Below are 72,089 nucleotides of genomic sequence, written 5' to 3'. Positions count from 1 at the left end.
TACTGAGTCACACTTGGCTTACAATCCACTAAATACAACAGACATTTTATTTTATTGTTTTATTTTTATTTAAACATTTTTCCATGGTTATATGATTCATAGATTTTCTCTTTCCCTTTCCCTCCCCCCCCCCCCCCAGAGCCTACAAGCAATTCCACTGGGTTATACAGGTATTATCACTCACTACCTATTCCCATATTAATTATTTTTGTAATAATCTTTTAAAAATCAAAACCCCATATCCAATACCAATATAAACAAGTGAAAAATCAAATGTTTTCCTTCTGCATTTTTATTCCCACAGTTCTTTCTCTCAATGTGGATAACATTCCTGCTAATAAGGCCCTAGGAATTGTCCTGGATCATTATATTGCTATCAGTAGCAAAGTCGATTTCATATGATCATCCCACAATGTTTCATACTCATGTATGATGTTCTCCTGGTTCAGCTCATTTCACTCAGCATCAGTTTGTGGAGGTCTTTCCAGCTCCTTTGAAAATCAAACAATGTATCATATTGCACAGAACTATTCTATCATCATAATATACCACAATTTGTTCAGTCATTCAGTCTAGAAACACCCCCATATTTTCCAATTTTTTTGCCACCACATAGATCATGGATATGAATATTTTTGTACAAGTATTTTTCCTTATTATCTCCTTAGGGTACAAACCCAGTAGTGGCATAGTTGGATCAAAGGGTACATTCTTTTAAAGCCCTTTGTGTATAATTCCAAATTGTTTTCCAGGATAGTTGGATCAATTCACAATAATACCAGCAGTGTATTAGTGTCCTTAATTTTGCCACATCCTCTCCAAGATTCATTATTTGGATTTAATTTCAAATTAGACAATATACTAGGTGTGATTTTCTATCTCAGAGTGGTTATGATTTACATTTCTCTAATTAGAAGGAATTTAAAACACTTTTTCATGTAATTATTGATAGTTTTGATTTCTTCATCTGAAAACTACCTATTCAAATCCTTTGACAATTTGTCAATTAGGGCATGACTTGATTTTTTATACATTTTAATTAGTTCCTTATATATTTGGAAATTAGAACTTTGTCAGAGAATTTTATTATAATTTTCCCCAGTTTGTTACTTCCCTTCTAAGTTTAGTTGCATTGTTTTTAATTTATTTTTCTAAAACCTTTTTTAATCTAATATAATCAAAATCATTCATGTTATATTTTGTAATATTTTCTATCTCTTGCTTGGTCTTAAATTCCTTCCTTTCCCATAGATCTAACAGCTATCCTATTCTTTGTTCATCTAATTTAATTTAGGATTTTGTACTTTATATTCAGGTCCTTAACCCATTTTGAATTTATCTTGGTATAGGATATAAGATGCTGATCTAACCCTAAATTTTTCTATATTGTTTTCCAATTTTCCCAGCAGTTTTTTTTTTCAACCTTTACCTTCCATCTTGGAATCAATACCGTATATTATTTCCAAGGCAGAAGAGTGGTAAGGGCTAGGCAATGGGGGTTAAGTGACTTGCCCAGGGTCACACAGGTGGGAAGTGTCTGAGGCCAAATTTCAAACCTAGGACCTCCTGTCTTTAGGTTTCTTTCTCAATCCACTGAGATACCCAGCTGAACCCCCCAGGTAGTTGTTTTTTGTTTGTTTTTTAATAGTAAGTTCTTGTTCCAAAAACTGGAATCTGTGTGTGCTTTGGCACCACATATACCAAAGCTGGGATCTTTGGGTTTAATAAACACTGGCTTCCTGAGGTCATTTACCCCTAGTCAATTCCATTGATCTACCCTTCTATTTCTTAGCCAGTACCACATTGTTTTGATGGTCACTGCTTTGTAGTACAGTTTAAGATCTGATAGTGCTAACCCCCCATCCTTCACATTTGTTTTTCATTATTTCCCTAGATATTCTTGATCTCTTGTTCTTCCAGAAGAATTTTGTTATAATTTTTTTTAATTCTATAAAAATAAAGTTTTTCGGTAGTTTGATAGGTATGGCAATTAAGGGTTTTTTTTTTTAATTGTTTAGATCTAGATTTAATTGTGTGAAAAGTATTTTATAGCTGTGTTAATATAATTACTGTGTTTCTTTTGGCAGATAGATTCTTATAATAGTTTGTACTCTGTAGAGGGATTTTAAATGGTATTTTTCTTCCTAACTCTTGCTCCTGAATTTTGTTGGATATATACAGAAATGCTGATGGTTTATGCGGATTTATCTTGTATCCTGCCACTTTGCTAAAAATTGTTAATTATTCCCACTAGCCTTTTAGTTGATTTTCTAGGATTCCTTAAGGATATCATCATATTATCTACAAAAAGTGATAGTTTAGTTTCTCTATTGCTTACTTTAATCCCTTTGATTTCTTTCTCTCCTCTAATTGCTATTGCTAGCATTTCTAGTACAATATTAAATAGAAGTGATATTGGGTATCCTTGCTTCACTCATGATCTTATTGGGAAGACTTCTAACTTGTTCCCATTGCAGATGATACCTGCTAATTGTTTTAAATATATACTGTTTATTATTTTGAGAATTGGTCCTTCCATTCCAATACTTTCTAGTGTTTTCAATAGGAATGAGTGTTGTATTTTGTCAAAGGCTTTTTCTGTATCTATTGAAATAATCATGTGATTTCTGTTGGTTTGGTGATTGATATGGTCAATTATGTGGATGGTTTTCCTAATATTAAACCATCCTTGCATTTCTGGTAAGAATCCCACTTGGTCATAGTGAATTATGCTTATGATAACTTGCTGTAGTCTTTTTGCTAGTGTTTTATTTAAGATTTTTAAATCTTTGTTCATAAAGGAGATTTATCTGTGGTCTTCTTTCTCTATTTTTGGTCTGGCTCACTTTGAAATCAGTAACATAATTGTGTCATAAAAAGAATTGCATAAGATTCTTTGCTTATTTTGTCAAATAGTGTTGTTCTTTGAATGTTTGATAGAATCACCTGAGAATCAGTCTGACCCTGGCTATTTTTTCTTTATGGAGTTCCTAGATGGCTTGTTTAATTTCTTTTTCTGAGATGAGGTTATTTAAGTATTGTATTTCCTTGTTTTGATATAGACATTTTATAGTTTTATAAAAATTTTTGTTCATTTCACCTAGATTATAATATTTATTGCCATATAACTGGGAAAAGTAATTCTTAATTATTGTCTTAATTTCCTCTTCTTTAGAGATGGGATAATCCTTTTCTTTATTTAATACTGTTAATTTGATTCTTTTCTTTCCTTTTTTTTAATTAGTTTTTCTAGTACTTTATCTATTTTATTTGTTTGTTCAAAGCCTAATCTTAGTTATTAGTTCTAAAGTTCATTACTTTCATTATTATTCTTATCATCATTTCTTTTATTAATTTCTCCTTTAATTTTTTAGAATTTTGAATAAAATTATCTGGAGATTTTTAATTTGTTCTTCTAATTTTTTTTTAAGTTGAAAGCCCAAGATATTGATCTTCTTCCTTTCTGTTTTGTTGATATATGCATTCAGAGATATAAATATCCCCCTGAGTACTGTTTGGCTTCATGCCATAGCTTTTGATATATTGCCTCCTCATTATCACTATTTTTAATGAAATCCTTAATTATTTCTTTGATTTGTTTTTTGATCCATCAATTTTGAATTATTTAGATAATTTATATTCCAATTAATTTTAAAGTTGCCTCTCCATGATCCTTTACTAATTATAATTTTTATCACATTCTGAGAAATTTGGATTTATTATTTCTGTTTTTCTGTATTTGTTTGCAATGTTTTTATGTGTAAGGGGGAAAGTGGGTTATTTTTTAAAGGGTTGGACTGGATTATTTAAGAGTGTAGTCACCAAGAGTTTAACTTATTCTAAAGTGATTGATTTGCAATTTATTTACAAAATGTAGAAAGACTGAAGTAAGAAAATCAGAGAGAGATGATAGGGTAAGATATCTAGCTTAAGCTAGTCAAATGGTTTTTCTGCATCCATTGTAATTTACTCCTGGCCCCTGGTTCAACCTGGGCAGGGGGAGTTAGTCCTTAGGCCTTGGCAAAGCCAAGGACCTGGGGAAGTCTCTCTCAAGAGGTAAGTCTCTCCTGAGGCTAGTTTTTTTCAGAAAATTCATGAGTTAAGAATCAGCTTTTCACTCACCATGGTCAGTTCAAAGGAAGAGAGTATAGAACAGCCTCACCAGGAACAGGGTCTCAGGTCTAGCCTCCACCCCAAAGAATGAAGAACTGTCGGTGGAACTCACTCAGGAAGTTGTCACTCCCTTTTAAAGACACTTTCTCTTGCTTCACTTCCTGTGCCTTCCCGTAATTCTACATCTACCAATCACAGTTGAAGTTCTGCTTTAGGACTTCCCAGGAAGCAGTCAGTTCTGATTTATTACCCACTATTGCTCACATGGGTCACAGACCTCCCCCACTCAAGTGTGAATGGGATGTTTACACCTTTGGTGATTAAATCTAAAAATAGGCAGGGGTTGCAGTTTAATCTTCATAATCAAGGGAGAGTTACTTAATTTCATTTTCACAATCAGGCGAGAATTAAATTTAATCTTACATATGCCTTAGGATGTCAGTCTTTGTATAAGTACGATGTACTGCTGAATAGAAGGTATGTTCCTTTTTATCCCTGTATAGTTTTCTCCAGATATCTATTAACATGAATTTTTCTAACATTTCATTCACTTTTCTTACTTCTTTCTTATTTTTTTTCTTTCAATTTTTCTACTTCTGAAAAGGGAAGATTGAGGTCCCACACTAATATGATATTATTATCTTCCTTTAGCTCTTTCAGTTTCTCATTTAGAAATCTGGATGGTATACCATTTGCTTCATAAATGTTTAGTATTGATATTATTTCATTGTTTATAGTACTTTTTAACAAGATGTAGTTTACTTACTTATCTGTTTTAATTTGATCAATTTTTACTTTATTTTTGTCTAATACCATGATTGCTACTCTTGCTTCTTTTACTTTAGAGTTTGCATAATAAATTCTGCTCTAGCCTTTTACCTTTAATATGTGTATTTCACCCTGCCTCAAATGTGTTGTAAACAACATATAGTAAGATTCTGTTTTTTAATCCACTCTTCTATCCACTTCCTGAGTGCATCCCATTCACATTCAGAGACATGATTATTAAATAGTTATTGCCCTCCATCTTACCTTTCCCTTTAGATCCTAATCTATTCCCTTTTATTTATTTCTTTTTCTTTTTCTTTTTTTTTTAAACCTTTACCTTCCATCTTGGAATCAATATTCTATATTGGTTCCAAGGCAGAAGAGTGGTAAGGGTTAGGTAATGGGGATCAAGTGACTTGCCCAGGGTCACACAGATAGGAAGTGTCTGAGGCCAGCTTTGAATCTAGGACCTCTAATCTCTAGATCTGGATCTCAATCTACTGAGCCACCACCTGCCCCATCTATTCTCTTTTACTCTGTTCTTCTTCACAAGTATTTTTCTTTTTATCACCCAATTACTTCCCCTTCCCTTCAATTACTTCCCCCTTCCCTTGTCTCATTCCCCTTCTACTTCTCTATAGGTTAAGATATAATTCTATACTCCAATTAGTATATTTGTTATTCCCTCTCTGAGCCAGTTACATTGAGAGTAAAGTTTAAGCATTGCCCATCATCATCCTTATCCTTCTCTATATATAATATTTCACACCTCTTTATGTTATATAATTTACTCCATTCTATGTTTCTCTTCCCTTTTCTTTCAGTGCAATCCTCTCTTTCACCCCTTGCTTTTTTACATAGCATATCATATGCATATATATCATGCATACAGATCATTCCATATCATCACATTTGCATAACCATCAAATCATCATGTATCATCATATACATCATATCATAATGAGCTTGCTTCTCCACCCTCTTTCTGAGTAAATTCTTTCTATCTTCTCTACTACTAAGAGTAATTTTTGAGAATTACAGATATCCTCTTTCCATGAAGAAATATAGACATTTTGACTTTAATGAGTCCCTTAAATTTTCTAGTTTTTATTTACTTTTTATGTCTTCTCTTGAGTCTTGTGTTTGGACTCCATATTTTTTGTTTAGGTCTGACTTATTCCTTAGGAATGTATGGAAATGTATCTCATTGAATATTCATTTTTTCTCCTGTAAGAATATAATCAGTTTTGCTAGGTAGGTAATTCTGAGTTGTAAACCCAAATCTTTTGCCTTCCTGAATATCATATTACATGCCTCTTGATCCTTTAATGTGGAAGTCCATAGGTCCTTTGTGATCCTGATTGTAACTCCGTGGTATTTGAATTATTTATTTCTGGCTGATTGCAGTATTTTCTCATTGCCTTGGGGACTTTTGAATTTAGCCATTACATTCCTGGAAATTTTCATTTGAGAATTTCTTTCTGGAGGTGATCTATGAATTCCTTTAATTTCAATTTATTTTCTTGTTTGAGGATATATTAGAAGTTTCCTTTGATAATTTATTATATTATGATATCCATGATTTTTTTTTCTTCATCACAGCTTTCAGGTAGTCCAATAATTCTTAAATTCTCTTTTCTAGATCTATTTTGCCAGGTTAGTTGTTTTTTCAGTAAGGTATTTCATATTTTCTTATTTTTTCATTCCTTTGATTCTGCTTTATTTCTTCTTGATTTCTCATTAAATCATTAGTTTCTAGTTGGTCAATTCTGATTTTTAAGACCTTATTTTCCTCTGCCAGTTTTTGATTCTCCTTTTTCAGTTGGCCCATTTCTTCTTGAATCACTTTCATTTCTTTTCTCAAATTTTCCTCTCCTAACTAGTTTTTGAAGTCTTTTTTTTTTTTTTTGAGATCTTTCAGAATCTGCATCTAATCCATATTTTTCTTTTGGAACTTGCATATGTTTGCTTTGCTTTCATTGTCCCCTTCGGTCTTGCTCTTCGTCTCCATAAGAAGTATTTTAGAGTTAGGTGCTTTTTTGTTGTTTTCTTATGTTTCCTACCTTTTTGTAGGTAGACTCTGTTTTCTGGGAGATTAGGTTACCCTCTTAAACTTAAGCCCTTCCTTGAAGCTGCCCTTAGTTTATTTTTGGATTTTCTGCCAGTTTTAGTTCTTCCAAGATGGTATGGTGGCCTGATGACTGGGAACTCTGAGGGCCTCCTCACACTGCTGATTCAGTTAACCCTTGAGATGCTGATAGTTTAAAGACTTGCTTCAGACTTAAGCTCAAATTTTTGGTTTCACTGTATACTTGATCTAATCAGGTAAATAGCTGATTGCTCTATCCTGGAGCTCTGCCTAATGTCCCTGTCAAAAAGATTCAGACCCCCCAATTGGGTTAACCAACTACCACAAGCTACATATGTCCTCACCACATGCTCAGACTGGGACTTCTGGCTTTCTCTGAGCCCATACAGATGAACCCACTTCAGCACAGCCTCCCCTGGACTGGGATTCCAGACTTCACCACAGGTTTGAAACCTCTAGGAGTATATTTTAACTTAGATCTATATTTCCCTAGGAAGGGCCTCAAGTTCTTAATGTTGGCTTGAGTTTAGATTTTGAATCTGGGATAGCATATGTGGGGTGGGGGATGTGGCTTGCTCTTAACTCCTTGCTATAGTCTTGCTGATTGTGGTCCACTCTGACCCTAGTTGTTCTTTGCCTACCTTTTAGGTCTTTCTATTTCTTGAAAGTTATTTCTGCATGTTTTTGTTGGTTCTTTTACTCCTGTATTTGTTTCGTGGCATTTTTTTAATTATTGATTGGAAGGGATTCTGATGATTACCTTGAGCTATTCTGCTTTACTCTGCCATCTTGGCTCCACCCCCCAAAAGGAAAAACAACAGACATTATTTTAGATAAAATTGCTATATATCCATGATTTTCCTATTATCTACTTTAATTTGATTTTTTGCAACTCAGATATAAACAATCTTTGTTGCTATTGAATGTGATTTTATTACCAGCTTAGTGTTATAGATTCTCAAGAATATTTTTTGGATCCTAACTAGTTTATTCTTTCCCTCTTTTCTTTTTTCCTTCTCTTTTGCATTTATTTTTCTCTTTGTTGTTCCTTTAGATTTCTCTAAGTTATTCTCAGTTTTCTGCTCTTTGAAAAAATTTTGAGCATGCCATCTGTTCATTTATTTAAGTCATTAATAAAAAACATTAGGTAATAAAAATTAGATAATAAATTGATGAATTGACATGGGACCCTTGACTACTCTTTGAATAGATCTATAAAACCAGTTCCAAATTCATTTAATTACATTTTATCACCTACCCACTTTATCTTTTCTGCAAAAGTATTAACTGACACAATCATATCTGTTACTAAAATTTTGGCACACTATTATCTGCAATATTCCCAGTCTAATAGTTTAGAGGCCCTTTCATAGGAATAAATAAGTTTAATTTGCTATAGAAGCAACCATGTTAATTCTTTAAGTGAGAACAGGGGTTTAGGCCTATTAAATTCTAAGCTTCTGACTTCCTGTGCTTCTAGAAGCTTAAAGATATTTAAAAGTACTCTACAAAAAGAGTTTAGCCATTTTATCCCCAAGAGATTGAAAAGGTAATTTATTTATCTCTGGCAATGAGGAAACTTGTTCTTACTTAACTGTTCAATAATCCATCATCAGTTCATATTTTACTTTCATAAAAAAAGTTTTATTGACCTTGTTACAACTCAGTGGTCCAATATGAATATATCAATATATTCTATGAAAAGCTTTATACATATATTAATGTAACCAATTTCAATCCTATCATTCCCCTTTCCTTACCACACTCTAACACTTTCATTTTTTTGATTTTCTTTTCCTTAAAGATATGATAACTAGTTTTTTCATTGACTCATGGAAGAGATTTTTGATATTTGAAATGGCTATGAGGTTTTTCAAGTTTCTTTCATATATATATATATATATATATGAACTTCATTCACTCATATATATATGAGTGATTGAAGTTGTCATGGTCATTATTTGGTCAAAGGAAGGAGGAAACAGAATGTGTCTTCCCACTCTTCCTGCCAAAAAGATGCCTTTTCAGAGACCTGATTAGAACTCCTTCCATCACTATGATTGCTTGACATTGGAATCCCTGATTCTCAAATATTCTCAAATATCTTTTCATATACAAGTTCCACAATTCATGTCTACTGATTCTTCACCCAAATCCAATACATTTCTAGTGTAGCTTTGTTTGATTTCATTTAATGACTGAAAGTGCTTTCCTTGTTTCATATTGATTGAAAACTTTTTGCACTTAATCACTTTGGTTGGTTGATTAATTCAATAGAATATTCTAACTTGATAAAAGTATTGGGGTCAGAGCATGTCCTTAGCTCCTTTACACTGGGTATGATGATTAAGTCAATTCCAAACCACTATAACACACACACACACACACACACACACACACACACACACACACATGCTTTTTGTTATTGTCTCCCTTTTGTATCACAGTGTTACTGACTCAACCTTCATGCTTACTTTTGACTATTTTCTTTTTTTACCTATGTATCAGTTATCCCTATGTCTCTGATAACTGATCAGAGATCTTAGGAATAATACAAGATAGCAAAATTGTTTCCTTTATGATACTACTGTGGGATAACAGGTTTTAAAATTGTATTATATTAAAGTCTAGTATTCACTGGTCTAGAATTAAATTCTAGATTTTACTATATATAGCACTTTGAGCTGAAATAAAAATCCTTCCTAGATGGATGGGAGAGGATAACCACCCACTTAGGGACCTCTTTGGGGTCAGTAAAGCACAAAAAAACCCTTGGACTCTAGAAACAAAGTTTATTTTTTATAATAGGAGTAAAGGGGAAATGATAGGTAGATTCATAAAACTATATATCTAATCTCCACCCAACCTCTTTCACCTCATGGTGAATTATTTCTTCTTCTTGAGAGTTCACTCATGGTACTCTAAACACCTTATCTCTAACTAAGACCCATAAAACCCAGATATCTGGCTATAAGTCAATCTAATTAGTATAGATTATTAAAAAAGGATAAAGAGGAAGGACTCACAGATATATTTGAGCCCTTACCTAAAGCCTGGGGTTGTCCTTATGTATACTCAGAGTCCCAGATGACCAAACCCTGGGGTTTACCATCACCAAGTGGATTTCTGACAGATGGATCTTAGGCAGATGTTTTCTGTACTCCAGGGAAAAAGCAGTCCACTTCAAGGCAAGTTCTCAAACCCAGGAATCATTAACCTCTCCACAAGATGAGGATTTCCAAGGGAAAATTGCCAGAGCAAAGATCTTCCTTACAGCTCAGTCAAAGCCAGATCCAGAGAGTGACAGTTAAAAACAGCCAAACTCCAAGATCCTCTTCTTCCTTCCAGAATCTTTCCCCTCAGGGCTTGTGCCTAAATTCTCTTCTTTTCCTCTTAAAGCTAATCCATGACATTTACTCTATCCCTTCCTTCCTTCCTACAGAGCTAAGCATCTCTCTAAAATATTGTTTCCTCATCCCTATGTAAGGTGGAAGACAACACTTTCCATTAATAATCTAGTTTATGTTTCACTTAGTCACCAATTATATGGGAAACATCCCTAGTCATTCATCAATCATAAAACTTCCTAGTGTCCTTTAAGCAGATAGAGCCACAGTTCTGTACTTTCAACCAATTACTAGACTTTTGAGGTAAAAGTTATTTCATAGTTAGTGGATCCATAGATTACCCTCATCTGAAAACATAGTTATACAAATTTAATAAGCAAACTATGTTTTATAAAGTTGTCATTGGTTACCACTTATCTTTGGCTTGTAAGGGCTAGTTGTCATGTGAGACAATTAAGAAAGAAAAATTACATTCAGCAAATAACTAACAAGATTAAAACAATTTAAAGAATGGGAAATGGACCTGTGAATTTACTGGTAAAGAAATTTCCCTATGGGTAGAATGAATGAAGTCTACTCAAATTATTTTGGGAAGAGGTCAAACTTTGTCTCTTCTACCCTCCCACAAGATGTTCTCAGAAACACATGTATAAAGAAACAAAAACTCAGTCCATTAAACTACCTTCTAATGCTCCCTTTACAGAAGACATGTTTTTGAGGGCAGCTGATCAATTAATCTCTTTCCCATGAAACTTCTGTATAATGCAAAGAAATAGTTGGATTGGCAAGGTTTTTTTTCTCTTCTCCCACAATGCATTGCGTTTAATCCTCCAGCTGTAAGGTAATCTTTCCTCTCCAAGAAATATGACATGACATTCAGAATCTCCCTCTTGAGGTTAATGCTAAATATTACAACACAGAAACTTTCTGATTTGGAATATGCCCTTAAGGCTATTCCTAAATTAGGAGAATGTATAGACTCTCAAAATCACTACCCTTAGGCTACATGCAAGGACATGTCTAACTTTGTTGTGTGCTTCTGAAAGGATCTGAAACTATTATTTCATTTATATAGAGATTTCCTAGTAAGATAAATTCCTCATCACATGATTATTTGCTGCCATTCTATAACTCTAAAGAGCTGGTATGGCCTCTGCTAAATGATAGGTAAGATGAGGAAAATTCATCCAGGAACTAATATCTGACTTATGCCCTGAAAAGCAAAGTCAAAAGCAAAAGACACCAATAATTTGTGTTCAAATTCAGCTCTGGGCTAAATTTCCTAAAAGTAAACCATTCCTTGGAGTTGCTGGAGAATCCACTATGCTCTGATCTAAAGTCCAAAGTTGAAGCTCTCTCAGAGGGGAGAGAAGCTTTAAGGTAGGAAGATAGAGACAGGATAGAAGTTTTAGATACCACGAGGGGGATGATGGAGTCGAAGTAGAGATATGAGGTGGCCAGAATGAGTCTTTATTAATTTTCCATGAGCCACAGCTAAACTCTGATCAAAGGACCCTTCTGAAGGCTTTTACCAGTCCAGAGATCCATATTTAATACCACACAGGTCAGAGAGGTGATAGAGAAAGATTAAAGATGGAGCTTGGCCAGAGGCCAAGCTCCTGTAAGGACAGCCATCAGCTAGCCTGAAAGAGAGAGAGAGGCTGAGCTTGCTGGGTTACAAATACCCTTTGCTATGCAGTACATAGGGATGACCCTCATTGGTTAATGACAAGGCATAGGTGTGGTTTCTCTTAACCAGGCGAGAACAAAGAAACTTGTTTTCCCACCTAACCTGGGGGAAGCTGAGGTCAAGGGTCAGAGGCCTTCCCAGCCATGAGCAATACTGAGCATGCTCAAGACTGAGCATGCTCTCTTTTAAGGCAATCTGCACTTACCAACTGTTCCCCTTGCCCATAGCTAGGGGTGGACTGCTACAAAAGTGATATTTGAAAGAAGGAGAAGATAAGAAAGGACAGAGGCTGAGAGAGATACACACAGAGAGACAGAAAGAAACAGTGAGAGAAAGGTGAAGAGCAATCAAAATAGAGATACAGAACATGAAGAGAGAAACAGAGAGATAAGATAAGGTAAGATCAGGTCTTGGATTCCAATATGTATCACCCATTACACATAGAGCTGAGGGCTAAATAGTGAAAATCACTTGAGATGTCTCATCCATTATATTTTTAATAAATGCAGAGATGGGAAAATACAATAGTGCCATTGCACTCCACTTCAGCTACAAATGGACACTTACCTCTTGTTACAAACAACTCAGAGGCAGGCAAGTGATCAGTCAGAGGAATTGATGCCATTAGATATCTGCAAATCATGTCTAAAGACCCCTTAAAATAAATTTAGATATTTAGCTCATTAAATTCTCCAAAGCTTGTATATAGGTTGTAACCAGTTTGATGGAATCCATCCATCATCCATGTGACAATTAACAAAGGCAAAAAGGAACAAAAGGCCATATAGACAACATGTGACCTCAATGAATCAGGTGACACACCCAGCATCTATAGGATTTATAGTTTTGTCATGGAAAAATGGTTTGTGCAAGTTGTTTATGGACAGTTATAATGGTATTATCTTCAGTACAGTTATAGGGGAAGGTACAAATAAAGACAGTGCAACAGAATATAACTAATAGCCAAAATACAGTAGCAGAAAATGATTCAGTATAACAGAATAGTATTAATTAGATTAATATGTGAATTTAACAAACAAAATTAAATCTTAAAATAATCAGCAAAATACAATATATGTGACAGGATACAGGCACTGAATTCAAAATCCTTTTCTCCAATTCCAATAGAGTTCTTCATTATTATGAAGGGAAACAAAACTCAAAATGTTATCAATAAACTTCCAGATCTCTTTAATGTTCCTTCCCCTTGCAAGAATCATCATCATCCATCTAGATACTTTTGTTCACACTTCTTGGGTTCTCCATACCCACACTAAGCATAGTATGGGCAAACCTCATATTAGATGTGGTTCAGAAATGAGGTAGACAAAAATGACAAGGGTGTGTAGGGAGATGCATCTCTCCCTTGAATCTTAAGATTAGTCAATCTATCAACTGCAAGCTATCCAATCAGTAGAAAAACCCAATGAACAGAAGTAAGAAAAGACATCCTAAAGCTGTAAGCTGCATGAACTCAATAAGGCTCTCTGGAAATTAGGCTCTTGCTAGGTTAAAAAACCCTTTTAGCCCTAAGCTACCACAGGTCTGAGACCCACGTGGGGGGAGGAGCAGAGCAGAGCAGAGCAGGCTTCTACCCTCCCCACAGGGGAAAAAAAAAACCTTTAGGAGACTTTTTGTTGAATAAAAGAAATAATTAGGCTTTTAAATCACTCAGCTGTTTGCAATGGGTTTTTTACTTTACCAGCTCCACAGAAAGTGGCTCTTAAGAACCCCTAGCTTAATGAACAGCAGGCTCATAGCAGCAACAGCAGCAATAGCTGGAGCAGGAGCAGGAACAAGAGCAGCAGCAGAAGCAGGAACAGAAGCAAAAGCAGCAACAGCAACAGCAACCTGAGAGTGACAGAGTCTTCAGGATCAGCAATGTAATGAATAAAATTTAGGGGAGAGGGGGAGACTGAGGCAGGTAGAAATTAGTTTCTCTCTGCAAGGAATATATATTTTTTAGAGGTTTATTAAAGGTTAAAGATTAAGAATATACAAGTATGAAACATGTGCCTAGGCCAGAGGCCTAGACAAAATAACCTCACATCATGGAAGAGACCTCTCTGCTCCAAAAACGGAAGTCCAAAAAAAGGCCCGAGCCCTTCAAAAGCCTTTGCTTAAATATCTTCTCGATCTCGGCCCAGGTGAGATTACAAGGCATTCTGGGGAAGTGGAGCAAAGGCTCATGGGGATTGTAGTCCTGTATTCGAGTCTATTTTTTACATCCCCCCGTGTGATCATTTGTGGAAAAATTAATTTTTCCCCAAAAGGATCATAAAAACATAATAAACTTAAAAGATTACAATAGTGTGAGGATAAGAGAAAAAAGAATAAAACCAATAATTTCTGAACACATTGACAAAAAGCCGTTAGGGGGCAGTCCCCTTTGGCATAAAAGTATACATACAAATAAATGTTCAATCAACCACACCCAAAGTTCAATTTTGTGCAACTTGTGGTCTGGAGGCTTCTTCATGGTGGCTTCTCCATCAGTTCAGTTCTGGATTCAGAGAGGTAGCATCTTCTTTACCTAAAATTCTTCTCAAAAGGAATTTAAACTTTGCAATTTAAATAATGATATTTTTTACATTCCCCCGTGTTGTGGGTGATTGATCAAAATCCCCAAAATTCTCAATAGCCCAATTAATTACAATAGCAAACACACTTTCATATTTCACATAAGTTGCTGTGTGACATTTTTAAAACCTATGAATTGATGGACATTTGTCACAATTTTTACAAACGTAGCAATCTTTCAACCTTGGTAATAAACATATTTTTTTTTTTAAAACAAAGTAAAACTCATCTTGGGTTAAGAACATAATCAAGAAATCTATATATCATCCTGGTAGAAGTAAAATAGTGAGCTGAAGAGCATAAATAAAGGGGTGCTCCTTGTTCTTGGAGGCTTTTCCCAAGGGTACAAATGCCCTGAAATTAACTGCCCAACTTCCATTCGCATGTGGGAAGGTTGGGGGTTATAAAATACATTTCACTTCAGCTACTAGAATGGGCCTTACCTCGTGGTAGGGGCAGGCAAAAATAACCAGACTGTTAAAAAAAAATTCCAAAATCATATTTAAAAAACCCTTAAAATCAAATCATTTGAGGTATTTAGCACATTAAAATCCCAAAGGTTGTTAATACAATTATAACCAGTTCTGAAGTCCATCTATCCTCAGCAAAATAGAGAAAAGCTGTTTTTTCATATATGGGCTTATTCACAACAATATTTGTTCAACAGTTATAGGGGAAAAACAACAGAATTTCAAAACTCAGTACATTCAAAATACATTCAATCAACCTTCAGTTCAAGCAGAATAATATTGAATCCAGTAATATATGAACTTAAAATCACAAAGTTAAACCTTAAACAAAACAATGCAATAGAATACAGATAATTTTATAAACCATTAGAGTCTGAAATGCCTTAGAATATAGCCTTTAGCCTCTTCAAAGTTCCTTGGGGTTTTTTTTTTGTTTGTTTGTTTTTATTTATCCATTTAAATGTCTATTGTCCGAAGGTAGAGTAGTAAAGGCTAGGCTATGGGGTTCAAGGGCTCCGTCCAGGGCCCCATGGCTGGGAAGCATCGGAGGCCAGATTTTAGCTAGAGACCTCCGGTCTCTGGGCCTGGCTTCCAGTTCGCTGGGCCACCCATTTTCCTCCCCAAAGTTAAAGTTGAATCTTTGGGCTGAGTCTGCTCCCAGACGGGCAGGTAAAATCAATGAAACTGTCAGAAGAGTCAAAAATCCTTTTAAACAGCCCATTGCTATTAAGTTTCTGTTTGAAAAGATCTGTTTCTTCTCTTTAGTCTTTTCTGTCTTTCCCCTCTCTGATACCCCTGCAGCCAATACCCCCAGCCACGTGGAGGCTTAGCCTAAGGGAAAATCTCCTTTCCCTCTGGTCTCTCCCCTCCGCCCATGTGGCCAATACTGTTACCAGCTGGTCGCAATGAGTCCTGAGCGATCTGCTCCAAGGATCTGGGTGATGAGCCGGCTGGGTCGGGCTCCTGGGTCTGGGGCACAGAAATAGGTGAGAGGCCAGGAGCAGGAGCGGCTGCGGGGGTGGGCAAGGCCGGGACCAGGTACCAGGTGAGGATGATCAGGGCTGCAGGCTGCAGGCAGCAAGCGGCGGGGCCGCTTTCTAGGTACTAGCTATTAAAATTGAATTTAAGATCAGAAAAGAAATCAGAAGACTGAAAGTTCTTTTTCCCATTAGGTCGCCATAACTGTAATGAATAAAATTTAGGGGAGAGGGGGAGACTGAGGCAGGTAGAAATTAGTTTCTCTCTGCAAGGAATATATATTTTTTAGAGGTTTATTAAAGGTTAAAGATTAAGAATATACAAGTATGAAACATGTGCCTAGGCCAGAGGCCTAGACAAAATAACCTCACATCATGGAAGAGACCTCTCTGCTCCAAAAACGGAAGTCCAAAAAAGGCCCGAGCCCTTCAAAAGCCTTTGCTTAAATATCTTCTCGATCTCGGCCCAGGTGAGATTACAAGGCATTCTGGGGAAGTGGAGCAAAGGCTCATGGGGATTGTAGTCCTGTATTCGAGTCTATTTTTTACAGCAAGGACCACCCAGATAGTTAGGGAGGAAGACAGAAGCAATAGCAGTTGGAGTTCCCCAGAGGGGGAGAGCAAGAAGGACTTAACAGGAGAAATGTGGGTTTTTAATTAAGGGTTCTAAACTCTACTTCTGGACACCATAAAATATAAGCTTTAAATTAAGTTCCAACACTCCAAGAATTATATTTATAAAGTTTATTAATAATCACTTAAAGTAGGAAAAATACAAGGGAAATAGAAGTAAAACAAAAAACCTAATTATTTTACAAAATTAAGACCAAGTGACTAAGTTTTCCTTGCTGGTTTATAGAGCCCACTCTATCAAAGCCCCAACAGGAAGTCAAGAGAGCAAGAGGAGGGGCTACAACAAATTTATATCCTCCCTATGTCAGCATGTAACGTGAGGAGAATGGGGTGCTGGGAATTGTAGTTTTTAGGGTAACAGATTCTAATTACAAATACATTTACCTAATTTATTCATGATTTCATTCCTTATATTTGTCATTTATCCGTTTTGAATTTATCTTGGTATATAGGGTGTGAGACATTGATCTAGATCTGATTTTTCCTATATCATTTTCTAATTTTCCCAGCAGTTTTTGTCAAATTGTGAGTTCTTTTCCCAAAAGTTGGGATCTTTGGATTTATTGAACACTGAATTGATGAGGTCATTTACCTCTAGTCTATTCCACTGATCCTTCCTTTTGTCTCTTAGGCAGTACCATATTGTTTTGATGACCACTGCTTTATAGTACAGTTTAAGATCTGGTACTGTGAGGCCACCATCCTTCACTTTTTTTTTTCATTATTTCCCTTGATATTCTTGGTTTTTTGTTTTTCCATATGAACTTTGTTATAATTTTTTCTAATTCTATTAAAAAAGTTTTTGGTAGTTTCTTAGGTATGGTACTGAATAAGTAAATTAATTTGGGTAAGAATGCCATTTTTATTATATTAGCTCATCCTATCCATGAGCAATTAATGTCTTTCCAATTATTTAGTTCCAGGTTTAATTGTTTGAAAAGTGTTTTGCAGTCATGATCTTATAATTCTTGTGTTTGTCTTGCTAGATTCCTAAATATTCTTTATTGTAAAGAGTGATTTTAAATGAAATTTCTTTTTCTAACTCCTCCTGCTGTTTTTGGAAATATATAGAAATGCTGATGATTTATGTGAGTTTATTTTGTACCCTGCAATTTTGCTAAAGTTGTTCATTATTTCATAAGGCAGAATAGTGTTCCATTACAATCATACCATAATTTGTTTAGCCATTCCTCATTTGACAGACATCCCTTTAGTTTTCAGTTCTTTGCTACCTCAAAATGAGGTGTTATGAATGCTTTTGCCTTCATTAGTTTCCAAAAGAGGTTTGGAACCTCAATGGGAATGAATGGGAAACTCAATAAAACTGAACTTCCTTTGATACAATACTCTCTCATATGAAAAGTGAGGGGGTTAGATGAGCTTATCTTCCAAGTTCCATTCCAGTCATAATCCTATGAATCAGATGACTTCCAATGGATTTTAATCAGAGTTCAGTCATCCTTTCTAATTAATTCCTGACTAGATGGACATGCTTTGACAAGTTTTAGTGGACAAATTCTAAAGATTATATGGAGAAAAGCATTGTGATGTCACATGGAGGTAATCATAGGAAACAGAGGAAAAGGATGTGTGTCTCCATATGCCAGAATTCTTAAATTTGGTTAATTGAATATATTTATAGTTTTCTAAGGTCATGGTGAATAGAATAAGTGGAATTGGAGTCAGGAAATCTAAGTTCATATACTACTCTGTCATTTTTCTGTGGGTTATCCTTTATATGTCCTTTTCCCCATTGTTTCAAGTAAAAATTGATCTGGGGGCTTACTAAATAGAGAGATTGATAGAAAAAAAGGTATCAGCCTTTCTACGCTAAGGTAAGATTTAGTCTTGGATTCCAGTCTCACATGATCCCCTCCATGCTGCAGCTTGCCAGAAATCAAGCAATAAGGAAACACTCAGAGAACCCCCACCCCCATATCAAAGACAAGTATGGAAGCCAAGAGAATGGAAGTAAAAAATGTCTTTTCCTTCCCATGCTCTGGACACTTTGTGTCTCTGCTATGCTTACCATCCAGGACACCTACCAGGTGACACAACTTCAAAGGTCGATGTTTAGATACAAAATGTAAGTTTTAGATATCAATGTAAGATGTAAAATGCTTTGTTTGCATCTCAAACACCTTGATATATTATCTCATTGTTATTCTCATTAAAGAAATTATTGGTTATTTCTATCATTTCTTCTTTAACCCATTCCTTTTTATAATTAGATTATTTAGTTTCTAATTAATTTTTAATTTTTCCCTCCATCGCCTCTTATTTCTTGTAATTTTATTGCTTTATTGCATGAAAAGGATACATTCATCATATCTGCTTTTCTGCATTTGGTTGTGAAGCTTTCATGTCCTAATACATGGTCAATTTTTCTGTAGGTGCCCTGTACCTCAGAGAAGAAGGTGTATTCCTTTATATTCCCATTCAATTTTCTCCAGAGATCTACTTAATCTAATTCTTCTAAAATCTAATTATTCTCTTTAACTTCTTTCTTGTTTATTTTTTTTTTGCTAGATTTATCTAGTTTGAAGAGGAGAAAAAAGTTCTTTAATAATAGAGTTTTACCATTTATTTCATCTTATATCTCATTTAATTTCTCCTTTTAAATTTGGAAGTTATAACATTTGATGAATATATGTTTAACTTTGATACTACATTATTTGTGATACTTTTTATGAAGACATAATTTCCTTTCTTATCTTTTTGGAGCTTAAGTTTTTTTGAACTCATGATGGCTTTGTCTTCTTTTTAAAAACATTCTCTGCATTCTTTTCCAATTCCTTACCTTTACTCTGTGTGTATCTCCCTTGCTTCAAATCTGTTTATTGTAAATAGCATATAATTCTTGTTTTTAATCTATTGTGCCATTTTCTGCCATTTTATGGCTGAGATCATTCCATTCATATTCACAATTATGATTATTATGTATTTCCCTCCTTATTTTCCCCTTTTTATACTTCCCTTTCTATATAATTTCACTCTGTCATTCTTCTCAAGTGTTTGGCTTTTAACTACCACCTACACTCTCCTTTTTTATTTCCCTTCTACTTTTTTATAGAGTTAGATAGGTTCTTATGCACTGAACTGATTCTGATGAAAGCAAGATTTAAGTATTAGCCATCACCACTCTCCTTCTCTCCTATGCTATAATAGTTTAATTGTGCCCTTTTTGGTGAGATAATTTACCCCCATTATACCTTTCCATTTTTTCTTCTTTCAGTGAAACCTTTTTTTTTCACCCTTTGATTTTTTTTATATCATATCATCCTATTAAACTTACTCCTGTACCCTCTATCTATATGAAAAAAAAAATTAAACATTGCAAATACATCTTCCCATATGGAAATGTAAACAGTTTTACTTTTTGGAACCTTTAAATTTTCTTTCTTGTTTACCTTTTTAAGTTTCTCTTGAATCTTGTATTTGAAAATTGTTTTCTCTTGAGATCTGGTCCTTTCATCAGGAATAAACAAAAATCTTCCATTTTACAAATTACCATTTTTCTCTTGAAAATATATTCTCACTTTTTCTCTATGTATGATTCTTGGTTATAAACTTCCCTTCTTTACATTCTGGAATATGTTATTCTAAGTCCTTGTCATTCTTTTACATAGAGGCTGCTACAGTGGCTTCTTGATTTTTGAATTATTTCTTTTTGGATGTTTCATTATTTTCTGCTTAACCTGGGAGCTTTGGAATTTGGATATAATATTCCTAGGAGTTGATGATAGGATACTTATTCCAGGAGGTGATTGGTGGATTGCTTCAAATTCTATTTTATTCTTCTTTTTACAGATTTCAGGGCATTTTTCTCTGATAATATCTTATAATATGATGTGTAGGTCCTTTTTTAAAATCATGGCTTTCAAATGGAACAGTAATTCTGAAATTATCTCTCTTGGACCTATTAAACAGCTCAGATGTTTTTTCCAATCAGATATTTCATATTTTCTTCTACTTTTTCATTCTTTTGATTTTCTTTTATTGTTTTCCCCTTCTTCTGCATATGTGTCTTGCTCTTCCTTGTTTCAAAAAAAATTCCATTCATTAGGTGTTTGTGTGTGTATGTGTTTGTGTATGGGTGTTTGCTCATTTTCCCATCCTTTTTCTTGATTTTTATTTTTATCTTAAAGTTGTAAGCAGGTAATCTCTTAAATTTTAGTCTTTCCTTGTTGCTCCCCTCAGCTTTGGATCTAGAGTTCCAGTTCTTCTAAGGTGATACGATGGCCTTTGATTTGAGAGCTCTGGAAGTTGATTCTGATTGCTGATTCAGTCTCCACCAATGCTTGCTGAAGGCTTATAGGACCCAGGACACTATGAAGTACCTTCTTTCTGGGACCTGAAGTCCCATCTTTACCTTGTTCAGGGGCACTAGGTTACCATTTGTCTAGCTGGACACACTGTGTACTGCCTAGTTCTGGGACTTGCAGTCTCACTGTGGGCTTGTAGTAGCACTTGGAATTTCAAGGGGTGGGTATAGGAATGCTCTGTTATTGACTTAGGCAGGGTCTTTGGGTCTCAATGTTAGTTTGGATCCAGGATCAGAAACTGAAACAATGAGATTTTAGTGTGGGGTGGGGGACTTGCTGTTGGCTTGTTCCAATGCTCCTTGGTGTGCCTTGTTACAGGCTACACTCCTATCCTACTTTAGTAAAACAGAACGTCTCTGCCTACCTTTGAAGTTATCTACTCAGCTCTGTTCTCCTCATAAGGAATTCTTGAATATAGTAAATTTCATTAACTTTCCATTTTTCTTTTCAAGGACTGTGCTCAATTTTTACTGGATTGGTTGTTCTTGGTAGTAATCCCAGATCTTTTTGCCTTCCAGAATCTGCATGTTCTATGAAGTTCCATGGAATCTGAATGGTTTCCCTCTGGTTGCTTGAAATATTTTATCTTTGATCTGAGGGTTCTGGAATTTGGTTAAAACATTTTTGGGAATTTTCATTTGGCCATCTTGCAAAGAAAGAGTTCCATAATTTATTTTAATTTCTATTTTATCTTTGTTTATAGGATATTGGAACAGTTTCCCTCAATAATTTCTTGATATATGATGTCTTGACTTTTTCTTTGATCAGAACTTTCAGGGAATCCAATAAATCTTAAATTATACCTTCTCAATCAATTTTCCAAGTCAGCTGTTTTTCTGAGATTTTTCACAGATACTTCTTTTTTCCATTATTTTTACTTTCTTTTATTGTTTCTTGGTATCTCATTGACTTCCACTAGTCCAATTTTAATTCTTAAGATTATTTTGCTCTTCAGAGCTAATCCTGGTATTTGGGATTTTTTAATGCTTTTAAGGTAGTGTGATCTAAGAAGGGATGTGGTCACTGCTTTCTTAATGTAGTATGCAGTCTGGCCGCTGATCCCTGGAGAATGTATTCAATACTGCTTCTTATAGGCTTTCCTCCCTTGAGCCCTGAGACAATATTGTTCCTCAATGTCCCTCATTCCTTGGTGCCAGAGGTTATATTTCCCCTCAGAGTTTCCACTCTCTCTACCAAAATGCTCCTCTCTATTCTTATAATATGGCCTAGAATAGGCTATAGGCATTGAAGTTGCCAAATTGTGTTTGTTCCTCAGTTCCCTTACCATCTCTCTCTTGAAAGCTCCAGAAGTTGCTATTGCTTCTGTTATCATTGCCTAGTCCCACCCTAGCGTTCCACTCATGTGGGTTCTTGGCCAGCCTCCTTCTTATATCATAGAGCTCCCTTTCCAACATCCTGTGGTATCTTGGGATGGAAATATGGCTCGCTCTGAATTTTTGTTGCTTCTGCCACGCCAGAATCTGACTCAAGGTTTTATTTCAAACTTGTTTGAGGAAAAGGAAGTTTGGGAGTGCTTAGCTGGGTATTTTCTCTTCTCTGCTACTTTACCTGTGCCCTTAGAAGTCAGGACCTAATTTTGTTCATTTTTTATTATTTTTCTCCTTCAAAATATTTTTTTTTTATCAAGCTCTGCAGATAAGCTTAATCCAGGCTATCAATAGGGCAGTTAAGAAGCCTTCAGAAAGCAGGAAAACCATCCACATAATTGACCATAACTATAATAAACCAACAGAAATCACATGATTATCTCAATAGAGGCAGAAAAAGCCTTTGACAAAATACAACACTCATTGTTATTGAAAACACTAGAAAGTATAGCAATAGAAGGGTCTTTCCTAAAAAAAAATAAAAATATAAATTTAAAACCATCATCAATCATCATCTGCAATACAGATAAATTATACGCCTTCCCAATAAGATTAGTAGTGAAACAAGAATGCCCATTGTAGGACTTCCGGTTAAGATGGCGGCTTAGAGAAAGCTAAAGTTCAGATCTCCGGAAAACCCTTCCCGACCGATCTCAAACTAAAAGCTCCTAAGGCGCCGAAATTCAAAACGATCAACAGCACAGACCCTGGGAACCCTCCTCCTGGACCTGGACCCGGTTCAAAAGGTACGGCTCCCCTCAAAAGCCAGAACCCGAGATCACTCCGACCTCAGGGGTAGGAGCGCAGAGTCCAAGGCTCCGGGAAGCCGTAGCCCGGCCAGGCTCAGAGAGCAGGGTCCTCGGAACAACAACCCTCAGGGCCTTCTACCCAAGTCCCGGTGAAAGTTACTGCCTGGCGCTTCCGCTGCAGAGAGCTGGTCGAAACAACAGCAACCCTCAGGGCGGGCAAGACAGCCTCACGGGCTGGATCCTGCTATCCAAGTCTCAGTGAAAGTCCTTGCCCTCGGAGCTTGGGTTAGCTGCAGCCCATCCCCCCACAGGCCAACGAAACAGCCTCACGGCCAGCGATTCTGAAGGCAACTTCCGGAAAGAGCGCCGGGGGGAGAGTGTGGCCTCGTGGTCCAATCCTTCCATTCCAGTTCCAGTGAGGCATATTCAGTTTAACCCAGGGAAAGCTCATAGAACCAACATCTGCCCAGGACTAAAGCCTCAACACCAGACAGAGATAAGAAAAGCTAATCCTCCACATTCAGAGATGACAAACTCCACAGAAGCACAGAAGCCCCAAAATACCAAGAAAAATAAGAAGAAAGGGGCGACTTTGGACACATTCTATGGAGCCAAAATACAAAATACAGAGCAGATAGAAGAAGATATACAAGAAAATTCTCCAAAATCTTCCAAAGGAAATAGAAACTCTCCACAAACCCATGAAGAATTTGAATCAGAAATGACCAAAAAGATGGAAGCCCTCTGGGAGGAAAAGTGGGAAATAATGCAAAAGAAATTCATGCATCTACAAAACCAGTTTGACCAAACTGTAAAAGAAAACCAGGCTTTAAAGCAAGAACTAATAAAGCAAAGCCAAAACACCAAGAAATTAGAAGAGAACATAAAATATCTCACCGACAAGGTGATAGATCTGGAAAATAGAGGGAGAAGAGAAAATTTAAGAATAATTGGACTCCCAGAAAAGCCAGAAATAAACACCAAACTGGACATGGTGATACAAGATATAATCAAAGAAAATTGCCCAGAGATTCTAGAACAAGGGGGCAATACAGCCACTGACAGAGCTCACAGAACACCTTCTACACTAAACCCCCAAAAGACAACTCCCAGGAATGTAATTGCCAAATTCCAAAGCTATCAAACAAAAGAAAAAATCCTACAGGAAGCCAGAAAAAGACAATTTAGATATAAAGGAATACCAATCAGGGTCACACAAGACCTTGCAAGTTCTACTCTGAATGATCGTAAGGCATGGAACATGATCTTCAGAAAGGCAAGAGAGCTGGGTCTCCAACCAAGAATCAGCTACCCAGCAAAACTGACTATATACTTCCAAGGGAAAGTATGGGCATTCAACAAAATAGAAGACTTCCAACTTTTTGCAAAGAAAAGACCAGAGCTCTGTGGAAAGTTTGATACCGAAAATCAAAGAGCAAGGAATACCTGAAAAGGTAAATATTAAGGAAAGGGGAAAAATGTTATCTTCTTCTTTTACTCAAACTCTCTTCTATAAGGACTACATTTATATCAATCTATGTATACTAACATGTGGGGAAAATGTAATGTATAAATAGGGGGTAAAGAAAGACCAAATAGAATAATGGTTCTCACACAAAGATTCACATGGGAAGGGGAGGGGAAGAAAACTCCTATAAGAAGGAGAGGAAGAGAGGGGGGGGGGGTTTACTTAAACCTCAATCTCAGGGAAATCATCTCTGAGAGGGAAAAACATCCAGATCCATTGGGATCTTGAATTCTATCTTACCCAACAAGGGTAAGGAGAAGGGAAAACCAAGGGGGGGAGGGGGAGAGGGAGAACAAAAAGGGAGGGAAAGAGAGGGGGGAGGGGGAGGGAAGAAAAAGGGAGAGACTAAAAAGGGAAACATCAAGGGAGGGGACAAGGGGCACTGATTCAAAGTAAATCACTGGACTAAAAGGTAGAGCCGAAGAAGAAAAGGTTAGAATTAGGGAAGGCAATCAAAATGCCAGGGAGTCCACAAATGACAATCATAACTTTGAACGTGAATGGGATGAACTCACCCATAAAACATAGACGAATAGCAGAATGGATTAGAATCCAAAACCCTACCATATGTTGTCTTCAAGAAACACACATGAGGCGGGTTGACACCCACAAGGTCAGAATTAAAGGATGGAGTAAGACCTTCTGGGCCTCAACTGATAGAAAGAAGGCAGGAGTGGTAATCATGATATCTGATAAAGCCAATGCAAAAATAGACCTGATCAAAAGGGATAGGGAAGGTAATTATATTTTGTTAAAAGGGACTCTAGACAACGAGGAAATATCATTAATCAACATGTATGCACCAAATAATATAGCACCCAAATTTCTAATGGAGAAACTAGGAGAATTGAAGGAAGAAATAGACAATAAAACCATACTAGTGGGAGACTTAAACCAACCATTATCAAATTTAGATAAATCAAATCAAAAAATAAATAAGAAAGAGGTAAAAGAAGTGAATGAAATCTTAGAAAAATTAGAATTAATAGACATATGGAGAAAAATAAATAGGGATAAAAAGGAATACACCTTCTTCTCAGCACCACATGGCACATTCACAAAAATTGACCATACATTAGGTCCCAGAAACATAGCACACAAGTGCAAAAAAGCAGAAATAATGAATGCAGCCTTCTCAGATCACAAGGCAATAAAAATAATGATTAGTAATGGTACATGGAAAACCAAATCTAAAACCAATTGGAAATTAAACAATATGATACTCCAAAACCATTTAGTTAAAGAAGAAATCATAGAAACAATTAATAATTTCATCAAGGAAAATGACAATGGCGAAACATCCTTTCAAACCTTTTGGGATGCAGCCAAAGCGGTAATCAGAGGCAAATTCATATCCCTGAAAGCTTATATTAACAAACAAGGGAGAGCAGAGATCAATCAATTGGAAATGCAATTGAAAAAACTCGAAAGCGATCAAATTAAAAACCCCCAGCAGAAAACCAAATTAGAAATCCTAAAAATTAAGGGAGAAATTAATAAAATCGAAAGTGATAGAACTATTGATTTAATAAATAAGACAAGAAGCTGGTACTTTGAAAAAACAAACAAAATAGACAAAGTACTGGTCAATCTAATTAAAAAAAGGAAGGAAGAAAAGCAAATTCACAGCATTAAAGATGAAAAGGGGGACAGCACCTCCAATGAGGAGGAAATTAAGGCAATCATTAGAAATTATTTTGCCCAATTATATGGCAATAAATACACCAATTTAGGAGAAATGGATGAATATATACAAAAATACAAACTGCCTAGACTAACAGAAGAGGAAATAGAATTCTTAAATAATCCCATATCAGAAATTGAAATCCATCAAGCCATCAAAGAACTTCCTAAGAAAAAATCCCCAGGGCCTGATGGATTCACCTGTGAATTCTATCAAACATTCAGAGAACAGTTAATCCCAATACTATACAAACTATTTGACATAATAAGCAAAGAGGGAGTTCTACCAAACTCCTTTTACGACACAAACATGGTACTGATTCCAAAACCAGGCAGGTCAAAAACAGAGAAAGAAAACTATAGGCCAATCTCCCTAATGAATATAGATGCAAAAATCTTAAATATGATACTAGCAAAAAGACTCCAGCAAGTGATCAGAAGGATCATTCACCATGATCAAGTAGGATTCATACCAGGGATGCAGGGCTAGTTCAACATTAGGAAAACCATCCACATAATTGACCACATCAACAAGCAAACTAGCAAGAACCACATGATTATCTCAATAGATGCAGAAAAAGCCTTTGATAAAATACAACACCCATTCCTATTAAAAACACTAGAAAGCATAGGAATAGAAGGGTCATTCCTAAAAATAATAAACAGTATATATCTAAAACCAACAGCTAATATCATCTGCAATGGGGATAAACTAGATGCATTCCCAATAAGATCAGGAGTGAAACAAGGATGCCCATTATCACCTCTACTATTTGACATTGTACTAGAAACACTAGCAGTAGCAATTAGAGAAGATAAAGAAATTGAAGGCATCAAAATAGGCAAGGACGAGACCAAGTTATCACTCTTTGCGGATGACATGATGGTCTACTTAAAGAATCCTAGAGATTCAACCAAAAAGCTAATTGAAATAATCAACAACTTTAGCAAAGTTGCAGGATACAAAATAAACCCACATAAATCATCAGCTTTTCTATATATCTCCAACACAGCTCAGCAGCAAGAACTAGAAAGAGAAATCCCATTCAAAATCACCTTAGACAAAATAAAATACCTAGGAATCTATCTCCCAAGACAAACACAGGAACTATATGAACACAACTACAAAACACTCGCCACACAACTAAAACTAGACCTGAACAAATGGAAAAACATTAACTACTCATGGATAGGACGAGCCAATATAATAAAAATGACCATCCTACCCAAACTTATTTATCTATTTAATGCCATACCCATTGAACTACCAAAATACTTCTTCACTGATTTAGAAAAAACCATAACAAAGTTCATTTGGAAGAACAAAAGATCAAGGATATCCAGGGAAATAATGAAAAAAAACACATACGATGGGGGCCTTGCTGTCCCTGACCTAAAACTATATTACAAAGCAGCAGTCATCAAAACAATTTGGTAATGGCTAAGAAACAGAAAGGAAGATCAGTGGAATAGACTGGGGGAAAGCGACCTCAGCAAGACAGTATACGATAAACCCAAAGATCCCAGCTTTTGGGACAAAAATCCACTATTCGATAAAAACTGCTGGGAAAATTGGAAGACAGTGTGGGAGAGACTAGGAATAGATCAACACCTCACACCCTACACCAAGATAAATTCAAAATGGGTGAGTGACTTAAACATAAAGAAGGAAACCATAAGTAAATTGGGTAAACACAGAATAGTATACATGTCAGACCTTTGGGAGGGGAAAGGCTTTAAAACCAAGCAAGATATAGAAAGAATCACAAAATGTAAAATAAATAATTTTGACTACATCAAACTAAAAAGCTTTTGTACAAACAAAACCAATATAACTAAAATCAGAAGGGAAACAACAAATTGGGAAAAAATCTTCATAGAAACCTCTGACAAAGGTTTAATTACTCATATTTATAATGAGCTAAATCAATTGTACAAAAAATCAAGCCATTCTCCAATTGATAAATGGGCAAGGGAAATGGATAGGCAGTTCTCAGATAAAGAAATCAAAACTATTAACAAGCACATGAAGAAGTGCTCTATATCTCTTATAATCAGAGAGATGCAAATCAAAACAACTCTGAGGTATCACCTCACACCTAGCAGATTGGCTAACATTACAGCAAAGGAAAGTAATGAATGCTGGAGGGGATGTGGCAAAGCAGGGACATTAATTCATTGTTGGTGGAGCTGTGAACTGATCCAACCATTCTGGAGGGCAATTTGGAACTATGCCCAAAGGGCGACAAAAGAATATCTACCCTTTGACCCAGCCATAGCACTGCTGGGTCTGTACCCCAAAGAGATAATGGACACAAAGACTTGTACAAAAATATTCATAGCTGCGCTCTTTGTGGTGGCCCAAAACTGGAAAACGAGGGGATGCCCATCAATTGGGGAATGGCTGAACAAACTGTGGTATATGTTGGTGATGGAGTACTATTGTGCTAAAAGGAATAATAAAGTAGAGGAATTCCATGGAGACTGGAACAACCTCCAGGAAGTGATGCAGAGCGAGAGGAGCAGAACCAGGAGAACATTGTACACAGAGACTAATACACTGTGGTATAATCGAACGTAATGGACTTCTCCATTAGTGGCGGTGTAATGTCCCTGAACAACTTGCAGGGATCCAGGAGAAAAAAACACCATTCATAAGCAAAGGATAAACTATGGGAGTGGAAACACCGAGAAAAAGCAACTGCCTGAATACAGAGGTTGAGGGGACATGACAGAGGATAGACTCTAAATGAACACTCTAATGCAAATACTATCAACAAAGCAATGGGTTCAAATCAAGAAAACATCTAATGCCCAGTGGACTTATGCGTCGGCTATGGGGGGTGGGGGGGAGGAAAAGAAAATGATCTATGTCTTTAACAAATAATGCTTGGAAATGATCAAATAAAATATATTAAAAAAAAAAGAAAGTAAAAAAAAAGAATGCCCATTGTAACCTCTATTATTTAACATTGTACTAGAAACCCTAGCAGTAGCTATTAGAGAAGAAAAAGAAATTGAAGGTATTACAATAGATAATGAGGAGACTAAACTATCATTCTTTGTAGACGATATGTTGGTCTTCTTAAAGAATCCTAAAGAATCAACTAAAAAGCTAATGGAAATAACAACTTTAGCAAAGTTGCAAGATACAAAATAAACCCACATAAATCAAGAGCATTTCTATATATTTCCAACACATCTCAGCATCAAGAAGTAGAAGGAGAAATTCCACTTAAAATCACCGTAGATGATATGAAATATTTACCAATCTATTTGCCAAGACAAATAGAGGAATTATATGAACAAAACTACAAAACACTTTCAACTCAATTAAAACTAGAACTAAGTAGGGACATTAATGCATTGCTGGTGGAGTTGTGAATTGATCCAACCATTCTGGAGGGCAATTTGGAACTATGCACAAAGGGCGATAAAAGAATGTCTGTCCTTTAACCTGTAATATTTATTGGGAAAGGAAATAGGATTGGGGAAAATGGGGATAAATGGGAGGTTTCTATGGGGTAAGGAGGAGTTAAAGGGAGAGAGGGAATATTGCTTGGTGATGCAAGGGAGGGAGATGCCCCCTGCTGAGAGGAAACAGCAGGGGTCCAATAAGGACGGTTTGTCTTTGAATGGCTGAAACTGAAGTTCAGCTCCCTCTATGACCAGAAAAGATAGTCCACTTATCTGACTGCGAATTAAAATACCATAAAGTTTAATAACTCAGTTGGGATTGGAGTTTTTCTCAGTTTCAGACCTGAGGCCAGGCCCCAGAGGCTGGCGGAGAGTTTGTCCCACTCCCGTCTTCTCTCGTTGTTCTAATTCAGAATCTTAGCAGTACACAGAAAGCAAACAAGAACAATTCTAACCTTTAGAAGCCTGTGTCTTTGGGCTGAACCAAGAAGAGCATGCCACTCCTGACTGGGCTGAACAAGCTCCTCTCTCCTCCGACACCAGGACGCAAGACCTCTCCCGGCAGGAAGGAAGTGCTAGTCACAAGACCCAACTGCCACGCCCAGTTGGCCCTCCCCCACACAAACTGTCAGTCTTGTTTCCTTTCCACATACCCAGCCATAGCAATGCTGGGTTTGTACCCCAAAGAGATAATAAGGAAAAAGTCTTGTACAAGAATATTCATAGCTGCCCTCTTTGTGGTGGCCAAAAATTGGAAAATGAGGGGATGCCCTTCAATTGGGGAATGACTGAGCAAATTGTGGTATGTGTTGGTGATGGAATACTATTGTGCTAAAAGGAATAATAAAGTGGAGGAATTCCATGGAGACTGGAACAACCTCCAGGAAGTGATGCAGCGTTAGAGGAGCAGAACCAGGAGAACATTGTACACAGAGACTGACACATTATAGTACAAGAGAACATAAAGGACTTCTCCAGTAATGGCTTTACAATGTCACTGAACAATCTGCAGCAATCTACGAGAGAAAAAAAAAAAACTATCCTCAAGCAGAGGATAAACTGAGGGAGTAAAAACACCGAGGAAAAGCAATTGCTTGACTACAGAGGTTGAAGGGACATGATCGAGGAGAGACACTAAATGAGCACCTTAATGCAAATACCAACAACAAGGAAATGGGTTCAGAGCAAGGACACATGTGATACCCAGACAAATCGCCCATCGACTAGGGAAGGGGTTTGGGGGGGGGGGGGTTGGGGGAGGAAAAGAAAATGATCTCTTTCCAATGAACAATGTATGAAAATAATCAAATAAAATAATGTTTTAAAAACTAAAAAAAAAAAAAAAGTAGAACTAAGCAATTGGAAAAACATTAATTGCTCATGGATAGGATGAGATAACATAATAAAAATGACATTCCTACCCAAATTAATTTACTTATTCATTGCTATACCTATTAAAATACCAAGAACCTTCTTTACTGAATTAGAAAAAATCATAACAAAGTTATTTTGGAAGAAGAAAATATAAAAATTATCAAGGTAAATAATGAAAAGAAATGTGAATAGGGACCTAGTAGTCCAGATGTTAGACTGTATTATAAAGTAGTGATCATCAAAACAATATGGCACTGGCTGTGAATCTTAAAACTGCTCATACTCTACCTTAGAATATTTGGTTAAGGCTATTCCCTTACTGTAATAAATGAAGGTACTTGATTGGGAATGTATTGGGAACTTTAACATTACTCCACCCATATTTAGACAGTGTCTTAGGGGAAGATAAAGTTGTAAACTCCTTACTGAACAATGAAAAGTCCCCAACTCATACTTATAGTAAAGCTAGAACCTTAAGCTGGATCTATTTTTATTTTTATTTTTTTTTAAACCCTTACCTTCTGTCTTGGAGTCAATACACAATATTGACTCCAAGACAGAAGAGTGGTAAGGGCTAGGCAATGGGGGTCAAGTGACTTGCCCAGGGTCACACAGCTGGGAAGTGTTTGAACGTAGGATCTCCCATCTCTAGGCCTGACTCTCAATCCACTGAGCTACCCAGCTGCCCCCTAAGTGTATTTTTAGATCTAATACAAAAGGGTACTAAGTACCTATAAAGGTTAAATTAATCACTAAAAGGTCAAGCAACTTACAAAGGGCAAGCTTAGCAAAGAGATGTGAAATACTCAGAAGATATAATCTAATCAGAGAAGGTGATAACAAAAGAAGATTTGAATTAAGAATGGTCAGTCCTGGGGAACATAACTACTGTGATTAGTAGATGTGAAAATTTAGGGGAGGTTACATAAGAGAAATTTCTCTTTAAAAAAAGCTGGCTCTCTGAACTTAGAGGGAGTTTTTCTGTAATTAGTTTGGAGGAGATGGCTCTCTGAACTTAATTGGAATTTGGAGTTAGTTGGAAGATCTGGGTCTCTAAACTCAGTTCAGGAGTTGAGGATTTCAGTGAAGGACTGGAGTTTTGCTTTGGGACAAATCTTGTGGTGAGTAATTAAAGATTGACTAGTCTCTCTTAAAGCTCAGGCCTAAACCAAATTTATTTTATACTATTTATTCTCTACTCTCTCTCTCCCTTTCCTTAATTCCTTCATTTGTATTAATTAAAATCTGCATAAAACCCAGCTGAATTGGGTTTTTTCATATTTGAGAATGTTTCCCATGGCGACCACTTATTTTTTATTTAAATCAAGACACTAAAAATTATCTTTACAGTTTTGGCAATTCGCAGTCTTGAAACCCACATTTTCACAGATACATGGCTAAGAGTCAGAAGGGAGGAGGAGTAGAATAGACTTGGGGTAAATGACTAAGCAAACTAGAGTTCAATAAATCCAAAGATCTCAGCTTTTAGGAGAAGAACTCACCATTTGGCAAAAACTGCTTGGAAAACTGGAAGTCAATATGGGAAAGATTGGGTTTAGATCAACATCTCACATCAACATCTACATTAAGATGAATTCAGAATGGATGAATGACTTGAATATAAAGGAAACCATAAGTAAATTAGGTGAAATTAGAATAGTAAACCTATCATATCTATGGGAAAGGAAAAAAATTTTAAGACCACATAAAAGATAGAGAATATTACAAAATGTAAAACAAATAAATTTGGTTACATTAAATTTAAAAAGTTTTTATACAAACAAAATCAATTCAACCAAAATTAGAAGTGAAGCAACAAACTGGAAAAAATCTTTACAAGAAAAACCTCTGACAAAGGTTTAATCACTCATAAATCAATTGTGCAAAAAATGAAGCCATTCCTCAATTGACAAATGGGCAAGGACCTGAATAGGCAATTTTCAGATAAAGAAATCAAAGATTTCAAGAAGCACATGAAAAAGTATTACAAATCTCTTATAATTTAAGAAATACAAATCAAAACAACTCTGAGGTATCACCTCAAAGCCAGTAGATTGTCTAACATGATAGCAAAGGAAAGTAATAAATATTGGAGGGATGTGGCAAAATTGGGACGTTAATACATTGCTGGTGGAGTTGTGAATTGATTCAACCATTCTGGAAGGCAATTTGGAACTATGTCCAAAGGGCACTAAAAGTCTGGCTGCCCTTTGATCCAGCCATAGCACTGCTGGTTTTATACCCCAAAGCAATAATAAGGAAAAAGACGTGGGAAAATATTTATAGCCATGCTTTGTGGTGGGAAAAAAAAATGGAAAATGTTATGTGTTAATACCTTTGCCACATTGTATCTCTTCACTCAGTTGCTTCATCATTTCCTTTAGTTGCATCATCTCCTCTTTTATGGCTAAAATCATCACAGCCATTGCTTTTTTCCAAAAAACTAGATGCACACCTTTTTTTAGGGCATAGTATAATTTGGTTACAAAGACTAATGCTCCAGCATATGTGGAATGAATGAAATTAGACGATACATACTTATATTCAGCTATTGCAAAGTTTCATAGATGCTAAGCAGAAAATAAATGTAATCCGGAATTGTGACAAAAAATAAGTTGTAAAACATATACAAGAAATATGCAATCTAAGCTAGATTACCCATGGCAAGTAATAGTTTCTTTGCCATCTTGTATCTTGACAAGCTTTTTGCAACAGAAAAAATGTTTTTAAGTCTGGCCCTTTAAGAGTCCCCTCCTCCCTTCAGGAGGAGTGGTTTCTTTTGGGTGTGGTATCACTAGGCAGATTAGTTGTACTCCTCACTGCTCTCAAAATGGTTAGTTTTCACAGTCACATAGACTTTTGAAATGTATGCAGGCCTAACTTCTCTGAAATTCTTGACAAAATAGGTTGGAAAACCTAGCTGGCTCTGCCAAAAACTGTAATATTTATTGGTGTAGGAAAAGGATTGGAAAAATGGGGATTTGGGAGGTTGGTAGCAGGGGTATGGAGGAGGTGAGGGAGAGAGGGTATATTGCTTTGTGAGGCAAGGGAGGGAGATGCCCCTGCTGAGAGGAAGCAGCACAGGCTCCGATAAGGCCTGTTAGTTCTGGAATGACTGAACTGAAGTTCAGCTCCCTCTATGCCCAGAAAAGATAGTCCACTTATCTGACTTCAAATTCAAATAATATAAAGTTTAATAATCCAGTTGGAATTGGAGTTTTTCCTTAGCTTCAGAGTATAGGGCCAGGCCCTAGAGGCTGGCGGACAGTTTTCCCACTTCTGTCTCCTCTATATCAGTCCAGTTTTGTATAATTCAGAATCTTAGCAGTAGATAGAAAGCAAACAAGAACAGGTCTAACCTTCAGAAGCGACTGGGCCTAAATCTTCCAGCTGAACCAAGAAGAGCATGCCACTCCAGACTGGGTTGAACAAGCTCTTCTCTCCTCCAACACCAGGAAGCCCCATACAGCAGGAAGGAAGTGCTAGTCACAAGACCCCACTGCCACTCCCAGCAGGAAGGAAGTGCTAGTCACAAGACCCAACTGCCACTCCCAGTTGGCCCCTTCCCCCACAAACTGTCAGTCTAATTTCCTTTCCACAATTGTCCCCTCTTATCTGACTGCGAATTCAAATAGTATAAAGTTTAAAACCCAGTTAGAATTGGAGTTTTTTCTCAGCTTCAAACCTGAGGCCAGGCCCCAGAGGCTGGCTGAGGGTTTTCCCACTCCCGTCCACTCTATATCAGTCCACTTTTGTCTTTTAGAATATTCAGGGTAGACAGCAAGCAAACAAGAACAGGTCTAATCTTCAGAGGTGAATGGGCCTGAATCTTCGGGCTGAACCAAGAAGACGTGGCACACCACACCAGTCTGGGCTGAACAAGCTCCTCTCTCCTTCAACACCAGGAAGCAAGCCCCACAAGGCAGGAAGGAAATGCTAGTCACAAGACCCCACTGCCACTCATGGCAGGAAGGAAGTGCTAGTCACAAGACACAATTGCCTCTCCCAGTTGGCCCCTTCCCCCACAAACTGTCAGTCTAATTTCCTTTCCACACTTTACCACTATAGCAAGTTAAATTATTGTCAGAGAAATGTTTATCTAAAAAAGGCCTGAGGTTTTAGTGGACATCAAGCTCAATATGTGTTGGCAGTATGAGGTGACAGTCAAGAAAGTGAATTGAGCATTTTGTTTCCTGTTGAAGGTGAAATTTTCACTGGAAACTTGAAGGATGACAGATAAAGCTTATCCCCATAGATCATTTGAACTCATAGAAAAATCATATTTTCCCACAGTTCTTATAATATTCAATGCTTTAATTTTCATATCCAAATGGTTGGATTTTATAGTGTTTTCTATTTATTTGAGTATCCTATAGCTTGTCAGATTTAAAAGTGTAAAAGAGTCTTAGCAATCTGAATCTTTAATAACTAGTTCTCTTAGTAACCCGATGACCTATATCTAGATAAGTCAATTGTTAAATTAAACTTAGTAACTGTTTTACTAGGGAGTGGATTTATTTCCATGTCCAGTAAGATCATAGTTGTAGAGATTAAAGGGCCTCAAAAGTCATGAAGCACAATATCACCCCTTTTCACATGTTGAAACTGAGGTTTAGTAAATCAAATGATTTGCCTATTCACACATTTCCCATAATATACAGAGAACATTCCTACAAAGTTTGGTTAGAACTTGAAAATGATTAACCCAAGTTCCTTTGTTGTTATATTGTTTATTTAACTCTCCATTATCTCTGTGGGTGACTTTACTAGTCAGATTCTATCTCATATTGGAGATGCCACATACCATGAGCCCAACACACCTTCAAATTTCTGGGTGGCAAGTTATTTTAAGGCAATAAATTCCTTAGTCTCAATGAATATCCCTCAGTTTTCTTCAACTTCTCCTCCTGAAGGAGAAAAATCTACTGAGAAGTCAAACAGAACATAATAATTTAATTAAGGCATTTGATTGAGTTCTATTTATCCTCTTTCCCCTTAGAGTTCTTTGAATGATTTTCTTAAAGAAATCTTGTCTGTGTAAGAGGAAACAGATCAAATATATATATTTGTTGACAAAGAAAGGAAAAATAGGAAGAAACCTGGGAAATCTCTAAAAAGTGTTAATTCACAGTAGTAAAGTATGTGTAATTAATCATTAAATGCAATACATGAGGAGCATGATTCCTCTAGAATATGTTTACATGCCATTTCCTTATCTCAAATGGACAAAATTGAAATATATTTTGGATTCACATTTGCCTTTTATAAACCTAATAAAGGATTGGGGAGAAAGTCCAGGAAGTGTTACATTAGTCACTTTAAAAAAAAAAAAAAAACCTCAACACTCTAGTACCCAGTCCAAAAGGTAATTTTAATTAGGTCTAGAACAACTTTTAATACATAGTGCCTTAAAACCTAAAAATAGATATAAGATCTAAATATTAAGGTATACACCATTAAAAATAGAAAAAAAAGCATATTCGGTTCTTTTCACAGTTATTAATAAAGGGAAGAAATATTGTTTTTAATTCTCTAAGAGAAAACTTTCTACCCAAATAAGGGTTCTTATATTAATAATTGATAAAAGTTATAGCTTTGATTATATAAAAATGAACAACTTTTTGATGGATAGTTGCCCAAGATTGGAAACAGTTGATTAGGAAAATCATTGTATTGATTATTTTTGAAAATCAAGTCTCATATTACATGCACATATGTGTATATAAACAAACATATGTGTGTAAAATACCAAAATTCATGTCCAATACACATTAAAACATCTAAAAATAGATCTCACAAACAGTATTGAATTTGTCATTAACTATATGAAATTTTTTCCAACCCACTAATAATATGAATGAAAATAAAATACACTCTGATATTTCACCTCATCCAAACCAAATTGGCAAAAATGACAAAGAATGGAAGTAATAAATGTTGAAGAGATGATGGAAAAAACAAACATACTTATGCATTGTTGGTAGCAGTTTCTACCCAAAATGAGAGGATATCATGGATCATATTCTAAAGATAAAAAAAAAAACAGATAAAAGAGATAGGATTATAATCAAGAATCAATTTACATCCAAATCTAAACATAATTCTGCAGTGAAGTAAGGGGAGAGAAGGCTGGACCTTTATTAGACCAGAATATTTTCATATACATCTGTCTAAAAAAAATAAAGCTGACTTGCGGGTAAACATAGAGTCAGTCTAAATGCAGGACTCTTCCTTTCCTCTGCAACTACCAATATAGACCACCAAAAGATCAAATAACCCAAATTCATTTGTAGGAAAGCAATCTATAGTAGGGCACAGTACTGAAGGTATATGGGATTTCGGCATTGCCACACTATAAGGGGGTGAAAAAAACTCCCATAAGAACATGATCTGATCTACCCTCCCTCACCCCACCTATGGAGCCAGAGTAAGAGCCAGCTTGTGCCAGAATCAATGAGTGAGTGAGGGGCACCTCTAGATCTAGTAAGGGGCACATCTAGGTCCTTGACAGCTGACTAAGACCACCAAATAACTACCACTTAAGCAGCTAGACCTGAAACCTGAGCAGGCTGAACAGCGCAGATTGTGGACACTCACCAGAAGATAGCATAGAGAAGGGCAGCAAACAGTCGAAGCTGCAGAGATTTAAGAGCTTGCCTTGGGCAAAATCCTTGCTCCTTAACTCCATACATAGAGAGCCTGCCCATCTCACTCAGATTTCTGACTAAAAAGGGAAGGAAAAAAATCCACAGTGATGACAAATAGTGCCTAGGAACAACAACCTCCCTCCAGGAAGAAAAACAAGAAGGGGCTGACCCCGGAAAATTTTTGCGAATGAATAACCTAGGCTACAGAGGAAATAGAAGAAGAAATTCAAATAAATGTACCAAAACTTTAAAAAAATGGCAATTGTCCACAAGCTCTTGAAGAATTTAAATTGTAGCATATCAAAAAGATGGAAGCCTTTTGGTAAGAAAAGTGAGAAATGGTTAAAAGAGAAAGTAACAGCTTGAAGGACAAGGACCCCCCAATTGAAGAAACAGCTAAAAGCCACAAAAAAAACAGGATAGACCAAACCAAAAAAGAAAATTCAAAAGATTATAGCAGAAAAGTAAAAGATTAAAGCAGAAAACCAAAAGATTATGACAGAAAACCAGGCCTTAAGGACCAGTATTGGGCAAGTAGAAATCAATGATCTTGCAAAACAGCACAAATTAATGAAGCAAAGTCAAAAGACTGACAAAATAGAAGAAAACATAAAATATCTCACTGAAAAGATGACGGATCAGGAAAACAGAGCAAGGAGAGACAATTTGAGAATCATTGTTGTACCTGAAAACCCAGAAATGAACAAAAATCTTAACATCATACTACAAAAAATTATCCAAGAAAACTGCCCTGATGTTCCAAAACAAGAGGACAAAATAGACATTGAAAGAGTTCATAGAACACCCTCTACACTAAATACTCAAAAGACAACTCCAAGGAATATAATTTCCAAATTCAAGAGCTTTCAAATTTTACAAGAAGCCAAAGAGAGACAATTCAGATATCAAGGAACACCAATGAGGATCACACAAGACATGGCAGCTTCCACATTAAAGGACTGCAAGGCTTGGAATATGATATTCATAAAGGAAAGAAAATTGGACCTTCAACCAAGGATCACCTGTCCATCAAAACTGACTATATATACCTCCAGGAGAAGGTATGGACATTCAACAAAATAGAAGATTTCCAAATATTTGTAAAGAAATGACAAGAACTAAGAGGAAAATTTGATATCCAGACACAAACATCAGAGAAAAATGAAAAAGTAAATTAGAAAAAGAGGGAAAAGGGGAAAAATGTTTTTATTCATTTCTTCTTTAAAAGCTACAATAAGATCAAATTATTTATATTAATATATGGGGTAATGTTATTTGTAACTCTAAAAATTATATTCATTATTATAATAAGTAGAAGAAACAATCAAGAAGAAGAGATTGGGGTAATAAGTGCTATAAGATGATATGCAAAAAAAAGATAAAGTGAGGGGGGATTGAAGATGGCACCAAGAGATATTTGAAGATATAAAATAAATAGGATAATCTTTATCACACAAAGATACCTATAGGAAGGGGAGGGGAATATTACTCTTACAAGAAAGAGAGGAAGAGAGTGCTAATAAGTAATATGTAAACTTTACTCTAAGTGAAATCAATTCTGAGAGGGAAGAGCATTTAGATTCATTGGGGTCTTGAATTCTATCTTATACTAAAGGGAAAGGGATAAGGGACAACTTAGAGAGGTAGGTGGGGAGGTAGTACAAAAAGGGAGGGAAAATAGGGGGGAGGAAACTTAACAGACCCTAAAAAATAAGAAGGGAACAAAAAGTGAGGGGCCAGAAAATGGAGCATATCAAGGGAAGGGATTAGGGGGCATTAATTGGAAGTGAAACACTGGTTCAAATGGATATAGAGAAAGAAGAAAGTACAGAACTAGGAGAGGCTATCAAAATGCTGGGGAATACACAAGTGGGAATACTAATATTGAACGTGAATGGGATGAACTGACCCATTATATGAAAACAAATAGGAGAGTGGATTAGAATCCTAAATCCTACCATATGTTGTTTACAAGAAACACACCTAAGGGGGGTAGAGACTCAAAAGGTTAGAAGTAAAGGTTGGAGCAAAACCTATATGGCCTCAACTGATAGAAAGAAGGCAGGAGTTGCAATCATGATATCTTACAAAGCCAAAATAAAAATTGATCTGATTAAAAGGGATAGAGAAGGTAAATACAGCCTGATAAAAGGGAGTATAGACAATGAGGAAATATCAGTAATCAACATGTATGCACCAAATGGAATAGCATCCAAATTTCTAAAGAATAAACTAGTGGAATTGAAGGAGGACATAGATACTAAAACTATACTAGTGGGAGACCTGAACCTACCACTATTAGATGAATCAAATAAAAAAATAAATAAGAATGAGGTAAGAGATGAGAATGAAGTCCTAGAGAAATCAGAGTTAATAGATATATGGAGAAAAATTAATAGGGATAAAAAGGAACATACCTTCTTTTCAGCAGCACATGGTACATTCACAAAGATTGACCAGGTACTAAGTCATGAAAACATGTCAGACAAATGCAAAGAGCAGAAATAATGAATATAACCTTTTCAGATCATAACATAATAAAATAATAATCAGTAAGGGTATATGAAGATCCAAAACAAAAATTAATTAGAAATTAAATAATATGATTCTCCAAAAATGGTTAGAGAACAAATCATAGAAACAATAATTTCATTGAAGAAAATGACAATGATGAGACATCCTTTCAAAATCTATGGGATGCAGCCAAAGCAGTATTCAGGGGAAATTTTATATCCTTGAGTTCATATATTAACAAAGTAGGGAGGGCAGAGATTAATTAACTGGACATACAAATCAAAAAACTTGAAAGCAAACAAATTAAAAATCCCCACAAAAAAACTGAACTAGAGATCCTAAAAATTAAGGGAGAGATTAATAAAATTGAAAGTGAAAGAACTATTGAACTAATAAATAAGACTAGAAGCTGGTATTTTGAAAAAAAAAACAACAAAATAGACAAAGTACTGATCAATCTAATAAAATAAAAGGAAAGAAGAAAACCAAATTAACAGTATCATAGAAGAAAAGGGAGACCTCACCCCAAATGAAGAAGAAGTTAAGGCAATCCTTAAAAATTATTTTACCCAATTATGTGGGAATAAGTAGGTCAATCTAGGTGATATGGATGAATATTTACAAAAATATAAATCGCCTACATAAACAGAAGAAAAAATAGAATATTTAAATAATCCCATATCAGAAAAAGAAATCCAACAGGCCATCAAAGAACTTCCTAAGAAAAAATCTCCAGGGCCTGATGGATTCACAAATGAAATCTATCAAACATTCAAAGAACAGCTAACCCCAATATTATACAAACTATGTGACATAATAAACAAAGAGGGTGTTATGCCAAATTCCTTTTATGACACAAATAAGGTACTGATTCCAAAGCCAGACAGGTCAAAAATAGAGAAAGAAAACTATAGACCAATCTCTTTAATGAACATTGATGCAAAAATCTTAAAATGGATACTAGCAAAAAGACTCCAGCAAGTCATCACAAGTGTTATTCACTATGATCAGGTGGGATTTATACCAAGAATGCAAGAATGGTTCAATATCAGGAAATCCATCCATATTATTGACTATATCAACAAGCAAACCAGCAAAAACCACATGATTATCTCAATAGATGCAGAAAAATCTTTGACAAAATACAACACATATTCCTATTGAAAACACTAGAAAGAAAACACTAGAAAGAAGCATCTTTCCTAAGAATAATAAATGGTATTTATCTAAAACCATCAGCCAACATCATCTTCAATGAGGATAAACTAGATGCATTCCTAATAAGATTAGGAGTGAAACAGGGATGCTCATTATCAACTCTATTATTTAACATTGTACTAGAAACAGTAGCAGTAGCAATTAGAGAAGAAAAAGAAATTGAAGGCATTAAAATAGGCAAGGAGGAGACCAAATTATCGCTCTTTGCAGATGACATGATGGTCTACTTAAAGAATCCTAGAGATTCAACTAAAAAGCTAATCGAAATAACCAACAACTTTAGCAAAGTTGCAGGATACAAAATAAAGCCACATAATTCATCAGCATTTCTATATTTCTCCAACATATCTCAGCAGGAAGAATTAGAAAGAAAAGTTCCATTTAAAATCACCTTTAGACAATATAAAACACTTGGGAATCTATCTGCTGAGACAAACACTACAAAACACTTTTCACATAATTAAAACTAGATCTAAAGAATTGGAAAAACATTAACTGCTCATGTGTAGGACGAGCTAACATAATAAAAATAAACATCCTACCCAAACTTATTTACGTATTTAGTGCCATACTCATTGAACTACCAGAAAACTTCTTTACTGAATTAGGAAAAAAAAACATAACAATGTTCATTTGGAAAAAAACAAAAGATCAAGGATATCCAGGGAAATAATGAAAAAAATGTGAAGGAAGGTGGCCTTACAGTACCAGATCTCAAACTATACTATAAAGCAATGGTCATCAAATAAATTTAATACTGGCTAATAGAAAGAAGGATCAATGGAATAGATTTGAGGTAAGTGACCTCAGAAAGACAGTCTACAATAAGCCCAAAGATCCCAGCTTTTGAGACCAAAATGCAATATTTGATAAAAACTGCTGGGAATATTCGAAGACAGTATGGGAGATATGAGGCTTGGATCAACATCTCATACCCTACAACATAATAAACTCAGAATGGGTGAATGACATACATAAAGAAGGAAACGAGAAGTAAATTAGGTGAGCACAGAATAGTATACATGTCAGACCTTTGGGAAAGGAAAGATTTTAAAACCAAGCAAGACAGGAAAAAATCACAAAATATAAAATCAATAATTTTGATTGCATCAAATTAAAAAGGTTTTGTTCAAACAAAACCAATGTAACCAAAATTAGAAGGAAATCAACAAATTGGGAAACAATCTTCATAACAAAAACCTCTGACAAATGTCTAATTGCTCAAATTTACAAATAGGTAAATCAGTTGAACAGAAAAATCAAACCATTCTCTTATCGATAAATGGGCACGGGATGCGAATATGCAATTTTCAGTCAAAGAAATCAAAATTATTAAAAAGCACATAAAAAAGTGTTCTAAATATTTTATAATCAGAGAGATGCAAATCAAAATAACTCTGAGGTATCACCTCACACTTAGCAGATTGGCTAACATGACAGCAATGAAAAGTAATGAATGCTGGAGGGGATGTGGCAAAGTGGGGACATTAATTCATTTCTGGTGGAGTTGTGAACTGATCCAACCATTCTGGAGGGCAATTTGCAACTATGCCCAAAGGGCAATAAAAGACTATCTACCCTTTGATCCAGCCATAACATTGCTGGGTTTGTACCCCAATAAGAGAATAAGGAAAAAGTCTTGTACAAGAATATTCATAGCTGCGCTCTTTGTGGTGACAAAAAATGGGAAAATGAGGGGATGCCCTTCAATTGGGGAATGGCTGAACAAATTGTGGTATATGTTGGTGATGGAATACTATTGTGCTCAACGAGATAATAAACTGGAAGAATTCTATGGGAACTGGAACAACCTCCAGGAAGTGATGCAGAGCCAAAGGAACAGAACCAGGAGAACATTGTACACAGAGACTGATACACTGAGGTACCATGGGATGTAATGGACTTCTCCATTAGTGACAATGTAGTGATCCTGAACAACTGGGAGGTACTTATGAGAAAGAACACTATCCACATTCAGAGGAAAAACTGTGGGAGTAGAAACACAGAAGAAAAACAACTGGGTCAAGGGGGCATATGATTGTGGATATAGACTCTAAATGATCATCCTCGGGCAAACATCAACTACATGGAAATAGGTTCTGATCATGGTCACATGTAGTATCCAGTGGAATTGCATGTTGGCTATGGAATGTGTGGGGGGAGGGAAAGGGAAGAAGAGAATATGATTTGTTTTTACCAAGGAATAATGTTTGAAATTAACCAAGTTTTAAAAAATGCATTACTTATGTTATTTGGATGCATCTATAATACTTATATAGTGGCATTACTGCTCATCATTTTGTCTTTGTTAATTCCTACTTGGTTAGAAACTACATCGTCTTATCTGATCTAAATACTTTTTCCCTGACTGTTTCATGTATGTTGTGCTGTGATAAGAGACTTATACATATCATTTCTATTTGTAGTTGTCCACTAGAATGATTGATTTCATCTTTTCAGTTGGTCCATAAATATCACATAACACACTCACAGCTATATCTGTTCCTTTCCTGAAAGAAATCTCATCTTCAATTTCTAGCTTTATGCCCATTAAATGTAATTTTCTTTTATTTTACCAATCTAAGTAGAAGGTCAATTTTTCACTAGTAGAGAAAATGGACAATGACAGAGGTAATTTAGGACAAAGCCAAAGCAATTATTCTTTTTTACCTGAATATTTCCAACACAATATTTTGTCTTGAGTAATATAGACCACTACTTTTGTTCTGTGAAAAGGGAATTAACACTTCCTTTGTTGTTGGGTTTTTTTTTTTTAACTTAATCAATCAAGGACTTGAGATTCCCTTCCCCTTTAAATTAATCTGTCAGGAATTTGACTATCCTTTATCATTGATTGCAAGTACAGAGAAAGAAAGTTCACACCCTCAGAGAGAGGAAAGTGATTCCATGGGAAGGAAGTGTCAGACAAATTAAGGAACAATGATTGGTTCCTGAGATATGACATGTGAGAACCAATGGGTGTAGAAAACTGCATATACGTGGGAACCCAGCCACTGCTCAACCTCTCTTTTGCCTTCTTGCTCTCTTGTGTTAGGGACTCTTGCTGAAGGGACTCTCAGATTTGGATTCAAATTCCTGCATTGGTGACTTGACCTGATGGGATACACTTACTCTGGGGACTCTTGCTAAGAGACTCTTGTGCTCTTATGACTGGAGATTGGAACTTTGTCAGTGGAGTGAGTTGGGTTTCATCAGACTAGCACTTAGGCTAAGCAACTCCTTACATCTTTCCTATATTTCCCTCTCATTACTATCTCTAATTTAATTAAAATAAATTGATAAAGATATAAACAGCCTCATAATTTTAATTATAATTATTAAAATTGGCAACCACACCCTTTTAACAATTACAATTCTTTACACTTTTAGAGTACAGATCTCCTCTCAATCATATATTTAAATAGAAATATGACACACTTTTTCATAGGCATCCACAGAGCATACTATCTGAACACTACGATATAAAACAAATTAAATAGTTACCACAGTTTCTGCATACTAAATTCAATAAAGGAAAGATTACCTTAGGCTCATTTAGCAGGTTCTTCCTCTCCACCTGTTATCATCTTCACTGAAACAGTTTCCAATTAGCTTGTGGGAGATAATCAGCAGTCTCAATACTGTCTTTTTTTTTAAGTCTGCACTGCATAATTAACTTTTATACAGGTGAGATACATCACATGGCTAATAGTAAAAACTCAGAATTTCTATTTGCCAAACATTTTATTGTATTTTATTTTTAAAGCATATTAATCTATTAAAATTTCCCCCTATGCTTTTGTTTTACAAGCTTTTGCCAAATCAAATAACATGGAGAAAATACAAGATCTTCACTTTGCAGATCAGATGACTCCAGCTGGCAGCCTATATTATTATGTTCTCCTTTTGATCATACTTGTGAATAGGTCTAAGTGCCAACTTCCTTTCAAACTCCACATTTAGATTATAAGTTTCTAAAGAGCAAGGACTATATTATTTCATCTTTGCCAAATCAGGATCTAGTAGAATACATTGTGCATAGTAAATATTATTTTTTAAAACTCATATTGCTTTAAAATTGAACTTAATCTCAAACAACCTTAACTTTTGTGGAAAAAATACCACACATATCCCAAAAATGATAAACAAGAGCTCTGGTTAAATGGGAAAAATAATTTTGCCCTTAATACCTTTACTATGGAAGACAATGGGGAAAGAAAAATCAACTGAATATGGAAAATGCAAAAGGCACTATTATCTATTCTCAATGGATGATGACGTTAAAGTTGGAAGGTTCATATGGTCTAATATAATTTTAGAGATTAGGAAACTAAGGCCATGAAAGAAAAAACATATCCATGGTCACAAAGTTAGTATGTTTCTGGTAATCTGTAAAGGTTAAATTTAGGGTTGAGACTGAATGTAAAAACATTTGGTTGCCAGGGATTTAATTTCTTAAATCCAATATGAAGCACTCAAGTCAGAATGGAATTTTATGGTGTTTTAATTACAATAGGAGGAAGAAATTAAAAAGACAGAGAGGAAAAAGTTTAAATTTAAACTGCCCCAGCTCAGGCTGAGCCAGTCACGAGTTCAAGGTCTGAGAGCCAAGGGAAATGGGAGTCAATCTTATCACTCACCATGTGATCGTCTCAAGGAAGCTGTCTGAGGGAGCTCCTCCAGGCTCGAGATCCAGGATCAAACTGGCGCCCAGACTCCTCACAGGAGATGACAAGAACTCCAAAGGCAGTTCTCTACATCACTTCCTGCATCTCACATGTGCCAATGGTGGCTAAAGTTAGGTTTAGGATAGCCCAGGAGACAGTCAGTTGTTTCTGATTTGTCACTTGCTAGCAGATGCCAGTGTACTGTGGGTGTGTACATATTCTGAGTGCTAGACTAAGCAAGATGGACAAATTCTAAAAATCACAATGGTACCATATTCAGCACTTTTCCTAATATAGCAGGTATCTCTTAAAGTAAAGAAATATTAACTAAGGCATCGATATTTAAATATATCATCTTTCACTTTTGATTGCATTGTACCATGTCATGTATTAAAAACAGTTTATACAAAATCAAGAAATGATAAAAATGATTAATTACCAATATCTAATCAATGTCATTCTATGGGGATAAAGGGTATATCACTTATTTAGTGATATACCCATTGAAGTACCAAAAAACTTTTTTACTGAATTAGAAAAAAACCATAACAAAGTTCATTTGGAAGAACAAAAGTTCAAGGATATCCAGGGAAATCATGAAAAAAAAATGCAAAGGAAGGAGGACTTGCAGTCCCAGATCTCAGACTATATTATAAAGCAGCAGTCATCAAAACAATTTGGTACTGGCTAAGAGACAGAAAGGAGGATCAGTGGAATAGATGGGGGCAAGCAACCTCAGCAAGACAGTCTATGATAAGCCCACAGATCCCAGCTTTTGGGACCAAAACCCACTATTTGATAAAAACTGCTGGGAAAATTGGAAGACAGTTGGGAGAGATTAGGTTTAGATAAACATCTCACACCCTACACCAAGTTAAACTCAGAATGGGTGAATGACCTGAATATAAAGAAAGAAACTATAAGCAAATTAGGCAAATATAGAATAGTATACTTGGCAGATCTTTGGGAAAGAAAAGACTTAAAACCAAGCAAGAGCTAGAAAAAAAATCACAAAATGTAAAATCAATTAATTTTGATTACATCAAATTAAAAAGTTTTGTACAAACAAAACTAATGTATCCAAAATTAGAAGGGAATCAACAAATTGGGAAACAATCTTCATTACAAAACCTCTGACAAAGATCTAATTACTCAAATTTATGAAGGGCTAAACCAATTGTACAAAAAATCAAGCCATTCTCCAATTGATAAAGGGGCAAGGGACATGAATACACAATTTTCAGTCAAAGAAATCAAAACTATTAATAAGCACATGAAAAATTGCTCTAAATCTCTTATAATCAGAGAAATGCACATCAAAACAACGCTGAGGTATCACCTCACACCTAGCAGATTGGCAAACATGACAGTAATGGAAAGTAATGAATGCTGGAGTGGATGTGGCAAAGTGGGGACATTAATTCATTGCTGGTGGAGTTGTGAATTGATCCAACCATTCTGGAGGGCAATTTGCAACTATGCCCAAAGGGCAATGAAAGACTGTCTGCCCTTTGATCCAGCCATAGCACTGCTGTGTTTGTACCCCAAAGAGATAATAAGAAAAAAGACATGTACAAAAATATTTATAGCTATGCTCTTTGTGGTGGTAAAAATTTGGAAAATGAGGGGATGCCCTTCAATTTGAGAATGGCTGAAAAAATTGTGGTATATATATTGGTGATGGAATACTATTGCTCTCAAAGGAATAATAAAGTGGAGGTATTCAATGGGGACTGGAACAACCTCCAAGAAGTGATGCAGAGGGAGAGGAGCAGAACCAGGAAAACATTGTACACAGAAATGATACATGTGGTACAATCGAATATAATGGACTTCTCCATTAGTGGCAATGCAATGACTGAACAACCTGTAGGAATCTCCGAGAAAACCACTATCCACATCCAGAGGAAACACTGTGGGAGTAAAACCACCAAAGAAAAACAACTGCTTGAATACATGTGTCAAAGGGATGTGGTTGAGGATTTAGAATCTAAAGGAACATCCTAGTGCAAACAACAATATGGAAATAGGTTCTGATGAAGGACACAAGTAATACCCAATGAAATTACACATGGGCTGCGGGATGGGTGAGTGGAGGGGAGTCGGGGGAGGGAAATAATGTGATTATTGTAACCAACGAATAATGTTCTAAATTGACTAAATAAAGTAATTCAAATAAAAATATTAATTGAAATAAAAAAAGAAAAAGAATGATTAGTTATGGGGGCAGGCAGGTTATTCAGTGGATTGAGAGCCAATTTCAAAGAGACAGGAGGTCCAGGGTTCAAATCTGGTCTTAGACGCTTCTTAGTTGCCTGAACACATTCAAGTCACTTAACTCCACACTACCTAGCCCTTACCTCTCTTCTGCCTAGGAACCACAGGCAGAATTGATTCTAATGCAAAAAGTAAGGGTTTTTAAAAAAGGTAACTGGTTATTTTGAATTTTAGGACATTCAGATTCCAAGAGTAACATTTTACTCTGTCAGGCTTTTTGTTTTATTTTCCATTGTATTTCCCCTTAAGGCAAAAGCAGGTAAGCTGGAAAATATTGGCAACTGAATTGGATTCCATTGAAGAATATCTCAGGAGTTTACTAGAATCTCTGAAGTGTACCTTAATAACCCACCAAATTTGCTGAAAAAGAAGCTGTCTATACCCAACATAACTTTTTTGATGTGCTCTATAATCTGTCTATGCTTTGAAATGTCTCCAAAAAACCCTTCCTTTATCTTTTTTACTTCTACTCTGCCTAGAGAGTAAGTGAAAGAGAAATGCAATTCCTTTATAATTCAACTAAAAGAAGTAAATAATTCATTCCAAGAAATTGTAATTCTCACTTTAATCCATTCCTAGTCTTCATGGGACAGGGGAGATGGGACTATTTTACTTTCACATTTTGTCTTCCAAATTCCCAAATTATAGGTAGAAAATTATAAGGAGTATAGCAAGAGAAAGTATCCTTCTTTCAAAATGTAACAAAAACTATGTATTTCCTTTGAATACAACTTGGGGACCCAAGACTTTGACCACTGCATGATAGTCAGTATGTGACATAGCCAGGACTTAAACTGATATCTTCCTGGCTTCTAGTGAAACTCTCTTCATTATATCATACTTACATTTTAATACAAGTTATTTCTATTTTATCTTGATGAGTTTTTTTTCCTTTGCCTTTCCTCTCTTCAAAGTATCATAACAGAACCAATTCACCACCTGTTTTTTTTTTCTTATTTAATTCCCTCAGTACCTTTAGAAGATATTGGGGTTTTGAAGGACCATTTAATTCTCCTTCTCTTATTAGAATGTAAGCACTGGAGTCTTTCTGCTAGTATTCAATTTAAGATTTTTGCATATTTGTTCATTAAAGAGATTGGTCTATAGTTTTCTTTCTCTGTTTTTGACCTGCCTGGCTTTGGAATCAGTACCTTATTTGTGTCATAAAAGGAATTTGGCACAACACCCTCTTTGCTTATTATGTCACATAGTTTGTATAGTATTGGGATTAGCTGTTCTTTGAATGTTTGATAAAATTCACTTGTGAATCCATCAGGCCATGGGGATTTTTCCTTAGGGAGTTCTTTGATGGCTTGTTCAATTTCTTTTTCTAATATGGGATTATTTAAGTATTCTATTTTTTCTTCTTCTGTTTATCTAGGTGATTTATATTTTTGTAAATATTCATCCAAATCACCTAGATTGGCCTATTTATTGCCATATAATTGGGCAAAATAGTTTTTAATGATTGCCTTAATTTCTTCTTCATTGGAAGTGAGGTCTCCCTTTTCCTCTATGATACTGTTAATTTGGTTTTCTTCTTCCATTTTTTTATTAGATTGACCAGTACTATGTCTATTTTGTTTGTTTTTTTCAAAATATCTGCTTCTAAACTTATTTATTAGTTCAATAGTTCTTTTACTTTCAATTTTATTAATTTCTCCCTTAATTTTAAGGATCTCTAATTTAGTTTTTTTCTGGGGATTTTTAATTTGTTTGCTTTCAAGTTGTTTGATTTGTATGTCAATAAATGAATTAATTTACCTCTACCCTCCCTAATTTGTTAATATATGAAATCAAGTATATACATTTTCCCCTGAGTGCTGCTTTGGCTGCATCCCATAGATTATGAAAGGATGTTTCATCATTGTCTTTTCACATCTTTTATCTCTTTCTTATTTACTTTTTTCATTTGATTCATCTAAATTTGATAGTGGTAGGTTCAGGTATAGTATAATTTTATTATCTATTTCCTCCTTCAATTCCACTAGTTTCTCCTTTAGAAATTTGGATGCTATAACATTTGGTGCATACATGTTGATTACTGATATTTCTCATTGTCTATATTCCCTTTTCTCAGGATATATTTACCTTCCCTATACCTTTTAATCAGATCAGTTTTTACTTTGGCTTTGTCAGATATCTTGATTGCAACTCCTGCCTACTTTCTATCAGTTGAGGCCCAATAGGTTTTGCTCCAACCTTTAATTCTATCCTTTTGAGTGTCTACCTGTCTCAAGTGTATTTCTTGTAAACAATATATAGTAGGATTTTGGATTCTAATCCACTCTTCTATTTGTTTTCATTTTATGGGTGAACTTCTCCCATTCATGTTCAAAGATTGGGTTCTCACTTGTGTAATCCCCAGCATTTTGATATCCTCACCTATTTCTCTCCTTTTTTCTTTTGCTATATAGTTGTTTAAATTTGCATTTATCTAATAAATAATGACATAGAGCATTTTATGCATGGCCATAGAGATCTTTAATTACTTTTGCTGAGAATTATCTATTTATATTCTTTGACCATTTATCAATTTGGAAACGATTTGATTTTCATATGTTCTATCCTTTTCTCTATGTATTTGAGAAATGACACCTTTATTAGAGACACTAGTGTAAGAATTAGGTTTAAGAAACTGTTTCTTAGAATTTTATAAAGTTTATTAGAATTGCTTGGATAGGTAAAAGCAGATAGAGAAAAAGACTTAATCTACGTAGTCATGTAGTTTCTATAGCAGCACTCCAGCCTGTGAATTCCTTAGTAGGATGCTAGAGACAGAGAGAGAGACCCTACTTTCTTTTCTTGGGCTTATTAATCTCTCTTTCCCTTTGGGGTCAAATTCTGTCATTTCAGAAACAAGTGCTTAGGCCACAGTCCTGTGAACCACAGTAGCTGAGGAAACTAGGTGACCAAACTCACACAGACTCACAAGACTCATGAATAGGCATGTTAGCTTCATGACCCTGAAATGGGAAGATAGAACTTTCTTCATACACTAGTAAAAAATTTTCCCCCATTATGTTTATTGTGTATTATTCTCCATCCTAATTCTTCCTGTAGAATTTCTGACCTCCACCTCCCCAAATTTGCCTTCTTTTCTATCAGCCCATAATCCTGCTCTTATCACCTTGCCTTCTACTTTCCCATAATTTCTATACCTAATCGATTATGTATATTCTTTCCTCAATGAGGAAATTCCACTAAGGGTATGGTTCACATGCTTATCTCAATCATTTCCCCCTCCACTATAAAAGCTCTCTATACCTCTTTCATATGTAATAATTTACCCCATTTAACTTTCTCCCACCCCCTACACCCAAAGTATTCCTCTTTCTCATACCTTCATTTTATTTCATTTTTAGATATGATTCCATCACATTAAAATCACACCATTGCCCTCTATCTATGTATGCTCCATCTAAGTTGTCTAATAATAATAAAGTACTTAGGTTTTATAGGAATCATCTTCAAATATAGGCATCTAAACAATTTAACTATATTGAATGTCTTTTGATTCCTCGCTCCTGTTTGCCATTTTATAAGTCTATGGAGTTTTGTATTTGAGAATCAGATTTTCCATTTAGCACTGGACTTTTCATCAGAGATGTTTGAAAGTCCTCTATTCCATTTAATACCCATTTTCCCCCTAAAGGATGATGCTCAATTTTGCTGCATAAGTGATTCTTGGTTGAATTCCTTAGCTCTTTTGTTCTCTTGAATTTCAAATTCCAGGCCTTCTGATCATTTAATGTACAGGCTGCTAAATCTTATATTATCCTGACTATGGCTGAATGATATTTGAATTGTTTGTTTTTAATCATCCAAAACTTATAGACCTCAAAACTATCTTGGAAAATAACAGCAAAAAGTCCTATAACTTCATATAGTTTCTCTTCTACTCCAGGAGTAGAACACAAGTTTAACATAATTAAAATTCACAAAATAGGCTTAAAATTATTTTTAAAAAACAACAAAAATCTGACCTTTAAAAGGTAATATAGTGACAAAGAAGATCAAGACAAAATCAGAACAAGAGAATGAAGTCCAAACAAGAAATATCTGACAAAAGCACAACAAGAATTCCAGTGAAACATTAAAAATAATTTTAAAAACCAAATAAGGAACATTAAGGAGAAATTGGGGGGAAATGAAAGTAATGTAATCATGAAAAAAGAATCATCTGCTTGGTAAAAAAAAAAGTCTCATCCCTAAATTACTGAAGAAAATAAAATTTTAAAAAATTGTCCAGATGGTTAAAACAAAACATAAAAAAAATGAAAAGAAGTTCTTAAAGAAAAAAATTGGCAAAATGGGGAAAAGAGAGGGCAGATTAAGGGAGCAGTGCTCAGAAGCAAAATAAATTTTTTAAAAGATACAGGAGAGAAAGACAGAGACAGAGAGACATAAAAATAGTGAGAGGAGGATAAAAAGAAAAATAGAATGAAGGGAAATATTTATAACTGTGAAAATGAATGAGATGAACTCATCCTTAAAATGAAAGCACATAGAAGAATGGATTAGAAACAAGAATGCAGAAATATTTGGTTTATAAGAAAAAAATACTTAAAAGGATTGCCAGTGATATTCAACATAGGGTAGATTGAGTCAAATTCTCTCTGAAGAAGATAATAGTTTATTAGCAAAGTGAAAACCTGTGACTAAAGTTAGATAATGGCTGCCTCAAGGAAGTAAAATTTCTCAAGATGTAGATGCAACACCTTTTTATAAATATAGTACAACAAACAGAATAAAGTAAACAATATAATTGGTTATAGGGTTTGAAGCACAATGGAAACAAGGAATTATGATTGATTATCACAAGTAAAGTGGACCGATACACACATTAATGGTATCAAGAACAACCTTCCCCAATTTAGACAAATGTTTTATTGATTTACAGGATCCAGGTGCAACCCAACATCAGTATCAATTCTAAGAGGGAAGCTTAGATTTTTGTAAGTGATTAATAAAATAAACTGTTGGCATCTAATTGAGAGAGGAAGAATGATTTTTTTAATTCAAAAGATCCTTCATTTGGATAAAAAAATAGGCTTAAATTGCTTTATAAAATAGAAACTAAAGTTACAGAATTGAATTGACTATAAATTGAAACCAAATGGAATACAAGAACAGTTTTAATTTTGACAAAACAGAAGGACAAAGTAAAACTAAGGGGTTGGAACAGAATTCCATCACAATCAATTACTATAACTTGTACAATAATTCCCAAATTGATGAAAATCTGTTCATTTTCAAATTCTTTGCCACCATAAAAAGATCCGCTATAAATATTTGCTACGTTTTGATGAATTTCATTATTTTTTTCTGTTATTTGATCTTATTTGATAGTTTGGCTGGTATGACTCTGTATTAGTAAATTAATTTAGATATAATTTTTTGTATTATATTGACTTGGTCTAGCCATAAGCCATAGCCATAATTTCCTCCATTTTCTTATATGTAAAGCATTTTGCTATTGTGTTTTTGTGGGTCTTGGCAGGTAGAATCCTAAGTATCATCACTGTCTATAAGGATTTTAAATAGATTTTCTCTTTCTATTTTTGATAACATATAGAAATTGTTATGGTTTATGTACATTCATTGCCTGCAATGTTGCTAAAATTGTTAATCAATTCAATTTTATTTTCAGTTGATTCTCAAGGGTATTTCCATCTATTGAAAGAATCACATATTTTTTGCTCTTTTTTTACCGATAGTCAATTATGCTTTTTTTTCTATTATTAAACCAGTCCTGCAATACTAAGATAAATCTTACATAGACATAAAGTAAGATCTTTATGATATGCTACCAAGATATTTTTACAAGCATTTTATTTTTTTAGGTATATTAATATTGATTAATGAAATTGATTTCTTCATCTAACTCAAAAGGGTATCTCTCCTACTCTGAACCCCACATACGATCCACTTCTGTTCCTCCCTTCTTTGGTTTACTCTATAAATAGAAAAACAGCTTGAACATCTTCAGAGGATGACTCTTTTGTTCTTGGTTATCCTCATCAAATTCAGAAGATGATAGAAGTCTCCAACAGAGAAGCCAAACTGAGTGGATCCCTTCATGGATTTGTCTATTTGTTTCTCAAGCCAAGATCACCAGAGGCTGTTGAGTCTCATAAAGCAATTAGCATTCTTTATCTGTCAGTTGTTGTTCAGTTGTTTTTGTATTGTATCCACTTCTCCATAACCACATTTGTGATGTTCTTGGCAACAATACTAGAATGGGTTGGCATTTTCCTCTCCAGCTCAATTTACAGATAAGGAAACTGAGGCAAGCAGGGTTCAGTTAATTTATATTTTCAAATATTTACTTGAACAAAAGAAGAAAAAAGTGATGTTAAAGGAAAATATTTGTACAAAAATATTTACAACTGTGCTCTTTGTAGTGGCAAAAAATTGGAAAATGAGGGGGTGTCCCTTTATTGGGGAAATGGGTGAACAAATTGTGTTGTGATGGAATGCTATTGTGCTATAACAAACTATGAACTGGATGATTCCCTAAAGAACTGGAAAGACCTTCATTAACTGAAGTGGCATGAAATCAACAGAATCAGAACATTGTACTCATGAAGTAATACATTATGGGATGATCAAATTTAATCAACTTTGCTACTCATAGCAATTCAATGATACAGGACAATCCCAAAGGACTTATGAGAAAGAATGCTATCCACATCTAGAGAAAGAACTGTGCTAGTAGAAATGCAGAAGACAAACATTTGATTCATCACTTGTTTATATGGATATAGGATGTGTAGTTTTGGTTTTTAAAAAAATCATTACAAAAATGAATAATACAGAAATAGTTATTGAGTGATAATACATGTATAACCCAGTGTTGTCTCTGGAAGAGAGAGGGAAAGGGGGAGGAAAAGAACATTAATCATTTAAACATGGGAAAATACTTAAAATGAATAAATTAAAAAAATAAAGCCCTGTCAGCGCTCATTTGGGAGCTTTGGTTGTTGAGAGAGGCCACTGACCCTCTGATTCTCCTGAGTATTTCTAGTCTAACTGACAAAAGATCATGCTCAGGTTCCTGGTTTTTTGGATGAGATAGTCAGTGTGACCCCTTTTATTTACAGCTTATGTGTTACTGTTAATATAGTGTTGTCTTGTACTGAAGAAAACTGTCTCAGCTTAGCTTTGCTGCAATTTAATCCCCAAAGTAGGAAAACCATATCTGCATCAAAAACAAAATTTTGTGGGATGGCTTCTTTATTTTTTTTTTCAAATAGTTTATACAGTATTAAAATCAATTGTTCTTTGAGACTTGGTGAAATTTGATATATATCTATCTGGTCATGAGAATTTAATTTCTTTGAGGATTCATATATATTGTACTTTTTTAAAAAATAGCTTTATGTAAGCATTCTCTCTCCTTTTCTGTTCCTCTAAGTAATTTAAATTTTATAGATATTCATGCTTTTTATTTATATCAACAGTTTATTAGTATATAATTTGGCAAAATAGCATCTAGTGATTGCTTTATTTTCATCTTTTTGGTGGTACATTTACCCTTTTCATTTCTACTATGGATGATTTATTTTTCTTCCTTCTCTTTAAAATTAAAACAGCTGGCTCATTTATTTTTCATCAAATGAACTTCCACTTTTATTTTCTGTTAAATTCAATTTTTCTTTTGATTTTACTCATCTCTCCTATCTTCAGGGTTCCTATTTTATTCTTTAATTGTGTATTGTTTCTCTCTTTTTTATTTGTGTGCCTATTTTATTGATCTGATCATTTTCTCTTGTGTTCACATAAGCATTTGAAGATACAAATTTTCCTCTAAATACTCTTTGACTGAATCTCATGAATCATGTTATGTTATCTCAATGTTTATATTATTGTGAATGAAATTATTGTTTTTATGATTCCTCAGTTTTTTTCATTTTTTAGTGATCATCCCAGCATAATAGATTCATAACCATGTCCACTCCCTAAGTAGACACACTGCAATTGTCTAAGTGATTAACAAAGTTATCAATAATCATGTAGAAATGTTCTAAATCCCCTTGATTAGAGAAATTCAAATTCAAACAACTCCATGATACTACTTTACCCCTAGCAGATTAGCTAATGTGACAGTAAAGGTAAATAATAAATATTGGAAGGGATATGGCAAAATTGAGACCCTAATGCATTAATACATTTTTAGTGCAGTTGTGAATTGATCCAACCATTCTGGAAGACAATTTGGAATTATGCATGAAGGGTTTTAAAAAAAATGCATGCCTTTTGATCTAGCAATACTATTACGAGATCTGCATCCCAAAGAGATGGAAAAAATGGGGATGGACATGTTTGTACAAAAATATATATAGCTGTGCATTTAGTGGTGGCAAATTTGGGAAATGAGGGGATTTCCTTAAATTGCGGAATGGCTAAACAAATTGTGGTATACGATGGTGATGGAATACTATTTTGCTATAATGAAGGATGAACAAGATGATTTCCTAAGGAACTGGAAATACCTATATGAACTGATGTGGACAGAAATAAGCAGAACCAAGTGTGCATTATACACAGTAACAGAAACTTTATTATAAACAGTAATCAACACATTATGGGACAATGAAATGTAATAAACTTTGATACTAATGGGACAATTCTGTGGTACATGTAAAAAGAGTGCTACCTACCCCAGAGACAGAATTGTTCAAGTAGAAATGTAAAAGAAAACATGATTTATCACTTTTTTGGGTATATGGTTTGAAGTTTTGATTTTTAAAAGATTACTCCATTACAAAAATGAATATGGGAATAGATTTTGAGTGATAATACATGTAAATTCCACTGTAATTGCTTGTCAGCTCTGGGAGAGGGGGAAAAAGAGGGGAGAAAGACAACCTGAATCATGTAACCTTGGAAAACAAGTATAAATTTGTTACTGGCATAAAATAAAACATTTTTTAAAATGATAATTAGCTTTGGTAGTTCGATGTATCATTATTCATTTTGAGGTGTAAACATTTTAAGCTTATTAAAGCTTCCTGATTCTCTCTACATTTTATTTTCTATGCTTCCCTTGAAGTTTATGTTGAATGCCAGTTCTGATAGTCTACTCTATTATTTTCATCAGGAATTCCTAGGTATATTTATCATTAAATGTTTATGTTTTTCACTGTAGGATTTAACTCAGTTTTGTTGCTTTGGCTATTCTTGGATGTAATTGCAGTTCCTTTGCCTTCTTGAATATCATGTTCTAATCCCTCCACTCTTTTGATATGGAAGCAGCTAAATCTTCATGTTTTTTTTTGTAGTATTTTGTCCCTTTACCTGGCATCTATGGGATTAGGTTATAATATATATGGGGGTTTTCACTTTGGGATATCTTTTCAGGACATGGAAAGTAGATTGTTTCAATTTTTATTCTATCCTCTGGTTCTAAGATATTGAGCAGTTTTCCTTAATAATTTCTTGCAGATCATTTTTTTTCATTCATAGCTTTCAAGTGGTTCATAATTCTTTTTGGTCTCCTAATAAATATTTATTTATATTTAAATATTTTGTTTTTCCCTAGTGACATGTAAAATAATCCTCAACCACCATATTTTAAAAGTCCAAATTATTTTTCTCCTTTATTTTTCCCTCTCTCCTCTGGTCCCAGCAAGATGGTGAACAATATGACATTGATTTCTTAGTCATTTATGGGAAAAGGACTTCAATTTTTATCAATTTTTTAAAAGTGGTAAATATAGTATATTTTGGTCTCTGTTTGAACTTTATCAGTTCTTTCTCTGGAGAAGGATAGTATTTTTTATCATAATTCAAATTCTCATTGTCTTGAATCATTATATTGTGGAAAATAGCTAAGTCATTAATAATTATTCAGCCTAAAATATTCCACCTTTTATTCTCCAACATATAGCCCACTTTTGAGTAAACTGTAATATTGTCATTTTAATAACTGTAAAACAACCATGACTTATGATAGTTGATTACAATGGATGAATACATATCCAAGCAGCAAATATTGGGGAGGAGTAGTGATGGCAATTCTGTGTTAGCTATAAATAGCTCTGTGATCCAATGAAAGAGATTCTTATTCCCTGATGCCATAGATATTGCACATTATATAAAATGTCAGATCAAACACTTTATTACTGCCCTTCTTCCAGGTCTAGAGTTGTAGGAAATTAAAAAAAAATTAACTAGTTTCTCCTTTAGAAATTTGGATGCTATGCCATTTGGTGCATACATGTTGAATACTGATATTTCCTCATCATCTATATTGCCTTTTATCAGGATGTAATTACCTTCCCTATCTCTTTTAACTAGATCTATTTTTACTTTGGCTTTGTAAGACATCATGATTGTGACTCCTGCCTTCTTTTTATCAGTTGATGCCCAATAGATTTGGTCCATCCTCTTACTTTTACCCTATGCGTATCTACCTTCCTCATGTGTGTTTCTTGTAGACAACATATGGTAGGGTTTTTGGATTATAATCTACTCTGCTATTCACTAACATTTTATGGGTGAGTTCATCCCATTCACATTCAGAGTTATGATTACCAGCTGTGTATTTCTCAGCATTTTGATTTCAACTCCTAGTCCTGCCTTTTCTTCTTTCAATATTTCATATGTTTTGTTTTTAATCAGTCCCCCTAATTCCCACCCTTATTTTACTTCCCTTTCTACCACCCTCCCTTCTTATTCCCCCCTTATTTTCTTTACAATCTTTTTAAACTACCCTCACCCTCACTCTCCCTTGTACTTCTTCCCTCCCCACCAGTCTGTTTGTTACCCTTCTACTTTCCTATAGAGCCCAAATCAATTCTCTGCCCCAATGGATTGGATTGTTCTTCCCTCTTTGAGTCAATTCAAATGCAAGTCAGAATTGAGTATTTCCTGTCTCCAACCTCTTTACCCATTCAGAGTATTGATGTCCTCCCCCCACCTTCCATGAGCCTCTTTGTGACATATAAATGTACCTGCTTTTGTTTCTTTTCCCATTTCTTTTAGTATTAACCTCTTTTTTTAGCTCTAGTTGTGTGTGTATATATATATATATATATACACATATATATATGTGTGTGTGTGTGTGTGTGTATACACATATACATATATGTATTTATGCATACATATATATATATATACTTATTTATGTCTTGGCATTTCATCCTATACAGTTTGTCACAGTTCTCTCTAAGTGTAATTCTTCTATCTGTCCAGGTGATGAGAATTTTTAAGTGTTATCAATGAGTTCTTTTCTTATAGGGATACATATTTTAACTTATTGGGTCTCTTAAAAATTTTGTTTTGTTTTGTTTTACTTTTTTCCCCCTTTCTTAATTACCTTTTGATGATTCTCTTGAGTTCTGAGCCTGGGCATCAAATTTTCTGTTCAGGTCTGGTCTTTACTTTACAAATGCTTAGGATTCTTCTATTTTGTTAAATGACCATACCTCCCCCTGCAAGAATATAGTCAGTTTTTCTGGGTAGTTGATTCTTGGTTGTAAACCTAGTTCCCTTGCTTTCTGGAATATCATATTCCATTAATTTTGGTCCTTCAGTGTAGATAAAGCCAGATCCTGTGTTATCCTCACTGTGGCTCCATGCTATCTGAATGATTTCTTAGTAGCATGTAATATTTTTTCCTTGGTCTGATAGTCCTTAAATTTGGCTATAACATTCCTGGGTATTTTCAGTTGGGGATTACAGACAGGAGGTGATCTGTGGATTCTTTCAATCTATACTTTTCCCTCTTGTTCTAGAATATCAGGGCAGTTTTCTTGGATAATTTCTTGTAGTATGATGTTCAGGCTTTTTCTTTTGCTATGGTCTTCTCATAGACAAATGATTCTTAAGTTGCCTCTCCTGGAATGATTTTCTAAATCTTCTGTTTTGTGAGTGAGATGCTTCATATTTTCCTCATTTTTTCCATTCTTTTAATTTTGTTTTATAGTGTCCTGTTGCCTTGTGAAGTCACTTGCTTCTAATTGTTGTATTGTTGTTCTTAAAGACTGGATTTCATCCCTGGCTTTTTGGTCATCTTTCCCCTTCAGGTCTGATTTTCTTTGGAGGTCATCTTTCATCCTCTTTGCCTCATCTTTAATCTCCTTTGTCTCATTTTCAAGGTAGTTGATTTTGGCTTTCAAGACCCTATTTTCTTGTTTTAGTTCAAGTACCTCTGTTTCCAGATTACTTATCTTAGTTTTTAAGGTCATTTCTCAGTTGTCTCCAGCCTCTCTTAATTGTGTTTTGAACTGTATTTTGAGTTCTTCCAGAACCTATATGCAATTTGCTGGGTTTTCTGTTTTTTTGTTTGTTTGTTTGTTTTTGCTTGGTGTTCCCTCATCCTTCTCAGTTCTGTTTCCTCTTTGTTCATTGCCTGTATAGAAGCTGTCAATTATACTTTCTTTTATCTTTTTCTGTTGTTTGCTCATATTTATCCCTTCATTACTCCCTGCTGTTGCCTGACCTCTTTCTCCTTTCTCTTCATATTTTTTTTTGTGGTTTTGGACTTTTCTTTCCACCTTCACCCTTGAAGTTTTGTCAGTAAATCTCTCAGTGCAGTCTGTGGGGTATAACAGTTAAAATTGTAGTTGAGACTGAAAAAAATCTAAATTTAAATGGTCGCCTAAGGAAATCCCAAATAATAAAATACCCAAGTCAGCTGCCAAATTTTTATGGTGATTTAATTGCAACAGAAGAAAGAAAATATTATAGGGAGAAAGAGAGGGTGAGAGAAGGAAAGAGAGAAAGCAGGAAAGGAGTTTAACTCAGAAACACTCTGGCTTGGGCTGAGCCAAATTGTTCCCTGCCAAGGCAGGGAAAGTGGTCAGTCCTTATCACTCACATGACCAGTCTGAAGGAAAACAGTCTGCAGGGCTCCTCCAACCTCAGGCTCCAGGATCTAACTGAACTCTAGCCCTCCTCACAGCAAGTCCTGAGAACTCCAGAGGCTGTTCTCTACCTCACTTCCTGCATCTCACATGTGCCAATGGTGGCTCAAACTTGACTTAGGACCACCCAGAGGTCTGTCCTTTTTTTGCACACATCTATTGAAGGCCATATGCTCAAATAATTAAATCTTGAGTTTGATGCAGCCCTTCCTAATCTTGTTACACTGAGTATTGTGAAGAATGTAGTTTCCAAGACCTAATTCTGTTATTCCAAGTATCTCTATGGGGGGAGAGGGGTGGTGAGGGGGGTTTTGGAGCTTGAGCTTCTCTGCCCTCTGAGGGCTTAGATAGGATTAAGTCTGGCTGGGTTGCTGGATGCGCCCTGAGGCAAAAACCTGGGGGGGGGCACAATACAGAGTGTCTCTGCTACTTCAACTATGGCTCCTGCTCTGCACTCTGTGTTTCTCCTCTATCTGCTTCCCCACTGCCTGTTTTGGATGCTCTGCGCCTGGCACAGATTTGCCCACAAGGTATACCCTCCAGACCAGCACCTTTGCCTACCCAGTGGAGGAATTCCATGGGAATTGGAATCACCTCCAGGAATTGATTCAGAGCAAAATGGGCAGAACCAGGAGAATATTGTACACAGAGACCGATACACTGTGGTATAATTGAATGTAATGGACTTCTCCATTGTAGAAATGCAGTGATCTTGAACATCTTGGAGGAATCTATGAGAAAAAAACATTATCCACATTCAGAGGAAAAACTGGCAGTAGAAACACAGAAGGAATACAACTGCTTGAATACATGGGTCGAGGGGATATGGCTGGTGATCTAGACTCTAAATGAACATCCTAATGCAAACACCAACAACATGGAAATGGGTTCTTATCAAGGACACATGTGATACCCAATGAAATTGCTTTTTAGCTGTGGGAAGGGTGGATGAAGGGAGGGAAATAATGTGATTCTTGTAACCAAGGAATAATGTTCTAAATTGAGTGAATAAATTAATTAAAATTTGAGGGGAAAATTTATTTTTTCTATCTGTGTACCTGAGTAGGTACTTAAATAGTGTTCTCTTCAATTTCAAAAAAGAAAAGATATGAGCAAAAATTCAAATAGAGCAACATCTGCTCAAGAATTTAATTTAATTTTACAATTAAATCAGCAAGACTTTGTACTATTATTAATTGTTTCTTTTTCCCTATAAAAAATCTACAGTCATATCCCTTTTAGTAAATGAAATATTGTTTATTCCCTTTGACCCATCAATATTAATGATGGGTTTGTACTCCAAAGAGATAATAAGGGAAAAAAAGACTGATACAAAAATATTTATAGCCACGTTCTTTGTGGTGGTAAAAAAATTGGAAAATGAGGGGGTGTCCATCATTTAGGAGATGGCTGAACAAATTGTGGTATCTGTTTTTGATGGAATACTACTTTTCTGAAAAAAATAATGAACTGGAGGAATTCCATGTGAACTGGAAAGACCCCCCAGCAATTGATGCAGAGTGAAAGATACAGAATAAGGAGACTGATACACTGGCATAATGGAACACAATAGACTTTTCTACTAGCAGCAATGCAATTTACCCAGGACAATCCAGATGAACTTTTAATAAAGAATGCTATCCACATCCAGAGAAAGAACTGATGGAACAAAAACACAGAATTAAAAAATATGATTGATCATGTGGTTTGCTGAGGATATGATTAGGTTTTTTTATTTGAAAATTTTATTTAATTAGATGATTTAGAATATTTTTCCATGGTTACAAGATTTATGTTCTTTTCCTCCTATCACCCCAACCCCAGCCCAATTGGCATGCAATTCCACTGGGTTTAACATGTGTCTGTGAGCAAGACCTATTTCCATATTATTAATATTTGCACTATGGTGATCATTTTAGAGTCTACATCCCCAGTCATATTCCCATCAACCTATGTTATCAAGCAGTTGTTTTTCTTCTGTGTTTCTTTTCCTACAGTTCTTCCTCTGGATGTGGATAGCATTCTTTCTCATAAGTCCCTCCAAAAAAATTCTGGATCATTGCATTGCCACTAGTAGAGAAGTCCATTTCATTTGATTTTGCCACAGTGTATCAGTCTCTGTGTACATTATTCTCTTGGTTCTGCTCCTTTCACTCTGCATCAATTCCTGGAGGTTGTTCCAGTTCACATGGAATTCCTCCACTTCATTATTCCTTTGAGCACAATAGTATTCCACCACCAACATATACCACGGATTGTTCAGACATTCCCCAATTGAAGGGCATCGCCTCATTTACCCATTTTTTGCCACCACAAAGAGCCCAACTATGAATATTCTTGTACAAGTCTTTTTCCTTATTATCTCTTTGGGGTACAAACCCAGCAGTGCTATGGCTGGATCAAAGGGCAGACAGTCTTTTATCGCCCTTTGGGCATAGTTCCTAATTGCCCTCCAGAATGGTTGGATCAATTCACAGCTCCACCGTCAATGAATTAATGTCCCAACTTTGCCACATCCCCTCCAACATTCATTACTTTCCTTTGCTGTCATGTTAGCCAATCTGCTAGGTATAAGGTGATACCTCAGAAGTATTTTGATTTGCATTTCCCTGATTATAAGATATTTAGAATGCTTTTTCATGTGCTTATTAATAGTTTTGATTTCATTTACTGAAAATTGCCTATGCAGTTTATCAATGTATGCATCTATCAACTATGGAATTACTTGATTTTTTGTACAATTGATTTAGCTCCTTATAAATTTGAGAGATTAGACCTTTGTCAGAGGTTTTTGTTATATTGTTTCCCAGTTTATTGTTTCCCTTCTGATTTTAGTTACATTGGGTTTTTTTTGTACAAAATGTTTTAATTTAATATAATCAAAATTATTTATTATGCATTTTGTAATTTTTTCTGACTCCTGGTTGGTCTTAAAATCTTTCATTTCCCAAAGATCTGACATGTATACTATTCTGTGTTCAACTAATTTGCTTATAGTTTCCTTCTTTATATTCAAGTCATTCACCTATTCTGAATTTTTATTAATTTATCTTGGTTTAGGGTGAGATGCTGAAACAAACCTAATCTCTCCCATGCTGTCTTCCAGTTTTCCCAGCAGTTTTTGTCAAATAGTGGATTTTTGTCGCAGAAGCTGGTTTCTTTGTGCTTATCATAAGTCTGGCTGAGGGAACTTACCCCAAGATTATTTTACGGATCCTCCTTTCTATCTCTAAGCCAGTACCAAGTTGTTTTGATGACCATTGCTTTATAGTATAGTTTGAGATCTTGTACTGCAAGGCCACCTTCCTTTGCATTTTTTTTTCATAATTTCCCTAGATATCCTTGATCTTTTGTTCTTTCAAATGAACTTTGTTATGTTTTTTTTTAATTCAGTAAAAAATGTTTTTTGGAAGTTCATGGGCATGGTACTAAATATATAGATAAGTTTGGGTAGGATGGTCATTTTATTATGTTAGCTTGTCCTACCCATGAGCAGTTAATATTCTTCCAATTGCTCAGATAAAGTTTTAGTTGTGTGGAAAATGTTTTGTAGTTGTGTTCATATAGTTCCTGTGTTTTCTCAGCATATAGACTCCTAAGTATTTCATATTTTCTAGAGTAATTTTAAAGGGAATTTCTCTTTCTAACTCTTGCTGCTGGGATGAGTTAGATGTATATAGAAATGCTGATGATTTATGTGGGTGTTTTTTGTATCTTGCAACTTTGCTAAAGTTGTTTGATTACTTCCACTAACTTTTTAGTTCATTCTCTAGGTTTCTTTAAGTAGATGATCATATCATCTGATCATATCATCTGATCATCTGATCATATCATCATAGCTTGGTCTCCTCATTACCTATTTTGATACCTTCAATTTATTTTTCTTCTCTAATTGCTATTGCTAGTGTTTCTAGTACAATGTTAAATAATAGAGGTGATAATGGGCATCCTTGTTTCACTCCTGATCTTATTGGGAATGTATCTAGTTCATCCCCATTGCAGATGATGTTTGCTGATGGTTTTAGATATATACTGTTTATTATTTTTAGGAAAGGCCCTTCTATTCCTATGCTTTCTGGAGTTTTTAATAGAATTGGGTATTGTATTTTGTCAAAGGCTTTTTCTGCATCTATTGAAATAATCATGTGGTTTTTGTTGGTTTGTTTATTGATATGGTCAATTATGTGAATGGATTTCCTAATATTGAACCATCTTTTCATTCCTTGTTTAAATCCTGCCTGTTCATAATGAATAACCCTAGTGATCACTTGCCTTAGTCTTTTTGCTTCTGTTCTATTTAAGATTTTTGCATCTATATTCATTAAGGAGATTTTTCTATAGTTTTCTTTCTCTCTCTCTTTTTTTTTGACCAGCCTAGCTTTCGAATCAGTACCATATTTGTATCATGAAAGGAATTTGTTAGAAACCTTCTTTGCTTATTATGTCAAATACTTTGTATATTTAGATTAGTTGTTTTTTGAAGGTTTGATAGAATTCACTTGTGAATCCACCAGGCCTTGGGGATTTTTTTAGGGAGTTCTTTGAGGGCTTATTCAATTTCCTTTTCTGATATGGGGATATTTAAGTATTCTATTTCTTCTGTTATTGTAGGTAATTCATATTTTAATAAATATTCATCCTTATCAACTAGATTGCCATATTTATTGCCATACAGTTGGGCAAAATAGTTTTTAATGATTGCCTTCATTTACTCTTCATTAGAGGTGAGGTCTCCTTTTTCATCTTGGATACTATCAATTTGATTTTCTTCTTTCATTTTTTTTTAATTAGACTGACCAGTACTTTGTCAATTTTATTTGTTTTCTCAGAGTACCAGCTTATAGTCTTGTTTATTAATTCAATAATTCTTTTACTTTCAATTATATTAATTTCTCTTTTAATTTTTATAATCTCTAATTTAGTCTTCATCTGTGGATTTTTAATTTGTTCACTTTTTAGTTTTTTAATTTGTATGTCCCATTCTTTTTTTCTTCTTCCCTCCCTATTCCTTAATATATGAACTCAAGATATAAATTTCCCCCTGAGTACTGCTTTGGTTGCATCTCATAGATTTTGAAAGGATGTTTCATCCCTGTCATTTTCTTCAAGAAAATTATTAGTTATTTCTATGATTTGTTCTTTAACAAATTTTGGAGAATCATATTATTTATTTTCCAATTACTTTTTCATTTTCCTCTCTTATTAATTATTATTTTCATTGCATTATGATCTGAAATGGTTGCATATACTATTTCTGCTCTTTTGTACTCATTTGCCATGTTTTTATGCCCTAAAACATGGTTAATCTTTGTGAATGTACCATGTGCTGCTGAAATGGTATATTCATTTTTGTCCCTATTTATTTTTCTCCACATATCTCCTAAGTCTAATTTTTCTAAGATTTCATTCACTTCTCTTACCTCTTATTTATATTTTGGTTTGATTTATTTAGGACTGATAAAGGAAGGTTCAGGTCTCCAACACATATAGTTTTACTTTCTATTTCCTCCTTCAACTCCACTAGTTTCTCCTTTAGAAATTTGGATGCTATACCATTTGATTTATACATGTTCTGTACTTATATTTCCTCATTGTCTATACTGCCTTTTATCAGGGTGTAATTACCTTCCTTCTCTCTTTTAATCAGATCTATTTTTACTTAGGCCTTATCAGATATCATGATTGCAACTCCTGCTTTCTTTTTTTCAGTTGTTGCCCAATAGATTTTGCTTTAGCCTTTTATCTTTACACCATCTATGTCTACCTGCCTCATGTGTGTTTCTTCTAGACAACATATGGTAGGATTTTCTTTTCTAATCCACTCTGCTATTTGTTTCCTCTTTATGGGTCAGTTCATTCCATTCACATTCAAAATTATAATTACTACCTGTGTAGTCCCCAACATTTTTATTTTTTCTCCTTGTTCCGCCCTTTCCTCTTTCACTCTTTCCTTCTACACCAGTGTTCTGTTTTTAATCAGTCCCCCTAATCCACACTCTTATTTTACTTCCCTTTCTACCCACCTTCTTATTCCCCTCTTATTTTTCTTTTTGAATCTTTTTAAGCTAACCCATACACTCTCCCTCCCTAGTATTTATTCCCTCTCCACCATCCCTTTCTGATCCCTCCCTTTTTATTCCCCTTTTATTTTTTAGGGTCTATTAAATTCTTTTCCCTCTCTCTTTCCCTCTTTTTTTTACTCCCTGCCCCAATTCCCCCACCCCTTAATTTTCCTCTCCCAAATTCTCTATAGGGTAAGATAGAATTAGATATCTCAATGGATCTAGATACTCTTCCCTCTTGGAATTGATTCCACTGAGAATAAGGTTTGAATATTACCTTTTAGCATCCTCTTCCTCTCCTTCTTATAGTTGTATTCTTCCCCTCTCACCCCCATGTGCCCTTTCTTTTAGTATAGATTATCCTAATATTCTTATTCCTTCAAGTTTCTCTTGGTGCCATCTTCTATCCCTCCTATTTTCTTTCTTCTTTTTTTTAACATATGATTTTTAACCACTTAGAACTCCAATCTCTACCTCTGGATAATTCTTCTAATTTCTATAATATTGAATACAATTTTTGAGAGTTACAAATAATACTTTTCCATGTAGGAATATAAACAATTTGACCTTTTTGAGGCTCGTAAAGAAAAAAAAAGGCCCCTCTCTTTCTTATTTACCTTTTGATGTTTCTCTTGGTTTTTGAATTTTGATGTCAAATTTTCTGTTTACTTCTGGTCTTTTCTTTATAAATATTTGGAATCCTTCTATTTTGTTGAATTCCCATGCTTTTCCATAGAAATATGTATTCAGTTTTCATGGGTAGGTGTTCCTTGGTTTTAGACCCAATTCTTTTGCCTTTCTGAATATCATATTCCATACCATGTGGTCTTTTAGCATGGAGGCTTCCAGATCCTGTGTAATCTTGCTTGGTGCTTCTTGATATCTGAATTGTCTTTTTTCTGATTTCTTATAATATCTTATCCTTACCTTGGATGCTCTTGAATTTGGCAATTACATTCCTGGGAGTTGTCTTTTGAGGTTTTAGTGTAGTGGTTGATCTATGAACTCTTTCAATGTCTATTTTGCCCTCTTGTTTCAGAACCTCAGGGCAGTTTTCTTGAATAATTTCTTATAGTATGATGTCAAGGTTTCTGTTTATTTCCTGGTTTTCAAGTATGTGTATCACTCTCAAATTTTCTCTCTGAGATCAACCAGGTCAACCACCCTCTCAATGAGATATTTTGTGTTGCCTTCTAATATGTCATTGTTTTGACTTTCTTTTATTAATTCTTGCTGTCTTGTGAGATCCTTATCTTCTACTTTCCTAATTCTAGTTTTTAATGTCTGGTTTTCAGCTAAGATCTTTTGATTTTCCTTTTCGGTTTGATCTATCCTGCTTTTCATTGCTCCCAGCAGGTCATTTCTAGTCTTTAATTTGCTCATTATTTAATTTTATTTCTGGGCTTCAATTTCCAAGTAGGACATCCTGCCTTTTAAAATGTTCTTTTCTTTTTTAACTATTTCCCACTTTTCTTGCCATATTTCTTCCATTTTCCTCAAAATCTTGGAATTAAAGTCTTCAAGAACTTGTGACCAATTTCCATTTTTTTAAGGTTTGGGTGTTTTTATTTGTTTGCATCTTCTGCTGTCTCTTCTTTAGTCTGGGTTTTTTTCTGCATAAAATTTATCAAGGGTTAAGGTTTTCTTCTTCTTCTTCTTCTTTTGTTTTGTTTTTGGTATTTGTGGATTTTAGTTCCTGGGAGTTCATGGCCATTGCCTTGTTCCTTCCTAGACAGAAGTCTAAGTGAGGAATGTGGTCATTCTTTGTATTGGGCTCTGGACAGGTTTTTGCCCTATGGATATTTTTCCCAGTCCTCAGTATTGTCTAGCTACTTTTATGGGCAGGTCCAGTCTTCAAGAACTTAAAGATTGCCTCACAGACATGTGGGTGTGGAGTTTAGGCAAGTCTCTGTATTGAACACTGGAGATGTTTTTACCCATAGTCTATTTTTCATGTCTCTGTAGCTTTTTGCTTTGAGCCACTTCTCTCTGCCCAAGCTCTGCACCCTATTCTTTCCTCAGCATCCTGAGATCCCTAGTCTTGCTGCTCTTATGTGCAGGTCCAGCCCCTGAGAACTTAAAGATTGCCTGGAAGAGGTCTGGGTGTGGATTGTGGGGAATTCTCTGTATTGAGTGCTGGAGAGGCTTTTGCCAGAAGGCTTTTTTCAGTTCTCTGTGGTGTTTTGCTGTGAGCAAAACAACCCTCTGCATAAGCTCCATACCTAAGCTCATCATTTTCGCAGCCTCTGGGTGTTCCAAGTCTAGTTTCTCCTAAGCTTAAGTCTATGTTGACCTCAGTCAGCCTCCCTCCTAGAACTTAGATGTTTGTCCTGTGCTCACTGGGACTCTGGAAAGGTAGGTGAAGTGAGGAGGTGTTATGAGCTTGCCCCTTGGTGGGAGAAATTTCATCCCCTTTTAGTGTGGAAATGCCCTAACTTCGCCTGCCTTCTGTTCTGTGCCCTACTATGGAACTCCTTCACTCGGTTAACTTTAGTTTTGTCGTTTTGAGACACTGTGTCTCAATTGGTGGAGAGGATAAGAAAAATCCTGTTTCTATTCTGGAGCCATCTTAACCTGGAAGTCCTCACTCATAATTAGGATTTTAATGTTAAAAGATCACTCTATTGCAAATATAAATAACATGTAAATAGGTTTTGAACAATGATACATGTATAACCCAGTGGAATTGCTTGTCAACTCTGAGAGGGTGGAGGCAAGAGGTGGGAAAATCATGAATCACATAACAATGGAAAAATATTCTAAATTAAAAAATGTATATCTACTCTAGATTCATTAAGTTTTTTGTCTGGAAAGTCTCTGTTAACTCCCTCTCTGCTTCAAAATACATTACTAGAGTCCTCTACTTGGCAATGGTATATTTTCCTGTGGGTCTTAAACTGCCCTTTGCACCACTTATAAGTTTTTATGCATTATTGTCTTTATGAAATATGGTATGTTTATTTATCTTTCACTGTATAGTATTACATATTTATGTCACCTCCTACTTTATTAGAATATTTATAATGATATGGATTATATATTGTATAACTTACACAACATTGTATTTCCTCTAGGCCCTTGTAAAATTATTTTCACAGAACTGAATCTAAAAAATGACTTTTAAAATAATTTTAAAAGGAATCTTCTGTTGTCTTTTCTATAAGATACTTTTAGAGCTTTCGTATTCATGAATATGTTCAAATACCTATTATTCTTATTAATTACTAAGAATGAGTGCTGTAGGTACTGACAAATTGTTGAAAAATATTGATGTCAATTCAACTCAAATCAATAAATTCTTTGTTAAGCACCTACTATTTATAATACACTATTCTAATAGAGGACAATATAAGGTAAAATTCAATGAAATATGAATATATGAATCCAGTTTATTTTCATAAAAATTTACAAATAAATCCCCAGAATAAATACTCCAACTGCTTTTTATTCCATATTTGTAAATAAACCCATATTTACATTAGAGAATTTGTAACAACTAATTCCCCCCATATACCCATTTGCACATAGATTATTTAAAACACTGCTAAATTTGACACATTTTTTCATTGTGTAGTGAATTTGATTTCAATATGAGAAATGTGCAAATCATAATTTTGGCTTCCCAAATGACATTGTGTGATATTTTGTTTTCAATTATGTTTTCAATTATGAACACAGTTTACCTCCTGAGGTTTCCAGTTAAGGTAAAAGGATATGACACAGCTAGGAATAGCAGGCTCATCAAAAAGCCTGGTGTGAAGTGATTTCTGTGAATCCCTGCCAGATGGAATTATTTGTAATGATGAATGATCTCAATTTCTGTATAAGTAATTTAAAACTCATTCTCAGTAGTGACTATTTTATATCATATCACAAAAAATTAATTGCATTTGAAAATTCTGTTTAAAATATGGAACACTAGGGATGTCAGTTGCCTACCATTTGAAAATAATAAATGTACAGAAAATAATTAGACAAAACCAAAATTACATGAGAACTGAAAGACAAAGCCCAATTAGTAGGGAGTTATCACCAACATGTATGATTTTAATATAACATGATAGCATATTTAATTGATAAATATTTTTATCTGAATATCCATATATGCTTACCTGAATATAAGTATATGTGTGCAAGCATTCATATGTGTGTATACACATATGTGTATATTAATAGGTGACCTGCATCACACATACTGTTTAATCTTGGGGGAAGTGTGTTAGTCAATTCCCTTATAAAATCAAGTTATTTTTGAATTTTTAATACTGCCACTCAATAGTAAAACTAGGGAAATCTCTAAAACAAAGCTGAGGTATGAGTAATGTCAATATCATACATTTGAGGTAAGATAAAATTCACCTCAAATATAAATTTCTTTCTCACAAAGGTAATCAGTATACAATTACAGTTTTACTTTGAAACAGCTTTTATTTCCTCACTTGATAAAATTGCTTACAGATGCAAAAGCTAACCTGTACAGGTATGATATAACTTTGTTCCTTGAACTATAGTATCACCTTATGGTGCTACTCTTCTCTGGAGAGAAGCATGCTATTAAGAGAATTTTCTTCCTTTGGACAGGCAGAACATGGCTTTTAAATTCAAGAATTTGTGAAATGACTACTTCATTACATTACACTAGCAATTTTAATGCCTCTTGGCTATAAGGTCTAAATCTTGGGATTTGAATTTCCATTA

This window comes from Monodelphis domestica, chromosome 3 (assembly GCF_027887165.1).
Source record: "Monodelphis domestica isolate mMonDom1 chromosome 3, mMonDom1.pri, whole genome shotgun sequence".
Taxonomy (NCBI): domain Eukaryota; kingdom Metazoa; phylum Chordata; class Mammalia; order Didelphimorphia; family Didelphidae; genus Monodelphis; species Monodelphis domestica.
Note: the sequence above shows the minus strand (reverse complement) of the source record.